This window comes from Elephas maximus, chromosome 26, assembly GCF_024166365.1.
Source record: "Elephas maximus indicus isolate mEleMax1 chromosome 26, mEleMax1 primary haplotype, whole genome shotgun sequence".
Lineage (NCBI taxonomy): Eukaryota > Metazoa > Chordata > Mammalia > Proboscidea > Elephantidae > Elephas > Elephas maximus.
Window position 1 is genome coordinate 39,777,349 of NC_064844.1, and position 72,089 is coordinate 39,849,437.

Below are 72,089 nucleotides of genomic sequence, written 5' to 3' on the forward strand. Positions count from 1 at the left end.
GTGACATTAGCCATCTTCTGTTATTGGCCAATACCAAACATGACAGACACATAAATGAAGTAGTCGTCACAGCCAAGAAGGAGAATATGTATTCGCCCAACAACATGGATTCCCATTTACCAAAGATGATCTAGCTACTGCCACAACTGAATGTCAATCTGCCACTAAAAATACTAACACAACCCCTAATATAGCATCATTTCACCAGGAGGCCAACCAGCCACATGAAGACAAGTTGAGTACATTGGATTTCTTTCTTCTTGAAAGGGCCAAAGGTTGATTCTCATAAGAATAAATACCTATTTTGTGTATGGGTTTGGCTTTCCTGCTTATAGGGCTTCAATCTATACCACTACCTGAAGGTAGTAATTGATCCACTGAGTAAGGACCCCACATACAGCATCACATATAGCAAAGAAAGTACAGAAGTGGACCTATGACCATGGCACGCACTGGGCATATCACATATAGAACTGTTCAGATGCTACCAGCCTGATTGAGCATTGGAGCAGCCTGCTGAAAGCATACCTAAAGCTCCAGCTCAGAGGCAGTACTCTTTAAGGATGAGGTGCTATCCTCCAGAATGCAGTGTATGCATTCAAGCAAAGGCTTTCATGTGTTGCTAGTTCCCAATAGGAGTAACACATGGGTCTGAGAACAAATACGTAGAAGTAGGAATGATTCCACTTACTATCACTCCCAAGGACCTACTGGGGGACTTTGTGACTCTTATCTTCCACAACTCTGGGCTCTGCAGGGTTAGAAATCCTAGTTCTCAAATGTGACAAACTTTCACCAAAGGCACAGCAAGAGTCCCATTTAATTATAAACAATGTCTGCTGCTTGGGCACTTTGGGATTCTCATGTCCAGGAATAAGCAGGTAAGAAAAACAGTCATCATCTTGGCAGGATAATTGACTTTAATCATAAAAAGGCAGTAGGGCTGCTGTTACAGAATGAGGGCAGAGAGGAAAATAAGTGGGACTCAGTTGATTCTCTTGGGTTCCTCTTGTTACTCCCCTGACCCATTATGACTGCAAATTAACAGGTATAGCAACCCCAGCCTGGGAATGGCATGGTAACTAGATGCTCAGGAGACTTGGGCATGAAGGCCTGGGTCATGCTACCAAGTAAGCCACTGTGGAGGTGTTGGCTAAGAGTGAGGAGACTCTAGAATGGAGAGTGGAAGAGGGAGGAAGTGAAGATCAACCATGGCTTTGAGACCAACTGCAGTGGTGGGAGCACTAGATCATTTTACTCATCTCCCTCTTAAAAACTTCTCCAAAGAAAGGCCCAATGGAATTCTTGAGGATTGGCCACTGAATATATACGAGAAGTGGGTTTGAGCAGCTCAAGAGGTGGACCATAATAGACATGAAGTACTACTCAGATCCCCTTTTGCTTATGGAAAGTGCTGTTAGCAGACAGCTTGCAGCTGTCACCGCCTTCAAGGACTGGCCTTAACTGTAGAGATCCGTGTTGTCTGAGGTCATACTCTTTCTGGTGACTGAGCAAGGTGGGGGTATAAAGGCTTGATCATTGTGACCTGACATGGAACAATTATAACTAGAACGCCCCACTGGGCTGACTAATGTTTTGTCAGGGTTGAGCTGTAGTTTGACTTTACTCTCTGCCCAGTCCTGCTTCCTCCCTTTGAAGCCCAATAAATATTTTGCACTTCAAATTCCATCTCAGTGTCAGCTTCTGGAGAAACTTACCGGGGACATTTTCCCTCCCATCTTTAAGAATGCTATCTGAATTACAATTCCAGGCCTTCCACCATTTCAAGAAAAATTAGTTGAACAAATAGTGAAATAATTGAAGATTTACAGAGCATAAAAATAAGTAAGTCCCTGGGTGGTGCAAACAGATAACACACTTGGCTACTGCCTTAGTCATCTAGTGCTGCTATAACAGAAATCCCACAAGTGGATGGCTTTAACAAAGAGAAGTTTATTCTCTCACAGTCCAGTAGGCTAGAAGTCTGAATTCAGGGCACTGGCTCCATGGAAATTCTTTCTCTCTCTCCTGGTTCTGGAGGAAGGCCCTTGTCATCAGTCTTCCCTTGGTCTAGGAGCATCTCAGCACAGAAACCTCAGGTCCAAAAGACCTGCTCTTTTCCCAGCACTGCTTTCTTGGTGGTATGAGGTCCCCAACTCTCTGCTCACTTCTCTTTCCTTTTATCTCTTGAGAGATAAAGGTGGTGCAGGCCACACCCCAGGGAAACTCCCTTTCTATTGAGTCAGGGATGTGACCTGGTAAGGGTGTTACAATCCCACCCTAATCCTCTTTAACATAAAATTACAATCACAAAATGAAGGACAACCACAGAATACAGGGAATCATGGCCTAATCAAGTTAATACACACATTTTTGGGAGTACGTAATTCAATCCATGACACCCACTGAGTTGAGGTTCGAGCCTACCAGAGGCACCTTTTTAAAAAGACCTGACAATCTGCTTCTGAAAAATCAGCCATTGAAAATACTTTGGAGCACAGTTCTACTCTGACACACACTGTGTCACCATGAGTCAGAGTCAACTCTATGACAACTGATTTTTAAAAGTAAATATAGTGGCCTCCTTGGCCTGTTGCCCCTGCCCTTCTTTCAAGCCTGCCAGCTGGTGCCACTACACATGCCCCAGTTAGGATTCTGGGCCCAGTCCTCCCTAAGCAAGTCTTTGAATCCCAAATCTAAGTAGTTAAGTTCTCCTGACTTTTAGTTATGACCAAGGGCCCATCTTGTATCTTCTTTCCAGTAACTCCTTAGCCTTGTCCTCTGTATGGCTTGTTTACCCCGTGTGGTTCTGGGCTGCTGTGTTAAATTACTAGAACATAGGTCGGCAGTTTGAATCCACCAGGAGCTCCTTGGAAACTCTTTGGGGCAGTTCTACTCCATCCTATAGGGTCGGTATGAGTCGGAATCGACTAGAGGGCACTGGGCACTGGGTAGTGAAGAAAACATCTGCTTCATGTGGGTCTTCTGTTTGTTGTCTCTACTCCCTTCAAGCTCTTTTTATATTAGTGCATACTTTTCATGATGCAGTACTTTGTTTTCACATACAAATGATAACCTGAAGTGATTCTGCTTTTCCTTTGCATAAACTTTTCCTTGCTTCCTGATTTATTCTTTTTTGCTTTTCCTTCTCCCCTCTTCTCCTCCTCCTCCTCCCTCTTCTCTTACTGAAATTATTGACTGTCTTCTTCATGTCAGGATACCATCCTAAGACAGAAATATAAGACATGATCCCTGCTCTCTGAGAGCTCCCAGTTCACTGGTGGATTCAGAAACATAACCACTTTATCTCTAAAAGAGTGTCCCATACTGTGATAACGTGGGCTGGCAGCTCCATGGGACCATGATGTGCAGCTTTTTGGAGGAGCTGAGGTTGGTCTGAGTACACAAGGATGGGAAGAATGTGGCCAGGAGAAGCTCATTTTCACCTTTGGACTCTTAGCTACATTTGTGCTTCAGATAAGTAACATGCTAATGTCATTAGCTTATCATTGCTTTTATATAAATGACTATGATGTGCTTAAAGGGTAGTTGAAATAGTTATTTTAATTTGAAAATTTCATCTGAAATCCTATCTCTGCACTGTTGATTGCTTTATAAACTATTTCATCCCAGGCTTCAGGGAAACCAACTTCATCCCAGGTTTGGACCATAGTGTGGTCTAAAATTTCCAAGAAGAGCCATGGTAGTCAAAGAGGTTTAGGAGTATATTGAGTATTTCAATATTTCCTCTGGCTTCTGAGTTCATACATGCAGGTTTTCTCATCATGCACAAAACTACATTTTAAAAGAACAATGTTATTTCTCAGTCAGAGCACAGCTCATCAAATGGTGCCATTTTTCAAACCTGAGATTTAACGGCTTGGGGGCTTATTCTGAGGATCCCTAATGCTAGCATCCTTTCCTCTCTATAAACATTTGTATGTTCTCCATCCTCCATGCTGTGGTTGCTGGATGCTACCTTGCCATTTCCAGAAACCTCTATGTCATGGTAATGTCATACCTTTGCCATGTACCAAATATTTAGCTTAACTTCCCAGTTTTTCAGGGGAAATAAGAAAGAACACTATACTTATTGCTAATCTGTCCCGAGTTTTTTTTTTTTAAATGCCTGATTCAGTTAACACTTGAATGATTGATTCCCAAGTGTGTATTTTAATCACTTTTAATACTTCTTATTACTTAGATGTCATTTTAATCAATAACTATGTTGGCATGAATGAACTCTTTACTGTTTAGAGAGCTAAGTAGAATTTATAAGTAGAAATAACATAAATTCTATCACAATAGAATGTCTTAGAATTAACTAACATTCATACACAAGATCATCAATAGAAAAAAAATCTAAGCAGTAGACTCTGAAAAACTAATTCTAGCTGATTGAGAATAGGCCAAGAATAATTTAGATTTGTTCAGAGTTTCATATCCTTCAGCCCCCACTTACATGAGAACAAAATCAGGTTAGTATTAATTTTTTGCAAAATAACTTCATTTAAAGTAAAAGAAGTCAGTCCCTCCAAAATCATGGAAAATGAATATTACAAGTCCATCCTCTTGGTTACTGGCATTGCCAACTAATGAAAGCCTCTACCATCCTGAACCCTATGCAAAGAAATGGATGAGGCTTGGTCAGCACCGAGCTAGCATATTGGTCCACTTCTCAATCTACAAAAGAAAGATGCTCTGAAACACCCTAGCCTTTATTTCTTGCTCAAGCAGTCAGCTAAGGCACTCCCCAGCAAGACACCAGGCCATCATCCTGCCTGCCTCCCAGACACATTGGGTTCAGACATTGGTCCAAAAGGTTGGCTTGAACCATTTCAGGGACTGTTCAACTGCTGTCCACATAGTCAGGACACATCTGAAGGATGCAGAGAAGTCATTAGCACGTTCCCAATGATTTCTTTATGATCCAAGTGGCTGGGCAAAAGATCCCCCAGGTGTCTCCACAGAGAAGCCTGTCTCTTCTGGAAATGCATCAAGACCCCATAAATGACCCTCCAGGTGAACACTCCTACATAATAGTTTTACCTAGTCACAAAAACGTATCCAAATCCTTGAGAAATGATGCTATTTGCCCACAAAGCCAAAACAAATCAAACAGTCATCACATCCTCTGTTAATGTATTTGACGTAAATTGCATTTAAGCTGAACTAAGGTGTGATCACATAGCTGTTTGATAGCAGCTGTTTGTGCACACTGCTCACCATGATCTGTGTTTATTACTGATATTATTCCGTACAAAAAGTGAATCTTTCCATGTTGGGAAATAACTTGATCTTAATGGAGAAAGTCTAGAAGTCACAAATATGGTACAATTAATTCAGCACTTCGGTCTCTGAGTGACTATCTTGCAACAAATTATGAAGTGTAGTTACGGTTATAGAACATTAGAGCATTTGGCAAATTCAGTTGATTCTGTTGAGACAAATAATTCAGAACTGGCTTTGACTTTAGATTGAATTATTTGCTTTTTCATTTGGCGCTTTGCCACCATGTATACACATGTGAGGAGGCTTCAGGGGTAGGGTTTTGATGGAAGTGCCAAATCCAAAAGGGAAAGAATAGCTACAGATATAGGCTCAGTTTCTTAAACTCACTGAAAAATGACTGCTTTGTATATAACTCTGCTAAAACTTAGTATATTGCATCTCTGCTTCAATTTACAACTCAGATTAACATACGTGGTAGCTTTGAAGATTAGGGATGAACAAAATGAAGGATTGATGCACAATGAACACAATGTGTGGAGGCATCTCTGGTCAAAAATTAATTTTTTTCTTACTATATCATTTTCAGTAAGATAGAGCTGACTTTGGAAATCACAAAGCAGAATTTACCAGATAAGATAAAATACCCTGAAGAAAAACACTCAGTACTAACTCAAAGTGTGTCAAACGATTGATCTGCCTCCTTGTGATGTGCTGAGGGAGGAAAAGCACCACATTCATGCTGCAAAGTAGGGTAAAATTAAGGAACTCAGTGCAAAGGTTTTATTCCCTTTTTCTTTCTTCTATCTTCCTTCTCTCTACAACCTTGTCCTCTGTTTTCCTCCCCCCTTTTTTTTTCCTTTCCAGACACTGGTGGCAGTTCAATCCAAGGGAAAGAGGAGGAAAGAAGCATTTTTTTGGAGGATAGCCTAGTCAGACAATAGGTATGAATGGAGCAAAGGGATGAGGTTGGGGAGAAAAAAGATAGTTTAGGAGTGTACACATGGAGATGACTTTGAAAGATGGCTTATTTAGTCCTGAAGGATAGTAAAGCCAAGCCCATTGCCATCGAGTCAATTCTGACTCATAGTGACCCTATAGTGCAGAGTAGAACTGCTCCAAAGGGTTTACACGGAGTGTCTGGTAGATTCAAACTGCTGACCTTTTGATTAGCAGCTGCAATTCTAAACCACTACACCACCAGTGTTTCCTGAAGGATGGTAGTGTCTGGTAAATTCTTGAGCAAAAAATTAATGTAATAAGAATAGTATTGAGGACATTCCAATGGTGAGTGGAACTAATTCTGGCAGAAGCTAATACTTCTTCACCAAGGTACAAAGCCATTCATCTGTCCCAGTTCTAGGTCACAGAATCTGCATGTGTCCCAACTAACAAAAAGATTGGTTTTTGACAGCAGGAATTCACTCTGGAAGGCTTGAGGTTTCTTCAAAAAGATGCACACAACTATTTCCTGCTCATGGTGTCTCTCCAGAAGACCTTGGCTCTCCTTCAGGGCTCGGCCAAAGCATCTCCTCCTTGGGGAAGTCTTCTCTGTCCTCCCCATTCTGGTGCTTTCTTCTGTCACTGCTTATGTCACACACTGGTTCCTTAGAGACAGGGGCTGAACCTTTAGGTCTATAGTCAATGGTCCCAGCCTAGTGCAACACACAGCAAATGACTCCGGATTGAGAATGTCTGTACTAGATGAGCTTCTATAACACTGGAAAATCAAATATCATTCCATAACCTTACTGGAACATGTGCTTTAAAAAATGTATCATCCTGAGAAAAGTCCAGACTGTGAAAGGGCCAATTCAAAGGGACTGGATTAAGAGTTTGCAGCTCTGACATCCTGAGATCCAAGTGCTAAGCTCCCTGAAAAAAGGGAGCAATAGGGTCAATGAAGCTCTTGCTAGGTATTCCTAGGTTTAAATAGAGAGTTAAGGGCTGGGGAAACCTGTAACCCCAATGATCCCTAACCTACTCACATGACCCAGTCTTATCAAGCACTCTTGATATCAGAAACTTTAAACAAAACAAAACCAAAATAAGGCTTCTTTGATGGTGCAGTGAAGAAACAAAGAAGCAAAGATGCTGATCCCACACCCTCCTTAATCTCCCTCGGTCTTGTCCATGATGTATGCACATGTTGACAGACATGATGGTGATGGCCACTCAGATTGGGTCTCACAGCTGCTGGACTCTCCATCCTCACATACTTCAGCGCATCTTTTGATCAATAGCATGAAGGACCTGATTTGGATCACAGCTCATTTCTCCTGCAATGATTTTCTTCCCAGGGTAGTTATTCCAGAAGCTACTGCTCATTTCATATTGGCTGATTTATTCCTAAGGCCCAATCAATAGTAGAAGCAGTGGTATAAATTGGCTTTACTGATTTATCCTCCTTAGTAAGTTTAATAAGAGCCCTGATGGCACAATGATTAAGTGCCTGACTGCTAACCAAAAAGTCGGCAGTTCAAACACACCCAGCTGCTCCTCAGAAGAAAAGACTTGGCGATCTGCTTCTGTAAAGATCACAGTTTAGGAAATCCTATAGGGTGGCTCTACTCTGTCATAGAGGGTTGTTATAAGTCAAAATCAACTCGACAGGACACAGCAACAATAATAGTAAGTTTAATATAACACTAGAACTAAATCTTGTGTAAGTACTTGATATCCATTATATGGTTGTTACTTTTGCTTCCATGTCACAGTACTTGGCCCATATAAACAAATTAACCCCTTGGTCTATTTATCTCCTAAGGCATGATGATAATCATGAACAACATTTTAACAAATTTCCTGTGCATCTTGGCGAGAAGAAAATCAGAGGGAAAACTTATTTTTGAACTGGACACTCCCAGAGGCCTAAAATGTTAGGTCTATGAAGTTGCCAGTATTCCAGTTTATATCAAGTTAAATGGAAACAGAAAACCCAGGTGAAGAAAGTGGAGATTGTAGGGAAGAAATACGCTGACAATGAATTGGGAGTGTAGAGAAGGCAAATTAATATCTTCTAGCTGATATGTTACACAGCAGTGAACAGTAGAGGAAACTTCCTGAAGGGCATTTCATGCCATGTTGTCTTCAAGCCTCAAACTACCAAAGCTAAACCTAGAGCTGAGTGGGATGAATGTTTGAATGAGAGTCAAATAACCCCAGGAGGATAGTGGAACCAGATTAACCATGTGACATGAGGCAAATATGACATCATCCCTGATTTGGAAGATTATAATCCCACACAGAGAAAGATAGGAGCCAGTAGGAGGGTGACTTTGAAGTCTCCTGAAAGGGACGAAAACACATTTCAATAAGGAGTCAGAGAAGAGTGAACTCAGAGGTGGTCACCACTCTTGGGAAAGGTGATGCACATGTGGGGGTTTTTGAGATGAGCCTCAGGGGACATTGGGCTTTGGATGGCAGGGGTTTTTTCAGATGGCGGAAAGTGCATAAGCAAAGGTGTGTATAAAAGCTCAGGGCTTTTATAGGAACCAGGAAATAGTCCAGTTTTCTGGAGAGTTGGATATAAAAGAGAGAAAGCTGGAAAGGGAGTGTGATGGTTAATTTTATGTTTCAACTTGTCTATGCTATTGTGCCCAGTTGTGTGGGAAAAACCCTAAGCTACTTGTTGTAATAAAGTAGTTACATGTGATGAAATCAGTTGACCTCAAGTAAGGCAGACTGCCTTCCATTATATGGTTGGACCTCAATATATCAGTTGAAGGTCTTAGAGCAAAAAGGGAATTTCTCTAGGGTGTGTTCTGCCTCCAGATTATAAATAGACATTTTGTCGGAACACACTTGACTTTCTTCTTGTTGCCTGACCTATGGATTTTGGGATGCAAGCCTGTAGGAGTCTCCAGCTTGTTGTCTGACCTACAGATTTGAGGTTTGCCAGCCTCTCACAATTGTGTGAACCAGGAGGAGTCTCCAGTCTGTCACCTGACTTATGGATCTGAACTTGCCAGCCTCCCGCAAATGTGTGAGCCCACTCCTTGAAATAAATCCATGTCTGTCTTTGTGAATATAATTAGTATAATTAATAGAATTAAGGCAATTAATAGAATTAATACAATTAATAGAGTTAATGCAAATAATACAGTTAATAGAATTAATACAATTACAACAATTAATAGAAGTAATACAGGTAATGCAATTAATAGAAGTAATACAGGTAATGCAATTAATAGAAGTAATGCAATTAAGATAATTAATACAGTTAATACATTAATACGATTAATAGTTAATACAGTTAATACAATTATAGAATTAATATAATACAATACGATATGATATAATATAATATGATATAATACAATATAATGTAATACAATAATATGATATAAAAATATCATAACAATGCAATAATACAATATGATACGATACAATATAATATAGTATAATAATAGACTGTAGTAATATAATAATATAAAATAATATGATATGATATATATGATATAATGATATGATGTGATTTGATGTGATATGATATGATGTGATATAATATAATATTATATAATATTGTATAGTATATAATATAATGTATAATATGTAATATAATATTGTATAATATGGGGTTAATATAATATATGATATGATATGATATGATATGATGTGATGTGATGTGATATGATATGATATCGTATAACATAATATGATATAATGATATAATATTAAAATATAATATTATATAATGTATAATATGATATAATATTGTATAATATGATATATAATATTGTATAATATGATATAATATATCATATCATAATATAATACAATACAATTTAACATAATATAATAATATAGTAGAATACAGTATAATATAATAACCTAGAAAAACCTAGTGCCGTCGAGTCGATTCCAACTCATAGCGACCCTATAGGACAGAGTAGAACTGCCCCGTAGAGTTTCTGAGGAGCGCCTGGAGGATTCGAACTGCTGACCCTTTGGTTAGCAGCTGTAGCGCTTAACCACTACACCACCAGGGTTTCCAATATAATATAATAAAATAATATAAATCTCTTAACCATTATGCCATCAGGGTTTCCATATGTATATATATGTGTGTGTGTTTGTGTGTGTGTGTGTGTATCACTTGTTCTATTACTTTACAGAAATCTAAGACAGGCAGGTTGAGGGTCATTTGATGGTGGTACATAGATCCATTTAACTTGTTACTGTCTCAGTGCCAACAACAGAATTCTGAGCCCTGAGTTCCTGTGACTATTCAGATAACAATAAAAATGCACTGCTTTCCATCTCATTTTGGTTAGTCAGCCCTGATTAGAACCCTTCTATACACCACCAGTCTGCACCTCATTCATTTCTCATATAAACTATTATTATCTTCTTAAAAAAAATGTTTCCTTAAGACCTTTAGAAGTTCTTATCAATAGGTCTGTGAAAGCCCCTCCAATGATTCTGATGTGCACTTCTGGTTCACAGCCACTGCTATAGGCAGTGGGAAAGCATAAAAAAATCATAAGGAAGGGAATGACTCTGATTTGCGTTTAAGAAAGTTCACTTAAGGTGTAGAATATGAAGGAATTCGGGAGTGAGGATGAGGAGAAATACTAGAGGCAAGAAGACCAGTATGATTTAGCAACAGTCCAAGAGAGAGGGGATAGGGGCCTAAAGTCATGCATTATTACAAAGATGAAGGAGAGAGAATAAATGAATGAGATGGTTAGAAGACAAAATCTACAGGTCTTGGATTGTAGGTTGGAATTGAAGGTTGAGGGGACAGGAGCAATCTCCTAGGTTTCTGACTTGAGTTACTGGTGGATGGTGGTACCATTAGGGAACCCAAGATGAGGAAAAACTTGGGAAGATAATGAGTTATTTTTGTTATAGAATAGATAAAGGAGGTGGGGCCAAGACGGTAGAGTAGGCAGATGCTTCCTGTGGTCCCTATTACAACAAAGACCCTAAAAAACAAGTGGATCAATTATATATGACAATCTAGGAGCCCTGAACATTAAAGGCAAAGTTGAGGAGTCTGACAAAGTAGCAAGGGGAGGGAGAGACAGTTTAGAAGCAGTGAGGAGTTGCCAGACATGATCTGGTGGGAACTGGCCCCCTGTGGGCTGGAATTGGCTGGCACCAGTGGTGAGGCAAGCAGTGGTGTTCGGAACGTGTTTTCCACTTTGGTAGAGACTGAGCAGAGAAGAGTCTACTCACCCCTCAAGAATCAGTGAAAAGTGGCACTCAGTCAGCAAAATGTAAGTATATGCGTCTAACCTACCAAGCAGATCAAAAAACACCCCTTTGGGAAAAACATCTCTTCCGCTTACCCACCCCCTTCTTGCTCTGCACTCTGCACTCAAGCCTGCTTCAGAGAGTGCCGCATCCCCTGGGCCAGAAGTAGGACCCATCATATTCCCTGAACCATTCTCCCGGCCTTGGAGAGGGAACAAGTTAACAAACAGAAAAACAATCTGCTGGCTCCCCCAACCCAGGAACTCAGATCAGAAACAGCTCCTTTGCCTAGCCACAGGCATAATGGGTCCCTGGACTTTGAATGCCTTTCACCCCTGTGTAGACATGTGTGGGCATATTTCAGTAGCGTAGGCCCTTATTAGCACAGTATAACAGGGTATATACCTGAAGCCTACCTTCAGCTGTTTCAGCTATATGGTGGAGAGAAAGGTTCATGACATCTGACACCACTCTGCCTATTAAGCAGAGTCCTCACTTACCCAAATCAGGTGCCCGAGGACTGGTGGCTCCACCCATGCCACGTAGCCCTCCATGACAGGAGTCCAAGAAAAATTGCTGCTTCCCAATTCTTATAGCCAAACAGCATTGGGTACCCACAGTCTGGCTGCGAAACCCACCCACATACGTGCTCCAGGGAACAGGGATACACTTCTCTAACAGACACTCAGGGGCAGCTGTCAGTCCCAGCCTTGCTCAGCATGTGACCCTCTACTGCAGCCAGATACCTGAGCCTACACCAATCGCTCCTGCCCATCTAGGACTGAAGGTGAGGGCCTGCACCACACACTTGATGACCGACTACTTGTACACCAGAGCTGAATCCATACAAGAAAAGTAAACAAACTCCTGGGCTCACATACCTAATAACAGCATTAACCACCTGGTGACAGGACATTCGAGCTTCAAGGACACTCAAGCAGCATATTTGGTCATATCAAAACAAAATGAAACAAGAACCTAGGACACAGTAAGCAAACAATAACTTATTGATGGCTCAGAGACAATAGTCAATATTAAATCACATAAAGAGGCAGATCGTGATAGCTTCAGCAAGCTCCAAAACAAAGAATCAAGAAATCTTCTGGATGAAGATAATTCCCTGGAATTACCAGTGGTAGTATACAAAAGATTAATATACAGACCCTTCAAGATATCAAGAAGATCAGGCAAAATGCAGAACAAGCCAAGAAGCACACAGACACAGCCATAGAAGAACTTAAGAAGGTTACAGAGGAGCATAATACCAAATTTAACATGCTGCAAGAATCCATAGAGAGACAGCACACAGAAATCCAGAAGATTAACAATAAAATTTCAGAATTAGACAACTCGATAGAAAGTCAGAGGAGCAGAATTGAGGAAATGGAAATCAGAATTAGTGAGACCAAAGGCAAGGCACTTGACACCAACGTATTGAGGAAAAATCAGATAAAAGAATTTTGAAAAATGAAGAAACCCTAAGAATTATGTGAGACTCTATCAAGACGAATAACCTATGAGTGACTGAACTACCAGAAAGGGGAGGATAACAGAAAATACAGAGAGAATTGTTGAAGATTTGTTGCAGAAAACTTCCCTGATATTGTGAAAGATGAGAAGATATCTATCCAAGATGCTCATCAAACCCCACACAAGGTATATCCCAAAATAAAGCCACTAAGATGTTATAATCAAACTTGCCAAAACCAAAGATAGAGAATTTTAAGAGTGGTTAGGGATAAATGAAAAGTCACCTACAAAGGAAAATTACTAAGTTCGGACTACTCAGCAGACACCATGGAGGCAAGAAGGCAATGGGATGACATATATAAAGCCTTGAAGGAAAAAAAAAAAAAAAGCCAGTATAGAATTATATATCCAGCAAAACTTTCTCTCAAATATGATGGCAAAATTAGGAATTTCCAGATACACAGAAGTTTGTTGTTGTTGTTAGGTGCCTTTGAGTTGGTTCCGACTCATAGCAACCCTATGCACAACAGAATGAAACACTGCCCAGTCCAGAGCCATCCTTACAATCGTTATGCTTGAGCTCATTGTTGCAGCCACTGTGTCAATCCACCTTGCTGAGGGTCTTCCTCTTTTCCACTGACCCTGTACTCTGCCAAGCATGATGTCCTTCTCCAGGGACTGATCCCTCCTGTCCACAGTATGTAAGACACAGTCTCGCCATCCTTGCTTCTAAGGAGCATTCGGATTGTGCTTCTTCTGAGACAGATTTGTTTGTTCTTTTGGCAGTCCATGGTATATTCAATGTTCTTTGCCAACACCACAAATAAAAGGCTTCAACTCTTCTTCAGTCTTCCTTATTCATTGTCCAGCTTTAACGTGCATATGATGCAATTGAAAATACCACGGCTTGGGTCAGGCGCACCTTAGTCTTCAGGGTGACATCTTTGTTCTTCAACACTTTGAAGAGATCCTTTGCAACAGATTTCCCCAATGCAACGCATCTTTTGATTTCTTGACTGCTGCTTCCATGGCTGTTGATTGTGAATCCAAGTAAAATGAAATCCTTGACAACTTCAATCTTTTCTCCGTTTATCATGATGTTGCTCATTGGTCCAGCTGTGAGGGTTTTGGTTTTCTTTATGTTGAGGTGTAATCCATAGTGAGGGCTGTGGTCTTTGAGCTTCATTAGTAAGTGCTTCAAGTCCTCTTCACTTTCAGCAAGCAAAGTTGTGTCAGCTGCATAATGCAGGTTGTTACTGAGTCTTCCTCCAAGCTTGATGCCCTGTTCTTCTTCATATAGTCCAGCTTCTCAGATTATTTGTTCAGCATACAGATTAAATAGGTATGGTGAAAGAATACAACCCTGATGCACAACTTTCCTGACTTTAAACCAATCAGTATCCCCTCGGTCTGTCCAAACAACTGCTTCTTGACCTATGTAAAGGTTCCTTATGAGCACAATTAAGTGTTCTGGAATTCCCGTTCTTTGCAGTGTTATCCATAGTTTGTTATGATCCACACAGTCAAATGCCTTTGCATAATCAATAAAACACAGGGAAACACCCTTCTGGTATTCTCTGCTTTCAGCCAGGATCCATCTGACATAGGCAATGATATCCCTGGTTCCAGGTCCTCTTCTAAAACTGGCCTGAATTCCTGGCAGTTCCCTGTTGACATACTGCTGCAGCCGTTTTTGAATGATCTTCAGCAGAATTTTGCTTGCATGTGATATTAATGATATTGTTCTATAATTTCCACTTTAGGTTGGATCACCTTTCTTGGGAATAGGCATAGATATGGATCTCTTCCAGTCAGTTGGCCAGGAAGCTGTCTTCCATATTTCTTGGAATAGACCAGTGAGCACCTCCAGCGCTGCATCTGTTTGTTGAAACATCTCAATTGATATTCCATCCATTCCTGGAGCCTTGTTTTTTGCCAATGCCTTCAGAGCAGCTTGGACTTCTTCCTTCAGTGCCATCGGTTTCTAATCATATGCCACCTCTTGAAATAGTTGAATATCGACTAATTGTTTTTGGTATAATGACTCTGTGTATTTCTTCCATCTTCCTTTGATGCTTCCTGCATCATTTAGTATTTTCCCTATGGAATCCTTCATTATTGCAACTTGAGGCTTGAATTTTTTCTTCAGTTCTTTCAGCTTGAGAAACGCCGAGTGTGTTCTTCCCTTTTGGTTTTCCATCTCCAGCTCTTTGCACATGTCATTAAAATACTTTACCTTCTTGAGAGGCACGTTGAAATCTTCTGTTCAGTTCTCTTACTTCATGAATTCTTCCTTTTGCTTTAGCTGCTCGACGCTCAAGAGCAATTTTCAGAGTCTCCTCTGACATCTACCTTGGTCTTTTCTTTCTTTCCTGTCTTTTCAGTGACCTCTTGCTTTCTTCATGGATGGTGTCCTTGATGTCATTCCACAACTTGTCTCGTCTTTGGTCACTAGTGTTCAATGAGTCAAATCTATTCTTCAGATGGTCTTTAAATTCAGGTGGGATATACTCAAGGTCATATTTTGGCTCTCGTGGACTTGCTCTGATTTTCTTCAGTTTCAGCTTGAACTTGCATATGAGCTATTGATGGTCTGTTCCACAGTTGGCCCCTGGCCTTGTTCTCACTGATGATATTGAGCTTTTCCGTTGTCTCTTTCCACGGATGTAGTCAATTTGATTTCTGTGTGTTCCATCTGGCAAGGTCCACGTGTATAGTCGCCGTTTATGTTGGTGAAAGAAGGTATTTGCAAAGAGGAAGTCGCTGGTCTTGCAAAATTCTATCATTCGATCTCCAGCATTGTTTCTATCCCCAAGGCCATATTTTCCAACTATTGATCCTTCTTCTTTGTTTACAATTTTCTCATTCCAATCGCCAGTAATTATCAATGCATCTTGATTGCATGTTCGATCAATTTCAGACTGCAGCAGCTGATAAAAATCTTCTATTTCTTCATCTTTGGCCCTAGTGGTTGGTGCATAAGTTTGAACAATAGTCGTATTAACTGGTCTTCCTTGTAGGCGTGTGGATATTATCCTATCACTGACAGCATTCTACTTCAGGATAGATCTTTAAATGTTCTTTTTGACAACGAATGCAACACCATTCCTCCTCGAGTTGTCATTCCCAGCATAGTAGACTATATGATTGTCCAATTCAAAATGGCCAATACCAGTCCATTTCAGCTCACTAATGACTAGGATATCAATGTTTATGTGTTCCATTTCATTTTTCAAGATTTCCAATTTTCCTACATTCATACTTCATTTATTCCAGGTTATGATTATTAATGGATGTTTGTAGCTGTTTCTTCTCATTTTGAGTTGTGCCACATCAGCAAATGAAGGTCCCGAAAGCTTTACTCCATCCACGTCATTAAGGTCGACTCTACTTTGAGGAGGAAGCTCTCCCCTAGTCATCTTTTGAGTGCCTTTCAACCTGGGGGGCTCATCTTCCAGCACTATATTAGACAATGTTCTGCTGCTATTCATAAGGTTTTCACTGGCTAATGCTTTTCAGAAGTAGACTGCCGGGTCCTCCTTCCTAGTCTGTCTTAGTCTAGAAGCTCAGCTGAAACCCTGTCCTCCTTGGGTGACTCTGCTGGTATCTGAAATTTGGTGGCATAGCTTCCAGCATCATAGCAACACGTAAGCCCCCACAGTACAACAAAGTGACAGACATTTGGGGGACACAGAAATTTTGGAATTTGCAAAATCCAATGCAAAATTTCAAGAAATACTAAAGGGAGTCTTCCAGTTAGAAAATCAATAACATCAGACAACCCAGAGAAGAACACAGGACAGAGCAACTAGATATCAACCCAGATAGGGAAATCACAAGAATAAATCAAAGCAAAAACACTCAAAATAGGGAAACAGACCCTGCATTACATAAAAGATGGCAACATTAAAACAAAAAATAGAGATTAAAAAAATGCAGTCATAGATCTTTCATATGCAGAGGAAGTCAAGGAGTTGTAAAGAAGTAAAAGATTGGTTTAAACTTAGAAAAACAGCAGAAATATTAAGGTAACCACAAAGGAAACTAACCATTCTACATATTAAAATAAAAAAGAAAAGAAAACAAAAAATACAAAGACTCAACAAATACAAAATCAACAATGAAAAGCATGAAAAGAAAATACATTAAAAAAAAAGACTTAAGCACAGAAAATTAAGTGGAACAAAGAAACTTTCAATAACACACACAAAAATACATCAAAATGAGAGCGCTAAACTCATAAAAAAAAAAATCGTACCTATCAATAATTATGCCGAATGTAGATGGACTAAATGCACCAATAAAGAGACATGGAGTGGCAGAACAGATAAAAAAACACAACCCATCTATTTGCTGCCTACAAGAGACATACCTTAGACTTAAAGATGCAAACTAAAACTCAAATGATGGAAAAAATATATCAAGAAAACAACAAACAAAAAAGAGCAGGAGTGGCAATATTAATTTCTGACAAAATAGACTTTAAAGTAAAATCCACCACAAAGGATAAAGAAGGACACTATATAATGATTAAAGGGTCAATACACCAGGAGGATATAACCATATTAAATATTTACCCACCCAACAATAAGGCTCCAAAATATGTAAAACAAAATCTAACAGCATTGAAAAGTGAGATAGACAGCTCCACAATAATAGTAGGATACTTCAACACACCATTCTCAGTGAAGGACAGAACATCCAGAAAGAAGCTCAATAAAGGCATGGAAGATCTATGCCACAATCAACAAACTTGATCTCATAGACACATACGGAACACTCCACTCAACAGCATCCAAGTATGCTTTCTTTTCCAACACACATGGAACATTCTCCAGAATAGACCACATATTAGGCCATAAAACAAGCCGTGACAGAACCCAAAACATCAAAATATTACAAAACATATCTTCTGATCATAAAGCCATAAAGTACAAATCAATAACAGAAAAAGTGAGGAAAAAAATTGAACACACAGAAACTGAACAACACCTTGCTCAAAAACTATTGGGTTATAAAAGAAATTAAGGATGGAATGAAGAAATTCATAGAATCAAATGAGAATGAAAACTCTTCCTGCAAGAACCTTGGAACAGAGCAAAAGCAGTGTTCAGAGGTCAATTTATAGCAATAAATGCACATATCCAAAAAGAAGAAAGGGCCAGAATCAAAGAATTAACCGAACAACTCAAACAAATAGAAAAAGAACAGCAAAAGAAACCCCTGGGTACCAAAAGAAAGTAGATAATAAAAATTAGAGCAGAATTAAATGAAATAGAGAATACAAAAACAATTGAAAGAGTTAACAAGACCAAAAGCTCGTTCTTCAAGATCAATAAAATCAATAAATCATTGGCCAAACTGACAAAAGAAAAACAGGAGATGAAGCAAATAACCTGAATAAGAAAGGAGATGGGTGATATCACACAGACCAACTGAAATTAAAAAAATCATAACAATACTATGAAAAACTGTGCTCTAACAAATTTGAAAACCTGGGGGAAAATGGACAAATTTCTAGAAACACACTACCTACCTAAACTAACACAAAGAGAGGTAGAACAACTAAATAAGCCTGTAAGATTGAAAAGATAATTTAAAAATTTCCAACAACAACAACAAAAAAGCCATGGCCTTGACAGCTTCACTGGAGAATTCTACCAAACTTTCAGAGAAGAGTTAACACCACTACTGCTAAAGGTATTTCAGAGCATAAAAAAGGATGGAATACTCCCAAACTCATTCTGTAAAAACAGCATAACCTTGATACCAAAACCAGGTAAAGACACCACAAAAAAAGAAAATTACAGACCTATATCCTGCATGCAAAAAATTACAGACCTATATCCTTAGGTGCAAAAATCCTCAACAAAATTCTAGCCGTTAGAATTCAACAACATATCAAAAAAGTAATTCACCAGAACCAAGTGGGATTCATACCAGGTATGCAGGGATGGTTCAACATTAGAAAAACAATCAATGTAATCCACCACATAAATAAAAGACAAGAACCACGCGATCCTATCTATTGATGCAGAAAATGCATTTGACAAAGTCCAACACCCATTTGTGATAAAAACTCAGCAAAATAAGAAAAGAAGGGAAATACCTCAACATAATAAATGGCAACAAAGCCAACAGACAACATCATCCTAAATGGAGAGCATTTGAATGCATTCCCCTTGAGAACGAGAACCAGACAAGTATGCCTTTTATCACCACTCTTATTTAACATTGTGCTGGAGGTCCTAGCCAGAGCAATTAAGCTAGAAAAAGAAATAAAGGGAACCTAAATCAGTAATGAAGAAGTAAAACTATATCTATTTGCAGATAATATGATCTTTTTAAAAATTTTTATTGTGCTTTAAGTGAAAGTTTACAAGTCAAGTCAGTCTTTCATAAAAAAATTTGTATACACCTTGCTATATACTTATAGTTACTCTCCCCCTAATGAGACAGCACACTCCTCTCCACCCTGTATTTCCATGTCCATTCAGCGAGCTTCTGTCTGCCTCTGCATCCTCATCTCCCCTCCAAACAGGAGGTGCCCAAGTAGTCTCATGTGTCTACTTGATCCAAGAAGTTCACTTCTCACTAGTATCATTTTCTATCTTATAGCCCAGTCCAATGCCTGTCTGAAGAGTTGGTTTTGGGAATGGTTCCTGTCTTGGGCTAACAGAAGGTCTGGCTGGGGACCATGACTTCCAGGGTCCTTCTAGTCTCAGTCATACCATTAAGTCTGGTCTTTTTATGAGGATTTCAGGTCTGCATCCCACTGCTCTCCTGCTCCTTCTGTTTTGTTCCCTGTCAGGGCAGTCATTGGTTGTAGCCAGGCACCATCCAGTTCTTCTGATCTCTGGCTGATGGAGTCTCTGATTTATGTGGACCTTTCTGTCTCTTGGGCTTATAATTACCTCATGCCTTTGGTGTTCTTCATTCTCCTTTGCTCCAGGTGGGTTGAGACCAAAAGATTCATCTTAGATGGCTGCTTGCTAGCATTTAAGACCCCGGACACCACTCTCCAAAGTGGGATGCAGAATGTTTTATTAATAGATTATAGATTTTATTATGCCAATTGACTTAGATTATAGATTTTATTATGCCAATGTCCCCTGAAGCAATGGTCCCCAAACCACTGCCCCTGCTACACTGGCCTTCAAAGTGTTCAGTTTATTCAGGAAACTTCTTTGCTTTTGCTTTGGTTCAGTTGTGCTGACCTCTTCTGTATTGTGTGTTATCTTTCCTTTCATCTAAAATAGTTCTCCTCTACTATCTAATTAGTGAATACCCCTCTCCCTCCCTCCCTCCCCACTCTTGTAACCATCAAAGAATATTTTCTTTTCTGTTTAAACTATCTCTTAAGTTCTTATAATAGTGGTCTCATACAATATTTGTCCTTTTGCAACTGACTAATTTCACTCTGCATAATGCCTTCCAGATTTCTCCATGTTATGCAATGTTTCACAGGTTCTTCATCGTTCTTTATTGAAGTATAGTATTCTGTTGTGTAAATCCATTCACCCATTAATGGGCACCTTTGTTACTTCCATCTTTTTGCCATTGTAAACAGTGCTGCAATGAACATGTTTGTGGAAAGGCTCTTATTTCTCTAGGGTATATTCCAAGGAGTGAGATTGCTGAAGAGTATGATAGTTCTATTTCTAGCTTTTTAAGGGAGCACCAAATAGATTTCCAAAGTGGTTGTACCATTTTACACTCCCACCAGCGGTGTATAAGTGTTCCAGCCTCTCCAACATTTATTATTTGGTATTTTTTGGATTAATGCCAACCTCATTGGAGTGAGATGGAATCTCATTGTAGTTTCAATTTGCATTTCTCTAATGGCTAATGATCGTGAGCATTTCCTCATATATCTGTTAGCTACCCGAATGTCTTCTTTAGTGAAGTGCCTATTCATACTCTTTGCCCACTTTTTAATTGGGTTATTTGTCTTTTCGTAATTGAGTTTTTACAGTATCGTGTAGATTTTAGAGATCAGATGCTGATAGGAAAAGTCATAGCTAAAAACTTTTTCCCAGTCTGTAGGTAATCTTTTTACTCTTTTGATGAGTCTTTGGATGAGCATAGGTGTTTGATTTTTAGGAGCTCCCAGTTATCTAGTTATTTTTCTGTATTGTTAGTAATGTATTGTATACTGTTTATGCCATATATTAGGGCTCCTAGCATTGTCCCTATTTTTTCTTCCATTATCTTCATTGTTTTAGATTTTATATTAGGTCTTTGATCCATTTTGAGTTAGTTTTTGTGCATGGTGTGTGGTATGGTTCTTGTTTCATTTTTTTGCAGATGGATATCCAGTTATGCCACCACTACTAGTTAAAAAGACTGTCTTTTCCCCCATTTAACTGACTTTGGAATTTGTCAAATATCAGCTGCTCATCTGTGGATGGATTTATATCCGGATTCTGAATTCTGTTCCATTGGTCTATGCATCTGTTGTTGTACCAGTACCAGGCTGTTTTGGCTACTGTAGTAGTGTGAGACCTCCAACTCTGTTCTTCTTCAGTTATGCTTTCCTTACGCGAGACCTCTTTCCTTTTCATATGAAGTTGGTGATTTGTTTCTCCATCTCATTAAAATGTGTCATTGGGAGGAGGTGGGGCCAAGATGGCAGAGTGGTCAGAGACTTCTGGTGATCCCTCTTACAAAGAAGACCCAAAAAAACAAGTGAAACAATTGTATTTATGGCAAGCTAGGAGCCCTGAACATTTAGGACAAAGTTAGAAAAAGGACTGAGCAGCAAAGGGATGGAGAGACGGTTCAGAAGCAGAGATGAATTGCCAAGCCTGAATCTCCAGGAACCCTCAGGCACCATTCCTGGGAGTGACTGCGATGGGCTGGTGGTAGCATTCCACTGCAGTTTCCTCAGAGAGAGACAGCCAGCCACACAGCCTACTTACACCTGCAGAACCACAGAAGAGTGGTGCTGTGGGCAAAAGCTAAGTACTTGCATATATTCTACCATGCCCCCAGCCCCCAAGCCAGCTTTAGTGGCTATTGATTTCCCTGGGCCTGATATAGGCCTTGCTGAGTGTTCTGAGCCATTCTCCCTGCCTTGGAGAAGGAATAAATTCACTATTAGGGGAAAAGATAATCTTCCAGTTCCACCAACCTGGGGAGCTCAGGGCAGAAGCGGCTCCTGTCCAGGTATAAATGGTCAATGGACTTTGAATACCTTTCTCCCCTGCATGGACATCTGTGAGCCCATTTCAGGAGAATAGAGCCTTGCTGGCAGACTGCAACTGTTTCATCTGTGTGGTGGAGAGGTGGGTGTTTGACGTTTGACACCTTTGCCTATTAAACATGGTCCTCACCTACCCACATCAGGGGCCTAAGGACTGGTTGACTCCACTCTCATCACCCAGCCACCCTCAAAAGGAGTCCAAGGACACTGGTACCTCCCAGTCCTTACAACAGAAAGGATTGAGTGCCTGTGGTCTGTCTGCAGAACCCACCCACCTGTGCACTCTTGGGAACAGGGATGTGCTTTCCTCACAGACACTCAGGGTTGTCAGTCCCCTGCCTTATTTGGAGCGTGATCCCCTGCTGCAATCAGATACTGGTACCTACACCAATCTCACCTGCCCCTCTAAGACTGTAGGAGAGAGCCTGTACCATATACTTGATGGCCAGCTACCTGGACACCTGAGCTGAATCCATGCAAGAAAAGTGAATGGACTCCTAGACTCATATTCCTGTTAATAGCTCTAGCCATCTGGTGAAAGGACGTTAGTGATTCAAAGGTAAAAATAATCAAGCTAGCTCACTCAAGCAACCTATTTGGGCATATCAAAACAAAGGAAGAAGCTAGGATACAGTAAAGAAACATAAAATAAAGTAATACAATAACTTATAGAAGGCTGGGAGACAACAGTCAATATCAAATCACATAAAGATGCAGACCAGGATTGCTTCAACAAGCTTTCAAAACAAAGACTCAAGGGATCATCTGGATGAAGGTGCCTTCCTTCAATTACCAGATGCGGAATACAAAAGATTAATATATAGAACTTTCAAGACATCGGGAATGAGATCGGGAAGGAGATCAGGCAATACCCAGAACAAGCCAAGGACCACACAGATGAAACAGCTGAAGATATTAAAAAGGTTATTCAAGAACATAATGAAAAATTTAATAAGGTGCAAGAATCCATAGAGAGACAACAATCAGAAATTCAGATTAGCAATAAAATTGTAGAATTAGACAACTCAATAGAAAGTCAGAGGAGCAGAACTGAGCAATGGGAAGGCAGAATTTGTGAGATTGGTGAAGATAAAACACTTAGCACCAATATATTTGAAGAAAAATCAGATAAAAGAATTAAAAAAAAATGAAGAAACCCTAAGAATCATGTGGGGCTCTATCAAGAGAAATAACCTACGACTGATTGGAGTACCAGAACAGAGAAGGATAACAGAAAATACAGAGAGAATTGTTGAAGATTTTTTGGCAGAAAACTTCCCTGATATTGTGAAAGATGAGAAGACATCTGCTCAAGATGCTCATTAAACTCCACATAAAGCAGATCTTAAAAGAAAGTCACCAAGACATATTATAATCAAACTTGCCAAAACCAAAGATAAAGAGAGAATTTTAAGAGCAGCTAGGGATAAACAAAAAGTCACCAGCAAAGGAGAGTTAATAAGAATAAGCTCAGACTCTTCAGCAGAAACCACGTATATAAAGCATTGAAGGAAAAGAAATTGCCAGACAAGAATCATATATTCAGTAAAACTGTCTCTCAAATATGAAGGGGAAATTAGGACATTTCCAGATAAACAGTTCAGGGAATTTTGTAAAAACCAAACCTAAACTACAAGAAATACTAAAGGGGGTACTCTGGTTAGAAAATCAATAATATCAGATATCAAGCTAAGACTAGAACACAGGACAGAGCAATCAGATGTTAACCCAGAGAGGGAAATCACAAAAATAAATCAAGATTAAAAAAAAAAATGCTCGAAACAGGGAAACAGCGATGTCATTATGTAACAAAGAAAACATTAAAACAATAAAGAGGAACTAAGAAATGTGGTCATAGATCTTTCATATGGAGAGGAAGACAAGGTGACAGGAAGAAATGAAAGTTAGGTTTAAACTTAGAAAAAAAAATAGGGGCAAATATTAAGGTAACCACAAAGGAGACTAACAATCCTACACATCAAAATAAAGTACAAGAAAAAAGTAGAGACTCAGCAGAAACAAAATCAACTGCAATGAATAAGAGACAATATATAAAGATAAACTACTCAGCACAAAAAATTAAGTGGGAATAAGAAGCTGTCAACCAAAACCCAAAAAAAGACATCAAAATAACAGCACTAAACTCATACTTATCCACAATTTCACTGAATGTAAGTGTAATGGACTAAATGACCCAAAGTCAGTTAAATGGGGAAAAGATGTTCTTTTTAACAAATGGTGCTGGCAAAACTGGATATTCATCTACAAAAAAATGAAAAAAAGACCCATACCTCACACCATGCACAATAACTAACGCAGTGGATCAAAGGCCTAAATATAAATTCTAAAACCATAAAGATCATGGAAGAATAAATAGAGAGAATTCTAGGAGTATTTTTAAATACATGGCATAAACAGTATACAAAACTTTACTAACAATGCGGAAGAGAAACTAGATAACTGGGAGCTCCTAAAAATCAAACACCTATACTCATCCAAAGACTTTAACAAAAGAGTAAAAAGATTACCTACGGACTGGGAAAAAGATTTTAGCTATGACATTTCTGATCAGCATCTGATCTCTAAAATCTACAAGATACTACAAAAACTCAACTGCAAAAAGACAAACCAATTAAAAAATGGACAAAGGATATGAACAGGCACTTCACTAAAGAAGATATTCAGGTAGCTAACAGATATATGAGGAAATGCTCACCATCATTAGCCATTACAGAAATGCAGATCAAAGCTGCTATGAGATTCCATCTCACTCCAACAAGGCTGGCATTAATCCAAAAAACACAAAATAATAAATGTTGGAGAGGTTGTGGAGAGACTAGAACACTTCTATACTACTGGTGGGAATGTAAAATGGTACAACCATTTTGAAATCAATGTGGGCGCTTTCTTAAAAAGCTAGAAATAGAACTACCATATGATCCAGCAATCCCTCTCCTTGGAGTATATCTAGAGAAATAAGAGCCTTTACAAGAGCTGATATATGCATTCCCATGTTCATTGCAGCACTGTTTACAATAGCAAAAAGATGGAAGCAAACAACGGATGAATGGCTAAATAAGTTATGGTATATTCACACAACAGAATACTATGCATTGATAAAGAACAATGATGAATCTGTGAAACATTTCATAACATGGAGGAATCTGGAAGGCATTTCGCTGAGTGAAATTAGTCAGTTGCAAAAAGACAAATATTGTGTGTGATCACTATTATAAGAGCTTAAGAAATAGTTTAAACGGAGAAGAAAATATTCTTTGATGGTTACAAGAGTGGGGAGGGAGGGAGGGAGAGGGGTATTCACTAATTACATAGTAGAGAACTATTTTAGGTGACGGGAAAGACAAGACACAATACAGGCGAGGTCAGCATAACTGGACTGAACCAAAAGCAAAGAAGTTTCCTGAATAAACTGAACAGTTCGAAGGCCAGCATACTAGGTGCTGAGGTTTGGGGACCATGGTTTCAGGGGATATGTAGGTGAATTGGCATAATAAAATGTATTAAGGAAACACTCTGCATCCCACTTTGGACAGTGGCATCTTGGGTCTTAAATGCTAGCAATCAGCCATCTAAGATGCATCAATTGGTCTCAGCCCACCTGGACCAAAGAAGAATGAAGGACACTAAAGACACAAAGTAATTATGAGCCCAAGGGATGGAAAGAGCCACATAAACCAGATACTACATCAGCCTGAGCATAGAAGAACTGGATGGTTCCTGGCTACAACCAATGACTGCCCTGACAGGGAACACAACAGAGAACCCCTGAGGGAGCAGGAGAGCAGTGGGATGCAGACCTGAAATTCTCATAAATAGATCAGACTTAATGGTCTGACTGAGACTCGAAGTACCCCAGAGGTCATGGTCCCCAGACCTTCTGTTAGCCCAAGACAGGAACCATTCCCAAAGCCAACCCTTCAGACAGGGATTGGATCAGGCCATGGACAGAAAATGATTCTGGTGAAGAGTGAGCTTCTTGAATCAAGTAGACACATGAGACTATGTGGGCAGGTCCTATCTGGAGGGGAGATGAGAGGGCAGAGGGGGTCAGAAGCTGGCCAAAGGGACATGAAAATAGACAGTGGAGAGAAGTAGTGTGCTGTGCCATTATGGGGAGAGCAACCAGGAGTATATAGCAAGGTGTATATAAAGTTTTGTACGACAGATTGACTTGATTTGTAAATTTCCTCTTAAAGCACAATGAAAATTAAACACACACACACACGCAAAAACATGTCAGTGGAATTTGGATCAGAATTGCATTTTAAGGTGCTATGAGCTAATGCACGGAAAGCTCTAAAGAATCCTCACGAAAACTACTGGAACTAATAGAAGATTTCAGCAAATTATCAGGATACAAGATAAATGTACAAAAATCTGTTGGATTCCTCTACACCAACAAAGAGAATGTCAGAGAGGAAATCGCCAAATCAATACCATTTACAATAGCCTCCAAGAAGATAACATACTTAGGAATAAATCTAATCAGAGATGTAAAAGACCTATACAAAGAAAACTACAAGACACTACTATGAGAGACCAAAAGAGATCTGCATAAGCAGAAAAACATATCTTGCTCATGGACTCAACATTGTGAAAATGTCTATTCTACCCAAAGTGTATCTATAGATACAATGCAATCCTGATCCAAATTCCAATGCATTTTTCCAAAGGTATTTTTTAATGGAGAAACAAAGCACCCACTTCATATGGAAAGGGAAGAGGCCCCAGATAAGTAAAGCATTACCGAAGAAGAAGAACAAAGTGGAAGGACTCACGCTACCTCATTTTAGAACCTATTATATCACCATGGTAGTCAAAACAGCCTGGTCCTTGTACAAGAACAGAAATACAGACCAATGGAACAGAATTGAAAATCCAGGCATAAATTCATCTACCTATGAGTAGCTGATATTGGACAAAGACCCAGTCAATTAAATGGGGAAAAGACAGCCTCTTTAACAAATGGTGCTGGCATAACTGGATATCCATCTGCAAAAAAAATGAAACAATACCTATACCTCATAAAAATGATGCACAAAAACTAACTCAAAATAGATTAAAGACCTAAACGTAAAATCAAAAATGATAACGATCATGGAAGAAAAAACAGGGACAATACTAGGAACCCTAAGACATGGCGTAAACTGAATAGAAAACATTAGTAATAATGCACAAACAGCAGAAGAGAAACTAGGTAACCAGGATCTCCTAAAATTCAAACACTTATGCTCATCCAAAGCCTTCACCAGAAGAGTAAAAAGACAGTCTATAGACTGGGAAAAAATTTTTGGCTGCAAAAAAACCTGATCAGGGTCTAATCTCTAAAATCTACAAGATACTCCAAAACCTCAACATCAAAGAGACAAATAACCCGATTAAAGAATGGGCAAAGAATATGAATAGGCACTTCACCAAAGAAGACATGCAGACAGCTAACAGGTACATGAGGAAATGCTCAGGATCATTAGCCATTAGATAAATGCAAATCAAAACTACAATGAGATACCATCTCACCCCAACAAGGCTAGGATCAATCCAAAATACACAAAATGATAAATGTTGGAGAAGTTGTGGAAAGACTGCACTTATACACTGCTGGTGGGAATGTAAAATGGTACACTGCTTTGGAAATTAATTTGGTGCTTCCTAGTAATAAGCTAGAAATAGAGGCACCATACGATTCAGCAATCCCACTCCTTGGAATATATTCTAGTGAAATAAGAGCCCCCATACGCATAGATATATGCACACCCATGTTCATTGTAGTACTGTTCACAACGACAAAACAAAGAATACAACCTAGGTGCTCATCAATGGATGAATGGCTAGGTAGTAGAGAAGAATCATTTTAGGTGAAGGGAAGGACAGTACACAATACAGGTGAAGTCAGCACAGCTGGACTAAACCAAAAACTAAGGATTTTCCTGCATACAACCAAATACTTTGAGGGACAGAGTAGCAGGGGTGGGGGTTGGGGACCATGGTTTCAGGGGACATCTAGGTCAATTAGCATAACAAAGTTTATTAAGAAAATGTTTTGCATCCCTCTTTGGTGAGTGGCATCTGTGGTTTTAAAAGCTAGAGAGCGGCCATCTAAGATGCATCAGTTGGTCCCTACCCACTTGGAGCAAAGGATAACTAGAACACCAAAGACACAAGGAAAATACGAGCCTAAGAGACAGAAAGGGCCACATAAACTAGAGACTCCATCAGCCTGAGATCGGAAGAACTAGTGACCACCCTGATAGGGAACAAAAGAGAGAGCCTCTGATGGAGCAGAAGAAAAGTGGGGTGCAGAACTCAAATTCTAGTAAAAAGATCAGACTTAATGGTCTGACTGAGACTGCAGGGACCCCAGAAAACATGGCCCCAGACTCTCTTTTAGCCCACAACTAAAACCATTCCTGAAGCCAACTCTTCAGACAAAGATTAGACAGGACTATAAAACATGAAATGATACTGGTGTGCTTCTTGGCTCAAGTAGATACATGAGACTAAGTGGGCAGCTCCTGTCCAGAGGCAAGATGAGAAGGTAGAGGGGGACAGGAGCTGGTTAAGTGGACATGGGAAACACAGGGTGGAGAGGAGGTGTGCTCTTGTATTATAGAGAGAGCAACTAGGGTCACATAACAATGGTGTATAAGTTTTTGTATGAGAAACTGACTTGAATTGTAAACTTTCACTTGAAGCACAGTAAAAAATAGAATACAATTTTCTTCAGGCTCTACTTACATAATTTTTTAAATCCTTGATTTTGAAGACAACCTGCTGCACTGCCAAATTTGTTTTTAATAAGAATTTCTTGTTTTGTCGAGTTGTTGGTGCTCAGGCATTTCTTGTAAAGACAGGCAGCAGTGTTTCACCACAATTGTTCTTCCTCAAAGTGGGCACGCCTTGGTATCATTACTTAAAAACTTCTAAACATATCATCTACACTTTGAATTAATTTGAAAATAACTAAGTCTTTCCTAATATCTTACACATATTTAAGTGTTTTTTCACCTTCCACACCTAAAATACACCTTATCTTGAAGTAGATGCTTCATTTCTGACTCTGCTGCTGGTATAATATTTTGCCTCTACTGGGTGTGTATATTTTCTCTATATCATGAAGCTAAAGGGGACATACGTTCTTGTTGTTGTTAGTTCCCTTGATTCAGCTCCAACTCATGGAGACCTTATTTATAACAGAATGAAACATCGCCCAGACCTGTGCCACCCTCACAATTGTTCGTATGTTTGAGCCCATTGTTGCAACTATTGTGTCGATCTATTTCATGGAGGGTTTCCCTCATTTTCATTGACCCTCTACTTTACCAAACGTGATGTTCTTTTCTAGCAATTGGTCTCTTCTTATGATGTGTCCAAAGCAAATGAGCTGAAGTCTTGCTATCCTTGCTTCTAAGGAGAATTCTGATTGTATTTCTTCTAAGGCTGCTTTGTTCATTATTCTGGAAGTGCACAGTGTATTCAGTATTCTTCATAAGCACCACAATACATGGAACATGTGTTTCATGAAACAATTACAGGGAACATATAGGTCCATGTAATTCCTTTTCCTGGTAACTGGAACATGAAACAATAACTCCATCATTCCTGCCTTAACAAAGGAGGGCTCCTCCTCCTTACCTACTTAACTTGTCTGGTGAGGGCCTGACATTCAATGGGTCACATTTTACTAACGGGTAGAGTGACTTGTATTTCAAGAGCAGAACCAGCCCTGCTGCTCTTTCACTTCTCAGCCCAGGTGCAGCTGCCTTGCTTCTGGGTCATGCTCTGGCATCATGCTAGAAGTAGATCACTGGTCTGCATCCTGGGAAAATGCAATTGCCACCTGTTCTGGGGCTCAGAGATTTCACTACAGGGATACCTGGGACTGTGGGCCCAAGATCAGGGTCTTTGATTGAATGCCACTTTAGATTCATGCCAAAGCTATGCTCTCCACTCCAATTTTGATCAGAAACCCCTGAAGTAGGGGTTTATGGGTACTGATTACTTGCTTCCCTTTCAGCTAGTGTCCCTTCTGTGTGTGTTGTGTGGTTAGGAAGGATGTGTAATTGGACATCTTGAACCCCTAACAGCTTGAATGTGTATAGCTCTGTTGGAAAGAACATGATGAAATGGGATTATGCTTTTGTGATTAGCCTGGCTGACACGTCTCTTTACTTTCTGGGTATTCCCACTTAACCCCAAGCTATAAACCTAGCCTATATTATTCTCTATTCAAAGGATTGTATTTCTTATGCTCATACAATAGTTTGCCATGCCTCGATCTATGATCTCCTTGATGCTTCTTGCTGTCCACTCACTGCCTGTTAGAGTTTGGCCTCAGCCCAGGTTAGGTTGGCACCTGAGTTCCAGACTTTGCCTGGGCCTCAGTTTACAGCACTCACTCCTCTGGACTGACTGTAACGTCAATAATTCTTTCCAGGTTCATGTGTCCACTGCCTGAACTAGAATGAATGACCCCTGGTTTTACTTATGCGATTAGAAGGGAACCTCCCTTTGGTCCTGGGGGTCTTCGCAGACTCTCTATTTGGACTCTTCTTACAATGGGTAAGCCTGACTTGTGTCCACCAGTAGGTGACCCTTAGAGTCTGCTTGACACAGCAGCTTTTGGGAAGGAGGTACTCTGGTCCTGAGGAAGCAGAGACATCGACTGGATTATCTTGACTTTAAATGATACCATAAAGAGACTTAGAACAGGGATAGGAAAGGATTTCCAGTCATTCACTCATTAAGTGTTTACCAAGCATGGGCTTTTTGTCAAATATTCTTTATATTTTTAGGACTTTAGAGGTGAAATGAGGTAAGGAGCTCCTGATGGAATGAAGAAGACTTTCAATATAACCTGATAAATTCTCTGATGGGACTAATGCAGAGGCCTGTGGGAGAAGGGGCATCGCACTCAGCCTTCAAGTTGGAAGGCGTGACTTTGGTCAAAACTCAGGTGTGAAGGATGAGTAAGAGCTAGATAGATGAAGAGAGGAAAAAAGGGATACCAGGCAGAGGGGGACATGAGCAAAATGATGGAGGTGAGTTTGTTACCAGAATGGGTCATGAGGGAGGTCAGAGATGTTTTTCCCTGGACAGCTTAAGAAAAGGCCACATCTAAACTGTCTGAGATGTGCATGTGGACTACGTGATGCCTGAAACCACGGTCAGCCTCCTATAATTTCTGAAGGTCACTCAGACCTGTGGTGCATGCTGAACATTTCTTCCCTGGCACATATGTTTTCAAAGCATCTTGAGGTTCTCAGAAAGTTAGATGACAATTCCAAACACATCACCACTGAAGGGACTACCCACAAGTAGTTCCTTTTAGCGTCTTTTGTCAGCACTAAATTTCCCTCAATGAAAGCAAAGCTCCACTTGTTTTCTGCGGCTTCTCGCCTTACAAGGGGGTGGGAGGAGGTTGTAAACAAACACTCTGGTTGCATCCTTCACTTGTGCAGAGGTAATAAATCCATTATATTCCCTGCCTGCCATTCCTTAGTAAAGGGACACCCTTCTTCCCTCCCAGTCTGTATTGGAGCCCATTAATTAAAACAAGCTTTATCTGGCAAGCTTAGAATTCATTCCTTTCTGCCCCTCTTCTTCAGCTACACCCCTCTTGGCTTCTGAAAGCAAGGACAGGTCACTTGCTTTTGTCATGAGCATTTGGATGAAATGTTCTGAAGAGTATACATATGTGTGTACACAAAGGCATGAAAGCCCATTTTTAATCGGAAGTGTTTTATTTTCGTTGGGTTTTAAACTTTAAATGGAGACTCACACTCCCCCCTTTAGGCTATGTCTTCCAGAAAGCTTCATTTCTCTGTGTCTGTGCTTTCATGGTACAATATAATAGCTTTTGTTTCAGAAGTACAGGGCAAGAAGACTCTGAATGCCAGAGGACCCTATTATATCCATAACGGTAGATTTGGATGGCAAAGTAGAGGTTGGGGAAAGGTGAGAGCAAGCGGTTTCCATTGACCAGCTGGAGTCCTTCTAGCAATGTGGGCACAATAGACTGCCCATTCTGAGCACAGAACAGGCTCTGGGGACGGAGGCTCTGGCACAGTCATTCATGTCCCACACAATGGGCCCTGCACGGCAACCTTGTCCAATACGATGGCACCCACTTCCCAAGGTGATTGTTACAGAACAAAAAGAACTTTTGCCTCCTGTGTATTCAGTAAGCCTTGTGTGTTAACATTTCTTTCTTAAAAAAAAATTATAATAAATAAATTTTTCCATTCTTTTCTTTATTTCTCTCTCCAAAGTGAATGAACTAAAGTGAATGTTAGCCTTGGTTCCAGAATCAGGAAATCCAATGGAAAACTTGAAATGGTTTGTAGAAAAAGAAGAGAGTGGACAAAGGTAACAAATTAAAGAAACTCTCAGTTACTCTATCTCTTTAATCATATTAGTGAGGAAGTCCTTGGGTGGCACAAATGGTTAAATGCTTAATGACTAGCCAAAAGGTTGTCAGTCAAAATCCACTCAGAGCCACCTTGAAAGACAGGCCTGGTGATCTGCTTCTGAAAGATCAGGGCCTTGAAAACCTTATGGAGCAGTTCTACTCTGCACACATGGGGTCATATGAGTTGGAATCAACTCCACAGCAACTAACAACAACAAGGGGAAAATGTAGGAGAGGAGGCCAGCTTGGGCCTGGCATCCATGAAGAATGAGGACCACTGCTTGTGCTTCTGGGTCAACACTCATGAGTCATTAATGGCTCTAGTGAGAACCTACCTGAAGGAGTTTTTCCTCTAATGGTTGGGAACCTAAGTGCAGAAGCCCTCACTCTCTCCTCCCAGAGATACTCCACTGCTGTGGAGACAAATTCACCCACTCGGCTGCTAACCAAAATGTTGGAGGCTAGCATCCAGAAGCACTTCAAAAGAAAGACTTGGTGATCTAGTTCTGAAAAATCAGCCATTGGAAACCCTATGGTGGGCAATTCTGCTCTGACACACATGGGTCACCATGAATTGGAATCAATTGAATGGCAACTAGTTTTTTCAAGCTTCAGTATCCATGAAAATTTCAATGTCTTCAGACTTGTTTAAATTTTATTTGTTTCATGTTAAAATTTTTATTAATTTTACAAGCTGTTTTAGCTTGTGTTCAGTCAAGCAGCAATGCAAAACCCATCTGCTTTGTGTTGGAAGTAGTTTTTTCCTGGAAGTTGACTCACTGGGAGTATTTTTGGCTCATAGGACCCAACTGATCTATGGTCATGTTACCAGCATCAAGAAAACAGTTTGCAAACTTTGTGTGCTCCTTAAGGACATATGTTTTTGTGTGGTGGATCCAACAATACTAGTTTAGATGATCCCTTTCCAACTGACAGTGAATTTACACGGGCAATCTTTTGTTTAGATTCCTGGTGAATGCATGGGCAATACACTTTGGGAACTTTAGGATTACCTTTAGATATTCATAGTAATGACACTAGTAAACATTGAAAAGGTAATGTTCAATTGTCACACATTGTAAAATGAGAGTCAGAAGAAAATCCATTGGTCCAAAACTCAGGGTAGGGTTGGTAGCTTTAATTCCTATTTATGACATAGTTGAACTGGAAAAATCTTTAAGAAATTTATCAATCACTATGGTACAAATAGTAGATGAAGTTGCTAGTGGGACCGAAGCACAATAGCAATCTTTGACCTCATTAGCCAAGGTGACAGTAGGTAACAGAGTAGCCTTAGATTTTTTTTTTTTTTAATTAGCCCAAGTAGGTGTAGCCTGTGCTGTAGCAAATACCTCTTGTTGCATTTGGATAAATAACACAGGAGAAGTAGAATAGGATAAACGTAGATTTAGACAGCAAGCTGCTTGGTTTCACACTGTAACACCCTTAGAAACACCAGATTTATTTGGTGGGTTTCCATCAGGAATAAGCACATGGGCTAGATCATTACTGCAGGGAATAGTAATGTTCTTAGTCTACATCTTGATAGCATTAGGCATAAAAAACTTATCTTCTATTGTCTTACTCACTTAAGAAGGCCTCAGGCTAAAATGTTGATGTACATCGATTCTGTTCATTTCGGCAATGTGATTGCTGAGAACATCACTCTTACTTAAGATCCTGGTGAAGAACTAGGTGGTATCTAGTGGAAAACCAGCACCGTGAGTTTAAAGAGCATGCCGTGGCCATCTAGGAGCCCGACCAAGTCCAGGTTGTGTTACCGCCAATCTCTCATCAAAAAGAGGGAATGATTTAGGAGATAACATGGGAGCCATTATTACCTGTCTTTGAGCATAAAGAATGTGACCCAGCTGGAGCCAGACTCACAAGGACTCATGAGGACATATCAACTGAGCCCTGAAGTGTAAAGACAATAGCTAGGACAATCTTGGAAAACATTTTTTAGGGAAACTTTCATATGAACAACTCATAAACTGCACAAGGGACCTGCATACTTTCCACTCTTATCTTTTTCTGTTAGTATTTAGAGAATAGTAAGATTTATTGGACCAACGAAGACCCTCCTGACTGTTGATGTTGAAACCTGTGCCAATGGTTATTAAGAAAGACAATTCAAAATGCAGAATCACAGTGGTTTGGCAGTTTTTAGCCAATCTGTGAAAGGTAAAGCTTTCAATGATTCCTTAATGTTCCTTGGACTCAGACAGACATGGCTGTAGCAGCATGCTTGTCCACTTCCTACTTTTGCCTTTTTGAATATATGCCAAATACAGCTTTTCTTATTGCTTTAAAAAAAGAAAGAAAGAAAAGAACAGTCTGCCTGGAGCTGAGCATTGCAACTAGACCTTTAGAACTAGTCTAACTAACATTATACCTCCTCTGGATTTTGATGCCACGATTTTATCTACTATCATTAAAGTCAGTTAGTAGGTCAGTTCAACAGAAAAGTAAGTATTCTAGTTGTTCTTCCCATCTTCCAAGTCCTATCTCATATTCTACTTTCTTTGTGGAATCTTCTTTAACTTCTCCAGCCCATGTGGTGTCATCTTCTTGAGGATTCTACTCATAGGTAATAAAAAGATAGCAATCATTAGCCTCCGAAGTGAAGAATCATGAAGGAGTAATAAACAACAACAACAACAAAAATGAAATTACAGTCTGTTTAGGCACTTCCAGAATTCCCCGTTTCCGCATTGTCCCTATAAAGATTTTGCCAAAGCCTCAGACTTATTTTGACTAACCTTCTAATCTAATCTGATTAATTCTGGCCATAGGCCAGCTTGTCATAGTGAGGCTGCTAGAAGGAAGATAACTAAAGCATTTGTAAAGATTAAGTTGCCCGAATTTTATTCAGGGTCCTGGGTGGTTTTGGGCACCATTCTAAAGTTTAAGATAGCATGCCAACCACTCAAGAGCTGTTATTTCCTCCTTGATGCTTTACTGGGAAGTGGGGGAAATTATGTGACAGGGCCTTCATTAGTGTCTCCAGGTCTAAAAGATTGGCTTTAGCTGCAGCCATGATTAACTGAGAGATTATCGTGTTTTTTTCCTTAATTATCTTAAAACGAACAAAGAAAAAAGGATCCTTTATTAAAATAGATAATCAGAGCAATTGCATATACTTTATTGAACCAGGCTTCCTTTCTGGGATTCTTCTGAGACCTTGCCTGTCACCTAGTAAGCCTCAATAAGTGTTAGCTTTTGTGAATGCAGATCAAATACACATCTAAAGCCCCTAAATGATTCGTCTCAGTGTTCCTTATTGCTGTTGATGGTTTTCCTTCACCCAAACCAGCTACAAAAAGACTAGACCTAGTTTGTTCCTTAGCCTTCCCTGTGGCAGGAAGGCTGGCTGTGTCCTTTTATTCCTTGTTCTGAATCCTATGTGGATGATGCACAAAGGGCAATTCTATTCCACCAGCTAGGTTTCTGTCTGAGCTACTTATCCCCATGACCATTTTTTCCAAACAAAGGAGGATTTCTCAGTCACTTTACTAACAAGGTGCCTTTCTCATTTCTGGTCAACACATTATTTTAATAAGAAAGCTTATGTTTGAACAGTATTTCACTGCAGCTCTTAATCACAGATTTGGCTTGGAAGTAAAGAAAGGAAGAAAAAAAATGTTGAATCAAATATCTGGCACTGTTATGATTTAGAAACATTTTTATTATGTTGATTTTTAAAACTAATGCAAATCGTTTCTTTTAGTGAATCAGTTTGAACATGGGAACCCTGGCCAAAGATAGAGTTCCTGCCTATTCTCTCCTCAAGAAAAACATGTAATATTAATCTTAAAAAACTGAATATGAATGCATATTTATTAAATGTATAAGAAAGCTGCACATTGATTTTAATGAAACATCAAAGCAAAGCACGGACTGTAGCAAAGACTATATGAGCAAAGGGAGAGTATATTTATAGGATGGGGTGAGAGAGAGCAATAGAACAAATCTGAGAGAGGTGAGAGTTTGTAGGTGAGACTGGATTGGTGGAGCTAGTCAGAATGAAAAAGAGGCTGCTTGAAGGACAGGAGCAGGGAATAATGTGCAGGGAGAGAATGTTCCAAGAAAACACCCTGGACTGAAGGTTTAAAGACATTCCAGTTTTTCCATGCACCTGATTCAGGCTGTGATTACAGGTAATGCCACCAAAGTTAATCGCCTGGGAGATCCCCGCTTGGCATAAACAGTTTGCACTTGGCTGGTAACCAGAAAGTTTGCAGTTTGAACCCACCCAGCAGCACCAAGGAAGAAACAGGCCTGGCAGCCTGCTTCCATAAAGATTATAGCCAAGAAAACCCTACGGAGCAGTTCTACTCTGTAACAAATGTGGGCTCTCCCAAGTTACCAACCAAAACAAAATTACCAACACAGTTAATCACCTGGAAATACCTGTACTATGGAGGCATAATTAAAGGGTCAGCATTAAAAAAAAAAAAAAACCAAACCCAGTGCCGTTGAGTTGATTCCGACTCGGTCTAAATAAATGGTTTCAGCCATTTATAGGACCATGCCTAGGAGATCCTGGTGTATCTGACTATAACAGCACAACGGCAAAGAAGCAGAAGGATCTATCACTCTATGTAGCAGTTATACCTTTGACAAATTATTTACCTCTTTGAATTTCAGCTCCCTCATCTAAAAACTGGGAATAGGTTGGGAGTTTGAACCTACCCAGCATCACCATGGAAGAAAGGCCTGGTGATCTGCTTCTATAAACTTTACAGGCAAGAAAACTCCATGGAACACGTCTTCTGTGTAACACATGGGGTCACCATGAGTCAGAATGAACTCGATCGCGATGGATTTGGTTTGGGTTTAGGAGCAACCACTTCCCTGGATTGTTGAAAGGGTGGCTGTAGAGCCCATTGCTCAGTGTTGGCATGTATTCATCATCATCATCATTATTATTCTCAAACAGAATAATTGCACTGATTGTGACCATCTCATGACTTTGTATTGTATATACTTTAGCATTGTGTATCATTAGCTTCAAGCTGTTAATCTTAGAACCCCTTGGCCCTCCCACTTGGCCATTCCTGTGCTCTACCAAGTGAGTGCACCCTACAGGTTGTAAAGATTTCACCTAAACGTTTCAAAATACTTTTCCTTTTAAAGCCTATGAGTTAGGCCCACATTTGAACCTAAAATACTGTCAGATAAATTCCGAAAAAACTTTAGGCTCTGTGTTAATCAAGAGTGGACTTGTGTGTCAGTTCTAGCCAAACGAACCATCTTTTACCCAAGAAAGCTTGGTTAGTTAAGATATACATCACCTTGGTTTCCATGTTCTAGAGGCCATCCAAGGTATCTTGATGTTAAAGATATGACTATTTTAAAGATCTCTGCTGAAGAGTATTAAAAAAAAAAAAGGTCTGTGCTTTCAGGCCTTAAGACTTATTGCTTGTATTTTCACAGCGTTCTTAAAGTAAAAAGGGGTGTTGTGGAAAATGATAAAATTTATCATTTATACGGAAATATTAATGTAGCAGCAGGAGATTCGATGAGGCCATCTATCTGTGAGCATTCAGACTTCAAAGGAAGCATAAACACAAAATTAATGGTTTGCCTAGTGTAAGAGACAAATGCAAATGTGGACTCATTAATATCAAGTAGATGACTTCTTAGTTTATGGGGTTTGGATTGATTTTGTCAAAAGCCAATAGATTTATTTTAAAAGTCTTTGAAATTTAGCATCCATACACCCATTATTGAGAGAAATAAAACTCACAGCACTCCCGAATGGCCTCTCCTCCTCCTTTCCTTCCCCACTTCCTAGATGTTGCTTTACTGAGATAAAGTTCTCACATTAGGGCTTACTTTCACACTGAAATATGTCCCTTGTAGGAACTGCTATAAACGTCAGCATTTTCAGCAGCGTTAGTTTATGGGCAGAGTGAATTTTAATGGCATCATAATCTCGCAGCAATCAATTGCGGTGCTTGAAAAAAAAACTTCGGGGGTGTCCATTAAATGGGCTTTGCATCATTTTTAATGCTCCAAAATCTTTAAGTCTCTCCCTGTTTTCTCTGTTTGTCCCTAAACAAAATAGTTGTTCTTTCTGTCCTGTTTTAGGCTGAAGAAGAGTTAAACACTTCCGTTTACCACTCAGTTCTCTGACAAGGGGGAAAATATCTTTCCCTCTTCCACTGGAACAAGGACAAGAGCCTATCAGCTCTGATTCAATATGGAAAATCAAGGCAGGGTTTTTGGTGACTTTTTAGCTCTGTCTAGATTTTGGCAAATGCTTTTGCCGTGGTTGAACTCTAGCTGTTATCAAGCTGTTTTGAGTGGAGTGAGCCAGATATTGTAAAGGGAACCCATATGTAGCAGTTTCTATTCCTTTCAGAGCTTATACTCTATGTCTGTCTCTATCTCCAACCATGGCAGGTAGGCTTGGTCAGAGTTGAGTCTCTGATCCAGCTTAGCAATTCAGAATTTGACTCCTACAAATTTGTATCATGATTCTAGATAACTCTACTGACCCCTTGAATTGAGGACACAAAATTCATTAGCCTTGAGGTGATTATGTTTGGTCATAAACATACTCAAGCAGTAAAAACAAGTCATCAAAGAGAAAGAGCAAGATATAGGATAAGAAGTAGAGATATTGAGGAAAGAAAGAGAGACACAGTGGGGCATGTGTTGGGATCCAGAAACTTTCTGGTTTTATCCCTACCCGAAGCCAGGCTGTAATATCTGCCTTAGGAGTACCCCAGTTCATTATAATTAACCCACCTCCTTAATTTAAGGTCTTTGATACCTGATGAAGAAGTAGTCCTTTTATCTGTCTATATAAGCACTTTGTTCTGACTCCTCGCTGCTCAAGAAGCCTTCTGATTATGACCTGGTCTCCCATTAAGGCTTTCCTTTAGGGAGAGGATTTACTCTTCATGCTGACATGAGCCTTCCATTTTGGGTGATGGATACTTTTTGTTGAGACAATAAATTAAGACTCTGGTTTTATAGATGAGGTTGATGAGTTTGTTTAAGATATTTGCTCTTGAAAGACTGGTGTGTCTTGTAGACAGAATAAGGCTTCTGAGGGGGAACAGCTGAGGAGCAGGCACCCAAATTTGGTCAAGTCATCCCAAGAAGCAGCTTGAATCTAGTTTACTAACCTCCTTTAGTCAGATACACTCACTCTTACTGCCTGCTTGATTTGAACTGCTACAAAAACCTTATGGCTGATTTCAGATTAACAGCCTTAATTTTTTTTTATTACTCTTTGTCCAAACTCAAACCTTTTTAAAAAACAAGCCAAACTTTAAAAAATACCCTTACATTTTAGAGATGCTTGTGGGTGATATGATGTAATGTCTAGAATTACTTTAAAATTCCCAGAAATTAAGTGGGGTGGGGGTAGAAGAAACAAAATTGCCAAAATGTTGACAATTGTTGAAGTTGAGTGATGAGTACACTACTCTGCTTTCATGATGTTTGGAAATTTTTGTAATAAAAAGTTAAAAACACTCAGCAGAACTGTTCCCATTGTGTTTGTGACTTTGGGGAAATGAAATCAAGTCAGCCCTGCTCTCTCCTTGTCCATGCTTCTTCTCAAGTGCAATTTGGTTTAATTATTTTTGTTTCTCAAGCTTCATTTAAGAATTTGCTCTATGCCACATCTAGGGACAACTGGATCTAGGGACAAAGAGATAAACAAGACATGTCTTGCCTTTGAGGAGCATGGACCCTGCACAAGTGGCAGAAGTATACATATTTATGCTTTACTTGTCTACAAAAAAAAAAAAAAAAACCAAACCAAACCCATTGCTGTCGAGGATATTTTGACTCATAGTGACCATGTAGGGCAGTGTTGAACTGCCCCACAGGGTTTCTAAGGCTGTAAATCTTTATGGAAGCAGACTGCCACATCCTTCTCTCACAGGGCACCTGGTGGTTACAAACCACTGACCTTTTGGTTAGCAGCTGAGCTCCTAATGACTATGCTACTAGCACTCTAACGTGTCTATCGATCACCTGAAAGATTTATGACCTTTGATTTTTATTTTAACTAAAAACATTTTTAAGCCTCTATATGCTTGAACTCAAGCACAAGTGAAACAGGACAAGAGGATCATGTTATGTTAGTAAAAGCTTATCTAAAAAGAACGACCTGAAGTTTCCAGGAAACAACCTAAGCAATGCCATTTTAATGCATTAATAAATGACATCTATCAGAAACCCTGCTGGCATAGTGGCTAAGAGTTCAGCTGCAAACCAAAAGGTAGGCAGTTCAAATCCACCAGGCACTCCTTGAAAACCCGATAGAGCAGTTCTACTCTGTTCCATAGGGTCGCTATGAGTCAGAATCGGCTTCATGGCAATGGGCTTTTTGTAGGTTATTTTGATGACTAAGTTGCTTCTTTTACCAGCATAAACAGCGACTATACACATGGACCTCGCCAGATGGAACACACAGAAATCAAATCGACTACATCTGTGGAAAGAGATGATGGAAAAGCTCAATATCATCAGTCAGAGCAAGGCCAGGGGCCAACTGTGGAGCAGACCATCAATTGCTTATATGCAAGTTCAAGCTGAAACTGAAGAAAATCAGAGCAAGTCCACGAGAGCCAAAATATGACCTTGGGTATATCCCCCCTGAATTTAGAGACCATCTGAGGAATAGATTTGATGCATTGAACACTAGTGACTGAAGACCAGACGAGTTGTGGAATGACATCAAGGACACCATCCATAAAGAAAGCAAGAGGTCCCTGAAAAGACAGGAAAGAAAGAAAAGACCAAGATGGCTTTCAGAGGAGACTCTGAAACTTGCTATCAAGTGTCGAGCAGCTAAAGCAAAAGGAACAATTGATGAAGTCAAAGAACTGAACAGAAGATTTCAAAGGGCCTCTAGAGAAGACAAAGTAAAGTATTCTAATGACATGTCAAAGAGCTGGAGATGGAAAACCAAAAGGGAAGAGCACACTCGGCATTTCTCGAACTAAAATAACTGAAGAAAAAATTCAAGCCTTGAGTTGCAATAGTGAAGGGTTCCATGGGGAAAATATTAAACGACGCAGGAAGCACCAAAAGAAGATGGAAGGAACACACAAAGTCACTATACCAAAAATAGTTAGTCAATATTCAACCATTTCAAGTGGTGGCATATGATCAGGAACCAATGGTACTGAAGGAAGAAGTCCAAGCTACTCTGAAGGCATTGGCGAAAAACAAGGCTCCAGGAATTGATGGAATATCAATTGAGATGTTTCAGCAAATGGATGCAGCTCTGGCAGTGCTCATTTCTCTACACCAAGAAATATGGAAGACAGCTTCCTGGCCAACCGACTGAAAGAGATCCATGTTTTTATGCCTATTCCTAAGAAACGTGATCCAACTGAATGTGGAAATTATAGAACAATATCATTAATATCACACACAAGCAAAATTTTCCTGAAGATCATTCAAAGTGTATATAGCAGTATATTGACAGGGGACTGCCAGAAATTCAGGCTAGTTTCAGAAGAGGACATGGAACCAGGGATATCATTGGCTGAAAGCAGAGAATACCAGAAGGATGTTTACTTGTGTTTCATTGACTATGCAAAGGCATTTGACTCTGTGGATCATAACAAACTATGGATAACACTGCGAAGAATGGGAATTCTAGAACACTTAATTGTGCTCATGAGGGACCTTTACGTAGGTCAAGAGGCAGTTGTTTGGACAGACCAAGGGGATACTGATTGGTTTAAAGTCAGGAAAGTTGTGCGTGAAGGTTGTATTCTTTCACCATACCTATTTAATCTGTATGCTGAACAAATAATACGAGAAGCTGGACTATATGAAGAAGAATGGGGCATCAGGATTGGAGGAAGACTCATTAACAACCTGCATTATGCAGACAACACAACCTTGCTTGCTGAAAGTGAAGAGGAGTTGAAGCACTTACTAATGAAGCTCAAAGACCACAGCCTTCACTATGGATTACACCTCAACATAAAGAAAACCAAAATCCTCACAGTTGGACCAATGAGCAACATCATAATAAACGGAGAAAAGATTGAAGTTGTCAAAGATTTCATTTTACTTGGATCCACAATCAACAGCCATGGAAGCAGCAGTCAGGAAATCAAATGATGCATTGCATTGGGTAAATCTGCTGCAAAGGACCTCTTTAAAGTGTTGAAGAGCAAAGATGCCACCTTGAAGACTAAGGTGTGTCTGACCCAAGGCATGGTATTTTCAATTACATCATATGCATGTGAAAGCTGGACAATGAATAAGGAAGGCCAAAGAAGAACTGACGCCTTTGAATTGTGGTGTTGGCAAAGAATATTGAATATACCATGGACTGCCAAAAGAACAAACAAATCTGTCTTAGAAGAAGTACAGCCAGAATGCTCCTTAGAGGCAAGGATGGCGAGACTGTGTCTTACATACTTTGGATATGTTGTCAGGAGGGATCAGTCCCTAGAGAAGGACATCATGCTTGGCAGGGTACAGGGTCAGAGCAAAAGAGGAAGACCCTCAACGAGGTGGATTGACAGAGTGGCTGCAACGATGAGGTCAAGGGTAAGAACGATTGTAAGGATGGCTCAGGACCGGGCACTGTTTCGTTCTGTTGTGCATAGGGTTGCTATGAGTTGGAACCGACTCGACAGCACCTAACAACAACTACAAGTTGCTTCTGACCGAAGACATGGTCTTTTCAATTGCCTCATATGCATGCATAAGTTGGATAATGAAAAAGGAAAAGAAAAGAAGTGATGTGTTTAAACTGAGGTGTTGGTGAAGAATATCAGTGTGCTGGGGGCTGCCAGAAGAATGAACTAGTCTTAGAAGAAGTACAGCCCAGAATGTTCCTTAGACGAAAGGATGGCAAGACTTCAATTTGCTTGCTTTGGACACATCATCAGAAAAGAACATCACGTTTGGTAAAGTAGAGGACCAATGAAAGCAAGGGAAACCCTCCATTGAGGTGGATTTCCACAATAGCTGCAACAATGAACTCAAACACACCAATGATCATAAAGATGGCCCAGGATTAGGCAACATTTTGTCCTGTTATACCTAAGGTCACCATGAGTCAGAGTCGACTTGAGAGCATCTAACAACACAGGTTTTTTTCTCCTCCTAGGAAGGAAACTTTGTAGCCTTCTGTTAAATGTCTTCCAATTAAGCTATGCCGGTGCTCTGAGATTTTCAGCACTCACGGATTACTGTCCTTTAAGGGATATCCAATTCCCCAAATCTCACACCATGATACTGTTAAGCAATAGTCTCATGATATCACTGTCCTGCCTTGAGATAGGACTGCAGCTCCTGCTTCTGACCTCCAGCCCTATCCCCAAACCTGCAGTTTCCTAGTGGAGGACATACAATGGAAGGTACTCTGCTGGATTTACTTTAGTCTATTTTCTGGATTACTGTAGTTTTGTGTCATTTGCAAAGTGGTCTGAGGGGAGAAAATGGAAGTTAGAGAGCAAATTCTTACTCATTGCTTCACTTTCAAGCTATTGCAACATACTGCAGTGTATGAGTGCTCAGTTAAGTAAATGCAAGGATAATATTATTTGATTTTAATTAAGTAAGAAATGTTGGTTGAAGATATTGCTAACAATAGAAGCATAAGTAAACAATGAAGAAATGGCTGAGCCAATCCTCCTGCTTTCTTGAATGAGTGCTTTATCAGTCACCATATGAATAAATACCTAATCATGTCTGCAGAGAAGCAAATATATGTTCCAAATTGTCAAGATTACTAGAAATACAGTCACTACCATCAACAAAAAAATCTACTCATGCTATACATTGATCTTCAGATAGTGACCAGACCTAAAAATTAGCAAGACATAAAATCTGGATATTTAGAGAATGAGGAAAAACCTTGTCTTAGTCATCTAGTGCTGCTATAACAGAAATACCACAAGTGGATGGCTTCAGTAAAGAGAAATTTGTTCTCTCACAGTCTAGTAGGCCACAAGTCCAAATTCAGGGCATCAGCTGGAGGGGAAGGCTTTCTCTTCTCAGCTGTGGAGGAAGGTCCTTGTAATGTGTCTTCCCCTGGGTGAGGAGCGTCTCAACACAGAGACCTGGATCTAAAGGACTTGCACTCCTGCTCTGCATTCTTGGTTGTATGAGGTCCCCATGTCTCTCTGCTCACTTCTCTCTTTTACATCTCAAAAAAGATTGGCTTAACACACTACCTAATCTTGTAGGTCTCATCAGTATAACTGCCACTAATCCATCGTGTTACATCATAGTGATAGGATTTACAACACGTAGGGAAACCACATCAGATGACACAATGGTAGACAAGCATACAGTACTGGGAATCATGGCCTAACTAAGTTGACACATATTTTGGGGGGACACAATTCAATCCATGATGAACCTCCATGGTTTTTCTTTTCAAAAATGCTCACAGTGCTTTTAAACAATATTTGAAGATTTGCAATATTTTATTCACTACTTAAAATTTTTTATTAAATTTAATAATAAAAATGGTTAGAAGCCTCTGTAAATTTCTTATTTAAGATTAAAAAAAAAACACTACTATTAGGAAAACATTCATGTTTCCTGCCATGGTAAAAAATATGGTGATAAACTAAAATGTATTCCTTTCTTTTGTTAACAGATACTATTGGAGAAACAGACAACATTGCTGAAGTTTTGACTAAAAAGCTATTGGAAAAATCATGCTGTTTGTGGTGTTTTCTACATAGTTGGATAAAAATACAGATGTTTCATATATGACTCTGATTTAGCTGATGGCATTTATAACAGCAGACATGTACACAAAAGTTCATAGTATTTATCAAAATAGCCTCAAACAGTAAATAATTTAAATGGGTAAATAAATTATAGTATTTTTCACACATAGGAATATCATATGGCAACAAAAATGAATGAACAATCTACACATATATTGGCAATTCATTTTGAAAAATGTGCCAAGGTAATTAAATGAAGAGATGTTAGGGTTTTCAACAAATGGTGTTGGACCAATTGGATATTCATGTGCCAAAACTTAAACTTCAACCTGTACTTTCCCCATATATAAAAAAGTACTTCAAATTAGACTATAGACCTAAATGTAAAACTAAGAACTATACCACTTCTATAAGAAAATATAGAAGATACATTTTTTGTGATCTTTGGTTAGGCATGGAATTTGTGGCCAGCACACAAAAAATAGGGACCATAAGAGAGAAAATTGATAAATTATATTTCATCAAAATTTAAAAACTTATGCTGTTCAGAAGACACTGCTAATAAAATAAGACAGATCACCAACTGAGAGAAAATATTTGGCTAACACATATCTGATGAAGGATTTAGATCCAGAATATACAAAGAACTCTCACAACTCAATAATAAAAAAATCTAATTTTAGAAGAATGGGCAAAAGATTTGAATATAATTTCACAAAGAAGCTATGCAGATGGAAATAAGAACATGAAAAGATGCTCAATAGCATTACTCATTGGAGACATGCTAATTAAATCCACAATGAGATTCTGGAAAAGGCAAAATTACAAGAACAGAAAAATCAGGGGCTGAGGAAGGGCAGAGGGGTTGACTACAAAGAGGCAGTGAGAATCGTTTTGAGTAATAAAACTGTTCTATATCTTGATCGTTGTGGTGGTTACACAACTCTATGGTTTTGTCAAAATTCAAAGAACTGTACATGAAAAGAGGAAGTAAGTAATATAATTATTAATTTGAAAACACACAGTGAAAGATCCCCTAATCTTTTTTGTCTATATAGTCATTTGAAGAGCTATCTTATCTATCCATTCATCATCTACCTCTATCCAGCCACTTAGTGTAAAGTACTCTGTCATTTACTATGAGGTATAAAAACTATTGATGGAGCAGTTAGATTTAATAGGCTAAACCAAACCTATTGCCATCTAGTCAATTCCAACTCATGGCAATCACATGTGTTACAGAGTATAACTGCTCCACAGGGTTTTCTTGGCTGTAATCTTTACAGAAGCAGATCACCAGGCCTTCCTTGCATGGTGCCAGTGGGTAGATCAAACCACCAACCCAGGAACTTTTACACAGGCTAACAACAACAAAAAAAACAAACCCATTGCTGTCCTACTCATAGCGGCCCTATAGGACAGAGTAGAACTGCCTCATAGGATTTCCAAGGCTGAAATCTTTATGGAAGCAGACTGCCACATCTTTCTCCCTCAGAGCAGCTGGTGGGTTCGAAACACCAACCTTTCGGTTAGCAACTGAGCACTTTAACCACTGTACCACCGGGACTCCTCCTTTAATGGGCTTGTCAGTTTTAATTAGTTGAAGTGAAATGGTTAGTAAATGATAAGTTTACTAAAAACGTTCAAACTTATTTGTGTGTGCAATAATAATGAAAGACTGAATCTATAACATACTAATATAATTAAGTGAACTGAAAAATTTTAGACTTGATAATTCTTCCACCACTCACCCTTGAAATTTGGGTTACCAAAAATTTCATCTGTAGCTCTCTCAGTTCTCACTCTCTCCCTCATGCTTTACATAAGGCCTATAGGGCTTCAACTGTAAGCTATATGATGAATCCTAAATGTATTTATACACACCATAATTCTTTACTTACAGGGAACCTCTAAATGTTTTCCTGATAAAATCAGGAACATGACGAGGATGCCCACTATACCCACTGCTATTTAATATTGAATTCAAAGTACTAGCCAATGCACTTAGGCAGGAGAAAGCCGTTTGTCTTAGTTATCTACTGCTGCTCTAACAGAAGTACCACAAGTGGATGTCTTTTTTTTTATTATTAACTTTTTTTGAGCTTCAAGTGAACGTTTACAAATCAAGTCAGTCTGTCACATATAAGTTTATATACATCTTACTCCTTACTCCCACTTGCTCTCCCCCTAATGAGTCAGCCCTTCCAGTCTCTCCTTTCGTGACAATTTTGCCAGCTTCCAACTCTCTCTATCCTCCCATCCCCCCTCCAGACAGGAGATGCCAACACAGTCTCAAGTGTCCGCCTGATATAATTAGCTCACTCTTCATCAGCATCTCTCTCCTACCCACTGTCCAGTCCCTTTCATGTCTGATGAGTTGTCTTCGGGAATGGTTCCTGTCCTGTGCCAACAGAAGGTTTGGGGACCATGCCCGCAAGTGAATGTCTTTAACAAACAAATTGATTTGCTTATAGTTTAGGAGGTTGAAGTCTGAATTCAGAGTGCCGGTTCTTGTGGAAGGCTTTCTCTTTCTCTCTTGGCTCTGGAGAAAGGACCTTGTCTCTTTGAGCTTCTGCTCCTGGGTGATCTTTATGTGGCTTGGTATCTCTCTTCCCCTATCTCTGCTTCTCTAGCTTGGTTGTTTAATCTCTTTTACAGGTTCAAAGAGATTGATTTAGAAACACTCTACACTAATCCTTCCTCATTAACATAACAAAGACAACCCATTCCCAAAGTTAGGATTTACAACACATATTTTGGGGCTACACAATTCAATCCGTAATAGCAGCAGTAGGTAACTAACACAGATATTTAAATATAAACCCCGCAAAACATAAACTATAACAATAGAAGTGAACATGGGAGAATATTTTTTATCCGGGAACAGAAATGGGAATGTATGAAACCCAGAAGTTGTAAAGAAACGGATTGACAGATTTGAGTACATAAAAATTTAAATCTTTTGTCTAGCAAAACATGGCATAAATTAAGATAGTATAAAATATGACATAAAAGATTGCTATCTAAAATTTATCATGAGCTGCTTTAGATAAATAAGAGACAACTAGAACACCATAAAAATGGACGAAGATTTTTGTCACAGTTCAGAAATGAATAACAAACAAACATGTAAAAAAGCTTCTCTGTCTGGCTCACTAAGAATCAGGGAAATTTAGATTGTAACAAAACTGAAATAAAAGTCTTTCAGACTGGGAAAAATTAAAGTATTTTTAGTATCCCATTTTGGCAAGGGTGTAGGGAAAGAAGTACTCTCAAATACTAGTTGTAGTACAGCTGGAAGCTGGGAGAGCCTTTTTGAAGGACAATTTGGCAGGATCTATACACAATTTTTAAATGCAGAACCCATATTCTATTACTGGGAAATTATCCCATTGAAATATTGACACATGTACACAAGGTTTAAAATATGTTCCTTGCAGCATTGTTTGTGATACCAAACATTTGATACTCCTCTAACTGCTCATCTATTGGAGGCTAGTTAAATAAATTATGGCATGTCCATATAATGAAATAATCTGCATAGCCGTTAAAAAACAAGATCATGTGATCATGTGGAAAAACTTGCCAGATACATTGTCAATCAAAAAAAAAAGTCCAGAAAATATATAATTTCATTTTGTAAAAGAAAAATGAAATTACATGACACATGTACATTTTTATACAGAGTGTCGTGTGTGTATATATGTTGTTGTTGTTAGGTGCTGTCGAGTCAATTCCCAATCATAGTGACCCAATGTGACAGTTGTTGTTGTTGTTAGATGTCATCAAGTCAGTTCCGACTCATAGCGACCCTATGCACAACAGAACAAAACACTGCCCGGTCCTGTGCCATCCTTACAATTGTTGTTATGCTTGAGCTCATTGTTGCAGCCACTGTGTCAATCCACCTTGTTGAGGGTCTTCCTCTTTTCTGCTGACCCTGTACTCTGCCAAGCATGACGTCCTTCTCCAGGGACTGATCCCTCCTGACAATAATGTGACAGTAGAACTGCCCAATAGACTTTTCTAGGCTGTAATCTTTATGGGAGAAGATCGCCAGGTCTTTTCTGCTGTGAAGCCACTGAATGGGTTCAAGCCACCAACCTTTCTGTTTGCAGCTTTGAACACTAAGCTGTTATACCACCAGGGCTCCTTGTGTGTGTGTGTGTGTATATATATGTGTGTGTGTTATATGTATATAAAAAAATATATAGCATATATATTACCTAGTATTATTTTATTTCTTTATGAAAATGTATGTAAAATTCTATTTATGTCCATGAGTAGTCAGAGGTCTGGAAAGGTATGAAACAAGTGATAAAAAGTGGTTATCCATGGGAAAAGAAGTGAGATGGGGGTGGTGGTGACGGTGGCTATTAAAGGATGTATGCTAGTCCTCGGTCTGTTTATTCTCATGCCCATTCCTCACCACGCCCCCTGTTCTGCTTTACATCCGATGGTAGTTGGCTCCTCAGATTTTGTTCCCCAGGTTTCCAAGTCATTGGTGTCGGCCTGGGTAATAAAAAAAAAAAAGTAATAGCAGGAGAATAAATGGCCAGAGGAAGAGAAAAACCACAGTGTTTTCCGTTTTTCCCTTTTTATCAGGCACCTTCTAATGTGGCAACTGTATCTTCTCTATGGGTTCAGCTCTCACTTTACAGGCCCCCAATGTTTCAGCTTCAGTGGAGTGATCCTGGCTCCTGGTTCTGACAAACCCATCTACTCCTACCCTTCAATCTAAGCATGGCAGTGGCTCCCTGGTGTTGTTAATCTTTAGGGTGCCTCACTGTCCCCTGTTTGGCTTCTGAGACTGCTCACCACTAATATAATTAATTCTCTGTGTCAGATACCTGCATTTTGTTTCTGTCTTCTTCCTTGGACCTTTCTGATATAGGAGGTTTTGCTTTTCCAATTTATGTATTGCAATTTTTGTTTTCTCTTTAACTTCAAAATTGAAAGAGTTGGATTAATCATAATCCTTGGTCATAAAGGCTCGTCACTGTTTTATCCATAGCATTCATTCATATTAATGTAATAAGCACCAGTAAACCCAGCACCTAAGGCAGATATAGAACTCTGGTGATAATTTATCTCTACTAATATGTTGTTGTTAGGTGCCATCGAGTTGGTTCCGACTCATAGCAACCCTATGTACAACAGAATGAAACACTGCCCAGTCCTGCGCTATCTCCACAATCGTTGTTATGCTTGAGCCCATTGTTGCAGCCACTGTGTCAATCCGTCTTTTTGAGAGTCTTATTCTTTTTTGCTGACCCTCTACTTTACCAAGCTTGATGTCCTTCTCTAGGGATTGATCCCTCCTGATAACATGTCTAAAGCATGTGAGGTAAAAATCTAGTCATCCTTGCTTTTAAGGAATATTCTGGCTGTACTTCTTCCAAAACAGATTTGTTCATTCTTTTGGCAGTCCATGGCATATTCAATATTCTTTGCCAACACCATAATACAAAGGCATCAATTCTTCTTCAGTGGTCCTTATTCATTGTCCAGATTTCGCATGCATATGAAGTGATAGAAAACACCATGATCTGACTCAGGCAAACCTTAGTCCTCAGTGTGACATCTTTGGTTTTTAACACTTTAAAGAAATCTTATGCAGCAGATTTGCCCAATGCAATACGTCTTTTGATTTCTTGACTGCTGCTTCCATGGATGTTGATTGTGGATCCAAGTAAAATGAAATCCTTGAAAATTTCAATCTTTTCTCCATTTATCATGATGTTGCTTATTGGTCCAGCTGTAAGGATTTTTGTTTTCTTTATGTTGAGGTGTAATCCATACTGAAGGCTATAGACTATGATCTTCATCAGTAAGTGCTTCAAGTCCTCTTCACTTTCAGCAAGCAAGGTTGTGTCATTTACACATCACATTCTTCCTCCAATTCTGATGCTGTGTTCTTCTTCATATAGTCCAGCTTCTCAGATTTTTTTTTTTGTGCTTTAGGTGAAAGTTTACAAAGCAAGTTAATTTCTCATACAAAAATTTATACATATTGTTTTGTGCATTAATTGCAATCCCCACAATGTAACTGCACATTCCTCCTTTCCACCCTAAATTCCCTGTGTCCATTCAACCAGTTACCATTCCTCCTGCCTTCTCATCCTGCCTCTTGACAGGAGCCGCCCATTTGGTCTCATGTAGCTGATTGAACTAAGAAACACAATCCTCATGTGTATTATTATTTTTTTGAAATAATTTTTATTGTGCTTTAAGTGAAAGTTTACAAATCAAGTCAGTCTGTCACATACAAGCTTATATACACCTTACTACATACTCCCATTTACTCTCCCCCTAATGAGTCAGCCTGCTCCCTCCTTTCAGTCTCTCCTTTCATGACCATTTTGCCAGTTTCTAACCCTCTCTACCCTCCTATCTCCCCTCCAGACAGGAGATGCCAACACAGTCTCAAGTGTCAACCTGATACAAGTAGCTCAGCCTTCATCAGCATCTCTCTCCAACCCATTGTCCAGTCCCTTCCATGTCTGATGAATTGTCTTCGGGAATGGTTCCTGTCCTGGGCCAACAGAAGGTTTGGGGACCATGACCGCTGGGATTCTTCTAGTCTCAGTCAGACCATTAAGTCTGGTCTTTTTATGAGAATTTGGGGTCTGCATCCCACCATTCTCCTGCTCTCTCAGGGGTTCTCTGTTGTGCTCCCTGTCAGGGCAGTCATCGGTTGTGGCCAGGCACCATCTAGTTCTTCTGGTCTAAGGATGATGTAAGTCTCCAGTTCATGTGGCCCTTTCTGTCTCTTGGGCTCATAGTTAATGTGTGACCTTGGTGTTCTTCATTCTCCTTTGATCCAGGTGGGTTGAGACCAATTGATGCATCTTAGATGGCCGCTTGTTAGCATTTAAGACCCCAGACACCACACTTCAAAGTGGGATGCAGAATGTTTTCATAGTAGAATTTATTTTGCCAATTAATTTAGAAGTCCCCTTAAGCCATAGTCCCCCAATCCACGCCCTTGCTCTGCTGACCTTCGAAGCATTCAGTTTATCCTGGAAACTTCTTTGCTTTTGGTCCAGTCCAGTTGAGCTGACCTTCCCTGTATTGAGTATTGTCCTTCCCTTCACCTAAAGTAGTTTTTATCTACTAACTAAACAGTAAATAACACTCTCCCACCCTCCCTCTCTCCCTCCCCACCTCGTAACCACAAAAGAATGTGCTCTTCTCAGTTTATACTATTTCTCAAGATCTTATAATAGCGGTCTTATACAATATTTGTCCTTTTGCATCTGACTAATTTCACTCAGCATAATGCCTTCCAGGTTCCTCCATTGTATGAAATGTTTCACAGATTCCTCACTGTTCTTTATCGATGCGTAGTATTCCATTGTGTGAATATACCACAATTTATTTAACCATTCATCTATTGATGGACACCTTGGTTGCTTCCAGCTTTTTGCTATTGTAAACAGAGCTGCAATAAACATGGGTGTGCATTTATCTGTTTGTGTGAAGGCTCTTGTTTCTCTAGGGTATATTCCGAGGAGTGGGATTTCTAGGTTGTGTGGTAGTTCTGTTTCTAATTTTTTAAGAAAATGCCAGATAGATTTCCAAAGTGGTTGTACCATTTTATATTCCCACCAGCAGTGTATAAAAGTTCCAATCTCTCCGCAGCCTCTCCAACATTTATTATTTTGTGCTTTTTGGATTAATGCCAGCCTTGTTGGAGTGAGATGGAATCTCATCGTAGTTTTAATTTGCATTTCTCTAATGGCTAATGATCGAGAGCATTTTCTCATGTATCTGTTAGCTGCCTGAATATCTTCTTTAGTGAAGTGCGTGTTCATATCCTTTGCCCACTTCTTGATTGGGTTGTTTGTCTTTTTGTGGTTGAGTTTTAACAGAATCATGTAGATTTTAGAGATAAGGCACTGGTCGGAGATGTCATAGCTGAAAATTTTTTCCCAGTCTGTAGGTGGTCTTTTTACTCTTTTGGTGAAGTCTTTAGATGAGCATAGGTGTTTGATTTTTAGGAGTTCCCAGTTATTTGGTTTCTCTTTGTCATTTTTAGTAATGTTTTGTATTCTGTTTATGCCTTGTATTAGGGCTCCTAGGGTTGTCCCAATTTTTTCTTCCATGATCTTTATCGTTTTAGTCTTTATGTTTAGGTCTTTGATCCACTTGGAGTTAGTTTTTGTGCATGGTGTGAGGTATGGGTCCTGTTTCATTTTTTTGCAAATGGATATCCAGTTATGCCAGCACCATTTGTTAAAAAGACTATCTTTTCCCCAATTAACTGACACCGGGCCTTTGTCAAATATCAGCTGCTCATATGAGGATGGATTTATATCTGGATTCTCAATTCTGTTCCATTGGTCTATGTGCCTGTTGTTGTACCAGTACCAGGCTGTTTTGACTACTGTGGCTATATAATAGGTTCTAAAATTAGGTAGAGTGAGGCCTCCCACTTTCTTCTTCTTTTTCAGTAATGCTTTACTTATCCGCGGCTTCTTTCCCTTCCATATGATGTTGGTGATTTGTTTCTCCATCACATTAAGAAATGTCATTGGAATTTGGGTCAGAAGTGCATTGTATGTATAGATGGCTTTTGGTAGAATAGACATTTTTACTATGTTAAGTCTTCCTATCCGTGAGCAAGGTATGTTTTTCCACTTATGTAGGTCCCTTTTAGTTTCTTGCACTAGTACTTTGTAGTTTTCTTTGTATAGGTCTTTTACATCTTTGGTAAGATTTATGCCTAAGTATTTTATCTTCTTGGGGGCTGCTGTGAATGGTATTGATTTGTTGATTTCCTCTTCGATGTTCTTTTTGTTGATGTAGAGGAATCCAAGTGATTTTTGTATGTTTATCTTGTATCCCCATACTCTGCTGAACTCTTCTATTAGTTTCAGTAGTTTTCTGGAGGATTTCTTAGGGTTTTCTGTGTATAAGATCATGTCATCTGCAAATAGAGATACTTTTACTTCTTCCTTGCCAATCCAAATGCCCTTTATTTCTTTGTCTAGCCTAATTGCTCTAGCTAGGACCTCTAGCACAGTGTTGAATAAGAGCGGTGATAAAGGGCATCCTTGTCTGGTTTCTTTTCTCAAGGGAAATGCTTTCAGGCTCTCTCCATTTAGAATGATGTCGGCTGTTGGCTTTGTATGCCCTTTATTATGTTGAGGAATTTTCCTTCAATTCCTATTTTGGTAAGAGTTTTTATCATGAATGGGTGTTGGACTTTGTCAAATGCCTTTTCTACATCAGTTGAAAAGATCATGTGGTTTTTGTCTTTTGTTTTATTTATATGGTGGATTACATTAATGGTTTTTCTAATATTAAACCAACCTTGCATAACCTGGTATAAACCCCTCTTGGTCGTGGTGGATTATTTTTTTGATATGTTGTTGAATTCTACTGGCTAGAATTTTGTTGAGGATTTTTGCATCTATGTTCATGAGGGATATAGGTCTGTAATTTTCTTTTTTTGTGTTGTCTTTAACCTGGTTTTGGTATGAGGGGTATGGTGGCTTCATAGAATGAGTTAGGTAGTATTCCATCATTTTCTATGCTTTGAAATACTTTTAGTAGTAGTGGTGTTAACTCTTCTCTGAAAGTTTGGTAGAACTCTGCAGTACAGCCATCCGGGCCAGGGCTTTTTTTTGTTGGGAGTTTTTTGATTACCGTTTCAATCTCTTTTTTTGTTATGGGTCTATTTAGTTGTTCTACCTCTGTTTGTGTTAGTTTAGGTAGGTAGTGTTTTTCTAGGAATTCATCAATTTCTTCTAGGTTTGCAAGTTTGTTAGAGTACAATTTTTCGTAATAATCTGTTACGATTCTTTTAATTTCAATTGGGTCCTATGTGATATGGCCCATCTCGTTTCTTATTCAGGTTATTTCTTTCCTTTCCTGTATTTCTTTAGCCAGTCTGGCCAATGGTTTATCAATATTGTTAATTTTTTCAAAGAACCAGCTTTGGCTTTGTTAATTCTTTCAGTTGTTCTTCTGTTCTGTAATTCATTTAGTTCAGCTCTAATTTTTATTATTTGTCTTCTTCTGGTGCCTGATGAATTCTTTTGTTGCTCACTTTCTATTTGTTCAAGTTGTAGGGACAGTTCTCTGATTTTGGCTCTTTCTTCTTTATGTATGTGTGTGTTTATTGATATAAATTGACCTCTGAGCACTGCTTTTGTTGTGTCCCAGGGGTTTTGATAGGAAGTGTTTTCATTCTCATTGTATTCTATGAATTTCTTTATTCCCTCCTTAATGTCTTCTATAACCCAGTCTTTCATCAGCAGGGTATTGTTCAGTTTCCAAGTATTTGATTTCTTTTCCCTGATTTTTCTGTTATTGATTTCCACTTTTATGGCCTTGTGGTCTGAGAAGATGCTTTGTAATATTTCGATGTTTAGGATCCTGCAAAGGTTTGTTTTATGACCTAATAAGCGATCTATTCTAGAGAATGTTCCATGTGCACTAGAAAAAAAAAGTATACTTTGCAGCTGTTGGGTGGCGTGTTCTGCATAAGTCAATGAGGTCAAGTTGGTTGATTGTAGCAATTAGGTCTTCCGTGTCTCTATTGAGCTTCTTACTGGAAGTCCTATCCTTCTCCAAAAGTGGTGTGTTGAAGTCTCCTGCTATAATTGTGGAGGTGTCTATCTCACTTTTCAGTTCTGTTAAAGTTTGTTTTATGTATCTTGCAGCCCTGTCATTGGGTGCATAAATATTTAATATGGTTATATCTTCCTGGTCAATTGTCCCTTTAATCATTATGTAGTGTTCTTCTTTATCCTTTGTGGTGGATTTAACTTCAAAGTCTATTTTGTCAGAAATTAATATTGCCACTCCTGCTCTTTTTTGCTTGTTGTTTGCTTGATATATTTTTTTCCATCCTTTGAGTTTTAGTTTGTGTGTCTCTAAGTCTAAGGTGTGTCTCTTGCAGGCAGCATATAGATGGATCGTGTTTCTTTATCCAGTCTGAGACTCTCTGTCTCCTTATTGGTGCATTTTGTCCATTTACGTTCAGCGTAATTATACATAAGTACTTGTTTAGTGCTGCCATTTTGATGCCTTTTTGTATGTGTTGTTGACAATTTCATTTTCCACTTACTTTTTTTGTGCTGAGATGTTTTTCTTTGTAAATTGTGCATTCCTCATTTTCATAGTAGTTGAATTTATGTTTGCTGAGTCGTTATGTTTTTCTTGGTTTTTATTTTTAGTTATGGAATTGTCGGACCTCTTTGTGGTTACCTTAATATTTACCCCTGTTTTTCTAAGTAAAAACCTAACTTGTATCATCCTATATCACCTTGTTTTCCTCTCCATATGGTAGTTCTATGCCTCCTGTATTTAGTCCCTCTTTTTGATTATTGTGATGTTTTACATAATGACTTGAATGAATCCCTGTTTTGAGCATTTTTTTCTTTTTAAAATTAATCTTAATTTGTTTTGCGATTTCCCTATTTGAGTTGATATCAGGATGTTCTGTTCTGTGACCTTGTGTTGTGTTGGTATCTGATATGATTGATTTTCTGACCAGTTTTCTTTAGTAATTCTTGTAGCTTTGGTTTGGTTTTTGCAAATTCTCTAAGCTTGTGTTTATCTGGAAATGTTTTAATTTCACCTTCATATTTTAGAGAGAGTTTTGCTGGATATATGATCCTTGGCTGGCAGTTTTTCTCCTTCAGTGCCCTATATATGTCATCCCATTGCCTTCTTGACTGCATGGTTTCTGCTGAGTAGTCTGAGCTTATTTTTATTGATTCTCCTTTGTAGGAGACCTTTCTTTTATCCCTGGCTGCTTTTAAAATTTTCTCTTTATCTTTGGTTTTGGCAAGTTTGATGATAATATGCCTTGCTGATTTTCTTTTTGGATCAATCTTAAATGGGTTTCGATGAGCATCTTAGATAGATATCCTTTCGTCTTTCATGATGTCAGGGAAGTTTTCTGCCAACAGATCTTCAACTATTCTCTCTGTATTTTCTGTTATCCCTCCCTGTTCTGGAACTCCAATCACACACAAGTTATTCTTCTTGATAGAGTCCCACATGATTCTTAGGGTTTCTTCATTGTTTTTTAATTCTTTTATCTGATTTTCTTAAACTATATTGGTGTCAATTGCCTTATCCTCCGGCTCCCCCACTCTGCATTCCGATTGCTCAATTCTGCTCCTCTGACTTCCTACTGAGGTGTCTAATTCCGTAATTTTACTGTTAATCTTTTGGATTTCTGAATGCTGTCTCTCTATGGATTCTTGCAGCTTATTAATTCTTCCACTATGTTCTTGAATAATCTTTTTGATTTCTTCAGCTGCTTTATCAGTGTGTCCCTTGGCTTTTTCTGTAGATCGCCTTATTTCATTTTTGAGGTCATCCCTGATGTCTTGAAGCATTCTGTAAATTAGTTTTTTATATTCTGCATCTGGCAATTCCAGGATTGTATCTTCATTTGGGAAAGATTTTGATTCTTTAATTTGAAGAGTTGTAGAAGCAATCATGGTCTGCTTCTTTATGTGGTTTAGATATTGACTGCTGTCTCCCAGCCATCTATAAGATATTGTAATGATTTATTTTATATTTGCTCGCTGAGTCTTATCTTGTTTTGTTTTCTTTCAATATACATAGATGGGCTACTAGATTGCGCTGTCTTGATTGTTGTAGCCTTTGAATCACTTATGTCCTATTACCAGCTGGTTTGGGCTGTTACCAGATATGTGAGCCTAAGAGTCCATTCACTATTCTTGAGTAGAATCTGATTTTGGGTCACCAAGTGTGTGGTGTAGACTGTCACCTATTCACTTCGAGGAGCAGTGGTGATAGTTGTGTGCACCAGATTCTAGTAGCAGCAGGGGGTCACACTCCAGGGGGGGCAGGATGCTAACAGGCTTCCCCCAAGTGCCAGTGAGGTAGAGGTGTCTCTATTCCTAAAGCACTTTGGTGGGTCGGCTCTGCAACTGTACCTTAGGCTCCCAATGCATGTACCTCTACAGATTGGTAGGTGTCACTATCCTCAGACCCCTATGGCAGGAGGCCAGGTGGTTTGGGTAGAGTTTCAGCCCTCAGTTCACTATTGTGGGTCAGTGAGGGCTCTGTTTAATAGGTAGAGATATCAGACCTGGAGGACTTGTCTTTCCAGTAATCTGCTAAAACAATTACAGTCAGATCACTATCAGAATTGCCTTTGCATTATAATAGCCACCTTGTTCCCTGTAGGAATAAAAGCCCAAGACTGTGTATCTCATATGCTTGGCTGGAGCTGGTTCTGTATTTTTAGTCCAATTCTGGGAAGTCAGGGAAGGATTTTTGTTCCCTGGGTTTTTTTAGTTGCTTCTCTCAGGCCAGAAGAATAGGTTAGGAAAAGACAAAAACAAAAACAAAACCTGCAGAGCCCTTCACTTTCTGGTCCAGGAAATTCCAATGTTAATGAAGCCGCCTGGGAAGGGGAGGGGAGGGATCAGATAGATAGGAGAGAGTAGCACCTAGGAATATAGACAAAGTTACTTATCTTGCTTGGTGATGACTGTTTTATCTGAGATTCCTGAGGGGTGTGTAGTCTGTGTGCGTTGGCTGGGTCGAGATAGTCCTCGAGGGTCAGGCCCGTGTCCTGTGCTTGTGCTGTCTCAGAAGCCATGGTCAGTTCCTCCACTCCCAGTCCAAAGCCCAGTGCCAAGGTTCCCCAGCTGGGACGCCACAGTCCAGGCTCCAAAACCAGGCTCTGCCTCCCGGTGACTTCTCCTCCTGTCAGCCACGTTGCTGCGCTGCCTGCGTGCACTGGCTGGACTTCCCCTGAGGTCACTTCTGGGAGTTAGGGCTGCATCCCGTGTTTGTGCCATCTCAGGATGCTGTGCTCAGCTCCCCTGCACCCAGTCCAAAGCCCAGCGCCAAGGTTTTCTGACTGTGACGCTGGCTCCAGGCTCCGAAAACTGTTGCTGCTTCCCCGTGGTTGCTCGTTTTCTCATTAGCAGAGTCAGTGTGCAGCCTGCTTGTGCTGGCTGAGTCTCTGTCACTCAGGTCAACTCTTTAGATCTGTGTTTGATGGTCAGGGTTCGTAGATTGTCATGTATGTGATCGATTCACTTGTTTTTCCGAGTCTTTGTTGCACAAGGGATCCGAGGTGGCTTTTACCTAGTCAGCCATCTTGGCCATGCCCCCCTCATGTGTATTATTTTTTGTTTTATAGTCCTGTCTAATCTTCATCTGAAGAGTGGACTTCGGGAGTGGTTTCAGTTCTGGGTTAACAGAGTGTCCAGGGGCCATTGTTTCAGGAGTTCCTCCAGCCTCTGTGAGACTATTAATTCTGGTCTTTTTAAGTGAATTTGAGTTCTGCTCCACACTTTTCTCCCACTCCACCTGGGAGTCTCTGTTGTGCTCCCTGACAGGGCGGTCATTAGTGGTAGCCAGGCACCATCTAGTTCTTCTTGTCTCAGGGTGTTGGAGCCTCTGGTTTACACAGATCTTTAGTCTGTTGGGCTAATATTTTCCTTGTGTCTTTGATGTTCTTCATTCTCCTTTGCTCCAAGTGGGGTGGGACCAATTGATACATCTTAGATGGCGGCTCACAAGCTTTTAAGACCCCAGACTGCACTCAACAAAGTGGGATACAGAATATTTTCTTAATAAACATTGTTGTGCACTTGACCTAGATGTTCCCTGAAACTGTGGTCCCCAGGCCCCAGCTCCAGCTACTCTGTCCCTCAAAGTGTTTGGTTGTGTTCAGGGAACTTCTTAGCTTTTGCTTTGCTTCAGTAGTGCTGACTTCCCCTGGATTGTGTGTTGTCATTCCCTTCAAAAAGTTGACCCTTGTCTACTATCTAGTTAATAAGTTCCCCTCTCCCTCCCCCCCATCAAGGAATGCTTTTTTCTCTGTTTGAACCTTTTCTTAAGTTCTTATAATAGTGGTCTCATACAATATTTGTCCTTCTGTGACCATCTAATGTCACTTAGCATAATGCCCTCCAGATTCATCCATGTTGTGAGATGTTTCACGGATTCGTCATTGTTCTTTACCATTGCATAGGATTCCATTATGTGTATTTACCATAATTTGTTTACCCATTTTGTCAGTTGATGGACACCTAGGTTATTTCCATCTTTTTGCTATTGCGAAGAGAGCTGCAATGAAATGAGTGTGCATATATCTATTCCTGTGAGGGCTGTTATTTTTATAGGAGGTATTCCAAGGAGTGGGATTACTGGATCATATGGAACTTCTATTTCTAGCTTTTTAAGGAAGTGCCAAATCATTTCCCAAAATGTTTGTACCATTTTATATTCCCACCAGGACAGCATGAGTGTTCCAATCTCTCCACAACCTCTCCAACATTTATTATTTTGTGTTTTCTGGATTAGTGCCAGCCTTGCTGGGGTGGGATGGTATCTCAGTGTAGTTTTGATTTGCATTTTTCTAATGGCTAAAGATCGGGAGCACTTCCTCATGTGTCAGTTGCCTGAATGTCTTCTTTGGTGAAGTGCCTATTCATATATTGTGCCCATTTTTTAATTGGGTAATTTGTTTTTTTGTTGTGGAGGTGTTGCAGTACCTTATAAAGATTTTAGATATTAGACTCTTATAGGATATGTCATAGCCAAAAAAATTTTTCCTAGTCCGTAGGTTCTATTTTTATTCACTCTTTTGGTGAAGTCTTTTGATGAGAATAATTGTTTGATTTTTAGGCGCTCCCAGCTATCTAGTTTCTCTTCTGGTGTTTGTGCATTGTTAGTGATGTTTTGTATACTGTTTATGCCATGTATTAGGGCTCCTAGCATTGTCCATATTTTTTCTTCCATGATCTTTATTGTTTTAGATTTTATATTTAGGTCTTTGATCCATTTTGAGTTAGTTTTTGTACATGGCGTGAGGTATGGGTATAGTTTCATTTTTTTGCAGATGGATATCCAGTTATGCCAGCACCATTTGTTAAAAGACTGTCTTTTCCCCATTTAACTGACTTTGGGCCTTTGTCAAGTATCAGCTGCTCATAAAAGAAAAAAAAAAAATCCACTGCCGTCGAGTCGATTCTGACTCATAGTGACCCTATAGAACAGAGTAGAACTGCTCCATAGAGTTTCCAAGGAGGGCCTGGTGGATTCGAACTGCCTACCCTTTGGTTAGCAGCTGTAGCACTTAACCAGTATGCCACCAGGGTTTCCCAGCTGCTCACAGGTGGATGGATTTATGTCTGGAGTCTCAATTTTGTTCCATTGGTCAGTGTATCTGTCATTGTACCAGTACCAGGCTGTTTTGACTACTGTAATTGCATAGTATGTTCTGAGGTCAGGTAGTGGGAGTCCTACTTTTATTCTTCTTCAATAGTGTTTTGCTTATCCAGGGCCTCTTCCCTTTCCATATAAAGTTAATGATAAGTTTTTTCATCTCTTTAAAGAATGTTGTTGGTATTTGGATCAGGATTGGATTGCATTTCTAGATTGCTTTGGGTAGAATTGTCTTTTTCATGATGTTGAGTCCCCCTATCACCATGAGGATGACGTGTTTTTCCATTTATGTAGATCTTTTTTGGTTTCTTGCAGTTGTGTTTTGTAGTTTCCTTTGTATAGGTCTTTTACATCCCTGGTTAGATTTATTACTAAGTATTTTGCTCTTTTAGGGGCTATTGTAAATGGTACTATTTTCCTGGTTTCCTTTTCATCATTCTGTTTATTGCTGTATAGGAATCCAACTGATTTTTTGTATGTTTATCTTGTATTATGCAACTCTGCTGAATCTTTCTATTAGTTCCAATAGTTTTCTTGTGGAGTCTTTTGGGTTTTCTATGTATAGTATCATATCATCCACAAATAGGGACAGTTTTACTTCTTCATTACCAATTTAAATGCCTTTTATCTTTTTTTCTTGCCGTATTTCTTTAGCTAGGACTTCCAGCACAATGTTAAATAGGATTGGTGATAAAGGGCATCCTTGTTCCTGTTCTCAAGTGGAAGGTTTTCACCCTCTCTCCATTAACAGTGATGCTGTCTGTTGGTTTAGCATAGATGCCCTTCATTATGTTGAAAAATTTTCCTTCAAGCCTATTTTATTGAGAGTTTTTTTAGGAATGGGTGTTGCACTTTGTCAAATGCCTTTTCTGCATGGCTTGAGATGATCATGTGATTCTTTTATTTCTGTGGTTTTTTACGTTGATAGATTTTCTAATGGTGAACCACCCTTGCATATCTGGTGATGAATACCACTTGGTCATGCTGTATTATATTTTTGATAAGATGCTGAATTTTATTTGCTAGAATTTTGATGAGAATTTTTGCATGTGTATTCATAAGAGATATTGGTCTGTAATTTTCTGTTTTTGTGGCATCTTTGCTTGGTTTTGGTATCAGGGTTATGCCAGCTTCACAGAATGAATTCGGAGGTATCTCTTCCTTTTCTACATTCTGAAATAGTTTGAACAGTACTAGTGTAAGCTCTTTTCTCAATGTTTGGTAGAATTCTCCAGTGAAGCCATCTGGGCCAGGGTTTTTTTTGTTGTTGTTGTTCTTGGGAGTTTTTTCATTACCTTTTTAAATTTCTTCTCTTGTTATGGGTCTGTTCAGATTTTCAATATCGTTTTGTGTTAGTTTGGGTAGGTAGCGTGTTTCTAGATATTGGTCCATTTTCTCAAATTTGTTGAAGTATAGTTTTTCATAGTACTCTCTTCTGATCCTTTTTGTGTCAGTTGGGTCTGTTGTAATGTTACCCCTTTTTATTTCTTATTTGAGTTATTTGCTCCCTCTTCTGTTTTTCGTTTGTCAGTTTGACCAGTGGTTTGCCAATTTTGTTGATCCTTTCAAAGAACCAACTTTTGATTTTGTTGGTTCTTTCTATTCCCTATTTTATTTATTTCTGTTCTGGTCTTTATTATTTCCTTTCTTCTAGCGGCTGTGGGCTTCTTTTGCTGGTCTCTTTGTATTTGCTTGAGTTGTGTAGCTAAGGTTTGATTTTGTCCCTTTCTTCTTTTTTGATGTGTGCATCTATTGCTATAAATTGACCTCTGAGGACTGCCTTTGTTATGTCCCAAAGGTTTTGTTATGATGTGTTTTCATTCTCGTTTGCTTCTAGGAATTTTTTGGTTCCATCTTTGATTTCCTCTATTATCCAGTGGTTTTTAAGCAGGGTGTTATTCAGTTTCCATGTAGTCGATTTTTTTTTTCTTACTCTTCCTGTTGTTAATTTCTACTTTGATGGTGTTGTGGTCAGAGAAGATACTCTGTATTATTTCAGTGTTTTGGATTTTGTTGACGGTTGCTCTGTGGCCTAAAGTGTGGTCTATTCTGGAGAACGTTCCGTGTGCATTGGAAAAGAATGCACACTTTGCAGCTGTTGGGTAGAGTGTTCTATATATGTCTGTGAGTTCAAGTTGGTTGATAATGTCCTTTAGCTCTTCTGTACCTTTGTTGCATTTTTTTCTAGGTGTTCTGTCCTTTACTGAGAGTGGTGTGTTGAAGTCTCCTACTGTGGAACTGTCAGTTTCTCTTTTTAGTGCTGTTAGAGTTTGTTTTATGTATTTTGGAGCCCTGTCACTGGGTGTGTAGATGTTTATTATGGTTATGTCGTCATGGTGGATTGTCCCTTTAATCATTATATAGTGCCCTTCTTTATCTTTTATGGTAGGTTTTGTTTTAAAATCTATTTTATCTGAGATTAGTATTGTTTCTCCTGGTCTTTTTTGATAGCTGTTTGCTTGATATATTTTTTACATCCTTTGATTTTTTAAATTTAAGTCTTTGGTTCTAAAGTGTGTCTCTTGTAGACAGCATATTGATGGATCCTTTTTTTTTAATCCATTCTTTCACTCTGTGTCTCTTTATGGGTGCATTTAGGCCATTTATGTTTAGTGTAATTATTGATAGGTGTGAGTTTATTGCTGTCATTTTGTAGTGCTTTTTTTTTGTGGTGCTGAAGTTTTCTTTGTTTCTCTTACTCTCCTGTGCTGAATTTCTTTCGTTTGTAGATTTTTTTAATTTCTTTTTTTTGGTAGGTTTTATTTTTATTAAGACTTTGTGTTTTTCTTCTTTATTTTGATAAGCAGGTTTGTTAACATTCTTTGTGTTTACCTTGAAATTTACCCATATCTTCCTAGGTTTTAACCAGTCTATTATTACTTGGTATTGCCTTGTCTTCCTCTCCATTAGAAAGTTCTATACCTACACCATTTATTCCCTCTTTTATTGTTCTGACATTGTTGTCATTTATGGATTAATCTCTCTGGCTCCCTGTTGTAATTCTTTTGGTTTTGGATAGCCTTTGATAGTTCATATCCTAGGTTCATATCTGGTTGGTTTGGTCTTGTGCCGTAGATTCAGGCTGTAGTCTGATGTTGTTTGTCCTGAAACCACAGGAGTCCTTTTAGTAATTCTTGTAAATTTCATTTGTTTTTTTCATATTACCTTAATTTCTTTCTTTCCTGCATGGTTTCTTTTGAGTAATCAGAACTTAGTCTTATTGTTTTCCCTTTGTATGTAACTTTTCATTTTTCTTGAGTCACTCAGGATTCTTTCTCTCCTTGATTTTAGTGAGTGTGATTATGATATGTCTTGGTGATTTGCTTTTGGCGTCTTTTCTGTATGGGTAAACCTTCCCCTTTCTTGATGAAATGTAAAAAAAATAAATTTAATTTTGGAGACATATTACTTTCAATCTTTAAAGAATTCTTGATTTTTTTTTTCTGGGATTGATAGTTTTCTAAATTTATTACTCCTTTTAGTTATGTTCAGAAACTAAAAGTCTCAATGACATCTAAGTTACCAGCACATTAGCTAGTTTCATCCCTTTGACTTGGTCAACTGCATGGTTCTGTGCTCTCAGCTCTGAATTGAAATACAGTTTGATAGTAATGGAAGTGGGATTGTTGGACGTGAGAAGTAGTTAAATTCAGAATGGAGTCAACAGACTTTCTTGATGGATTTAAGAGTTTTGAGCAGAGCAGTCTTTGGGGAAAAGATCAAGAGTTCTATCTGGGTGGTGTTGTTGTTAGGTGTTGTTGAGTTGGTTCCAACTCATAGTGACCCTATAGAATAGAGTAGAACTGGTCCATAGTGTTTCCAAGGAGTGGCTAGTGGATTTGCACTGCCAATCTTTTGGTTAGCAGCTGAGTTCTTAACCACTATGCCACCAGGGCTATCTGGGTGTGTGTCATCAATTGCTATAACAATTTTGGAAACTCAGTCAAATCACCTAAAAAAGATTCATGAAATGTGATGCTGCCTCAAGCAATGCAGGTGTTCAAGTTTGCCAGACAGACAGAACCTGCCTCCCAAGTCACTGGAAATAACAGAAGAGCTAAATAGAAGAGCAGGCTCATTAGAGCTATCAATGGGTCATTGGTCTTTTTGATCTCTGTCTGCATGCAAAGGAAAGGGTAAGTGATCTTCCTTTTCATCTTTTCCATCACACTTTAAAGGGCTGCTGTAATGTTTCCACCAACTGAATCATTTTCATTTCCAACTCTAATCAATTTGTGACTAAATATCTTTTGGAGATGTCATCTGCTATAAACGATGACTGCCTTTCCACCTTTAATCTATGATACTATAGTTCTCTTGAGCGAAAATAACTCCTTGTGTCTTTATTCCCTCTCTGAGTTCATATATGCAGGACACCTCCTTTTTTGTTATTACATAAATAATGGCTTAGTAGGTGAATAAAAGGTTGCACAAGTTTTGCAAAAATGAGAGGCTATTCACTCTTGCTACCTTTAATCTCCTGCATTCTCCTTTTAATGGGAATAAATTATCAAAGCTATTTCTCAAAGTATTTATGTAGTACAATATCAGAAGCAGATCATTCTCAGGAAGGGCTCCTTTTAAATATCATAATTAGTGATATTATCTTTAATCTTTTGTAGTATGAAAATCAAGGACAACATGAAACTTGATGTAAACTAAGAGACTGCCTATTTTGGTGAGTTTTAGGTTATGAAAATGAAGGTTTGAATAAAGTCTTTGGAAGATTCTTTAAGATTCCAAAAATATGAGAAATATTAACTTCTTTGAGTGTATTTCTTCTAAGAATTGTTAACTGCTTTGATCAGATGCGGTCCAATTTGATCCTCTTCCCTAAGTTCAAAAGGATCAAGATCCAAACATTTTCTGGAAAGGTCTGAATCCATCACACCCATTGCTCCTAATAGTGAGCCCTGATGAAGCATTGGGTTTTAGGGCCCTATACGATTAGTTTTTGAAATATATTTATGTCAAACTTCCAGGTTCAAATTGGTAAATTGAATCAATGTTTTTACCTCTCTTTCCTATCAAAATCCTAAAAAGTATATTAAAATGCAAAGCCAAAACCAAAAACCAGACAAGCAAAATGCCTGTGACAGCTCTAGGAAATGATATGGGGTGCTATAGATAAACAAGAAACTTTGAAGAAGTAATGCAAAATATAGAGCACATTGTACAAAACCAACAGAAAAGGCTCTTAGAGGGTACATGGAGTCCTTTACCCTACAATCCCGACAGAACCTATGACAAGGGGCACAAGCAGCTCTCCAAAGACAGGGGAGGGAACTGAAAAGGAAGAGAGGCTCCCTTGAGGAGAGTAGTAGGATACTGTGTAGACAGAAATAATAAAAGTCCACTATAGTTTCGCAAAGAATATTAGAAAGGAGGTCTACAAAGTCATCATTTTTTCCTGATGTTTGTTTTTTTTTTTAAACCATCAAAGCCTCTCAATATGTCACGTTCAATTTCTTTTGCCTGAAATTATATGAAAACTTCTTTATTAATCAGGGAAAATATTACAAAGTGTAAGAAAGGAATGATAACAAGGTGTTTGTGTTTTAAAGAGTGAACATCTTGTTGGTATAACCAGATGTGCCTTGGCTTTTGCTTTTGCATACAAGCAGCACCCAAGTTGCGAATAAGGTCCCTTCCTAAGTCTGTATTTAAGTCGAATTTGTAGGTAAGTCAGAACAGTTACAGTTCTTACTTAGCTTTAGTTAGTCAAATGTTTGTTTTAGTATATAGTAGATGTTTTACCTTTCTATGTTTTTTATGCATATAAAACACGCACTTCAAAACACACTAAAACATCTTAAACATAATAATATAGCACATAAAAATAATAATGCAGTACACATGGTACTGTACTGAAGAGAGAGACAGAATCTGTATATATGTGTGTGCAGGTATACAGTACTGTAAAAAAAAATTAAATAAGCAGTTTTTAAAACAGTTTGGATAGAAAAGAAAAAAGATCATGATTAAAGGTTAACACTCTCATTCCTTTGATGTCTTGCATACCAGAAAGGGCATTCATGAAGTAACATTATGATAACATTAATAATTGGATGATGCAGGAGAAGATGAAGGAGAGATGGCTTCTGCTGAAGATGATGGGCCTGGTGTTGAAGAGGAAGAACTTGATGCCGGAGAGTCAGGTTTGATCCTACTGCTGGAGACGGGGGTTTACCACTGGAGTCAATTTCTAGAATGAAGTAGGCATCAAGGGAGGTTTGACTGAAGCTGCGCAATGTTCTCATGAGTGTTACAAAGTAGTGTGTGCCTTCGTTATTATGAAGCACTGTATTTAACTTAAATTTTTAATATAATAGGCTTTATGTCAGTCTGTTTTTAAGTACAAGTTGTCTGTAAGTTGAATGTTCTTAGCCTGGGGACAAATGTATTTATTAGATTTCATTGTTCAAAGTGATCTTGTAAGACTGGCCACACTTTACAAGGGAATGTCATACTGGTGTCATTCCAAGGAAATTAATAATCTTATTTCAAGCTGCTCACCCTTCTTTTAGTTTTGGGCTTCTGGGCAAGGCCACTGGTGTTCCCCTCTCTATAAATTACAAGGTGGTTGAGGCCCCCAGTATTTCTATTATAGAACATTCTCTTATTAAAAAATTGCCTCTTTGAGTATTATTCTGTTCAAAAAAGCCTTCATTGTTTCACTCTTGTTCTACACTCTTTCTGTGTTCAAGGTCGCTAGTTACTCTATTATTCAGGCAGACAATCTTTTCATATATTTTTTTCCCAGTCAGTCTCAGTTCAAGGACTTACATTCTCAATATTCCCCATAAGTTTTGCCATTTCTTCTCATGAAAACATTCTCAATAGCTTCCCTTTCTTCAGCAGTTTCTATGTATTCAATTCTTCCTAATGCAGTGCTGTGTATAACACAGGCGAGCCTTATTTATAGTGGTTTTTGTTTGAAGGAAAAAGATTTTTTCTTATTTCCATAGAATCAGTAACAATTGACTGAAGTTTATTAACTGGTTTTGGAAAATGCACTACTCCCACCAAACTGACACAGATAGAGTCCTCAGCTTCCAAGAGGCAAAAGACCTAAGTTTCAAAGCAGCAAAAACATGGCATGGGTCAAAGTACAAGGTTAACCAAAGCTGGAGTTTTGTGGGAAAAGTGCAGAAAGCAAAAGGATCTTTTGGATCAAATTCCAAATTAAAATTCAGGGTGGTCAGAAATCTTGCTCAAACTAAAGGTTGTATATGTTACTTTGTTTTAGAGAAATCATTCCACTATTTTTTATACTAACTACTGATTAATGTTTTGGTAGAGCCCTGGCTGCACAGCGGTTAAGCATTAAGGCTGCTAACCAAAATTTTGGTAGCTCAAATCCACGAGCTGCTCCATGGAAATCCTGTCGGGCAGTTCTGCTCTGTCCTATAAGGTCTCTATGAGGCAGAATCGACTCCATGGCAATGAGTCTTTTCATATATTGTTTCTAACCACTAAAATCTGCAATCAAAATCCTCATTTTACAAAAAGCTCAGACAGTTGGTAAGTGATAACCAACAAAAACCAAACCTGTTGCTGTTGAGCAGACTTCGACTGGTAGGACAGAGTAGAACTGCCCCATAAGGTCTCCAAGTCTGTAATCTTTTTTTTTTTTTTTTGTACTTTAGATAAAGGTTTACAGAGCAAACTAGTTTCTCATTAAACAATTAATACACATATTGTTTTGTGCCATTGATTGCCACCCTCATGACAACACTCTCCCCTTCTCGACCTTGGGTTCCTGATTATCACCTTTCCTGTTCCCTCCAGTCTTCTTATCCTGGCCCCTGGGCTAGTGTCCCCATTTAGTCTTATTTTGTTTTATGGGCCAGTCTAGTCTTTGGCTGAAGGGTGAACCTCAGGAGTGACTTCAGTACTGAGCTGTAAGGGTATCCAGGGGCCACACTCTCAGGATTTCTCCAGTCTCTGTCAGACCAGTAAGTCTAGTCTCTCTCTTTTTTTTTTTTGTGAGTTAGAATTTTGTTCTACATTTCTCTCCACCTCTGTCCAGGACATCTATCACAATCCCTGTCAGAGTAGTCGGTGGAGGCAGCCAGGCACTGTCTAACTGTGCTAAACTCAGTCTGGTGGAAGCTGTGGTAGTTATAATCCATTAGCCTTTTGGACTAATATTTCCCTTATGTCTTTGGTTTTCTTCATTCTCCCTTGTTCCAGACAGGACAAGACAGTGCAAATGGCCACTCACAAGCTTTTAAGACCCCAGATGCTACTCGCCAAAGTAGAGTGTAGAACTTTTTTTAAAAATAAACTATGTTATGCCAATTGAGCTAGATGTTCTCTGAGACCACAGTCCCCAGAGACTTCAGCCCAGTAATTTGGTTCCTCAGAGAGTTTGGATGTGTCTTTTTTTTTTTTATGGTGCTTCCATGACCTTACCTGGGACAAGTTGTGCTGGCCTCCCCAGCATTGTGTATTGTCTTATCCTTCACCAAAGTTCCCACTTATTTATTGTCTATTTAGCTTTTTCCTTCCCTTACCTCCCCTCATTTGTAACCGTCAAAGATTCTTTCTTTTTGTGTGTAAATCTTTTCATGAGTTTTTACAGTAGTGGTCTCATACTATATTTGTCCTTTTGTGATTGATTGACTTATTTCACTCAGCATAACACTCTCCAGATTCAACCATGTTGTGAGATGCTTTACAGAGTCATCATTGTTCTTTATTGTTGCATAGTATTCCATTGTGTGTACGTATCATAGTTTGCTTATCCATTCATCTGTTGATGGGCATCTAGGTTGATCCATCTTTTTGCTATCGGGAACAGTGCTGCAGTGAACATGGGTGCGCATGTGTCTATTCATGTGATGGTACTTATTTCTCTAGGACATATTTCTAGTAGTGGAATTACTGGATCGTATCGTATTTCTATTTCTAGCTTTCTAAGGAATCACTATATCATTTTCCAAAATGGTTATGCCATTTTGCATTCCCAACAGCAGTGCATAAGAGTTGCAATCTCCCTGCAGCCTCTTCAGCATTTGTTATTTTCTGATGTTTTGATTTGTGCCAGAAATTCTGGGGTGAGATAGTATCTCTTTGTGATTTTGATTTGCATGTCTCTAATGATCGTGAGCATTTCCTCAAGTATCTGTTAGCCATTTGAATGTCTTCCTTGGTGAAGTGTCTGTTCATATCCTCTGCCCATTTTTTTTTTTTTTAATATTTATCATGCTTTAAGTGAAAGTTTACAAATCGAGTCAGCCTCTCATACAAAAATTTATATACACCATGCAACATACTCCTAATTGTCTCCCTCTAATGAAACAGCACACTCCTTCCCTCCACTCTCTATTTTCGCATCCATTTGGCCAGCTTCTGACACCATCTGCCCTCTCATTTCCCCTCCAGATAGGGGATACGAACATAGTCTCATGTATCTACTTGATCCAAGAAGCTCACTCTTCACCAGTATCATTTTCTATCACATAGTCCAGTCAAGTCCCTGTCAGAAGAGTTGGCTTTGGGAATGGTTCCTGTCTTGGGCTAACAGAAGGTCTGGGGACCATAACCTCTGGGGTCCTTTTAGCCTCAGCCAGGCCATTAAGTCTGGTCTTTTTATGAGAATTTGGGGTCTATATCCCACTGCTCTTCTGTTCCTTCAGGGGTTATCTATTGTGTTCCCTGTCAGGGCAGTCATCGGTTGTAGCCAGTCACCACCTAGTTCTTCTGGTCTCAGGCTGACGTAGTCTCTGGTTTATGTGCTTCTTTCTGTCTCTTGGGCTCATAATTACCTAGTGTCTTTGGTGTTCTTCATTCTCCTTTGCTCCAGGTGGGTTGAGACCAATTGATGCATCTTAGATGGCCACTTGCTAGCGTTTAGACCCCAGAAGCCACTCTCCAAAGTGCGATGCAGAATATTTTCTGAATAGAGTTTATTATGCCAATTGACTTAGATGTCCTCTGAAGCCATGGTCCCCAAAACCCCTGCCCCTGCTACACCAGCCCTTGAAGCGCTCAGTTTACACAGGAAACTTCTTTGCTTTTAGTTTAGTCCAGTTGTGCTGACCTCAACTGTATTGCGTTGTCTTTCCTTCACCTAAAATAATTCTTATCTACTATCTAATTAGTGAAAACCCCTTTCCCTCCCTCTCTCCCTCTCTCCCCCCTCTTGTAACCATCAAAGAATATTTTCTTCCCTGTTTAAACTATTTCTCCAGTTCTTGTAATAGTGGTCTTATACAATATTTGTCCTTTTGCAACTGAGTAATTTCACTCAGCATAAAGCCTTCCAGATTCCTCCATGTTATGAAATGTTTCACGGATTCATCATTGTTCTTTATCGATGTGTAGTATTCCATTGTGTGAATATACCATACTTTATTTATCCATCCATCCCTTGGTGGGCACTTTGATTGCTTCCATCTCTTTGCTATTGTAAACAATGTGGCAATGAACATGGGATTGCAGGAATGGGATTGCTGGGTTGTATGGCAATTCTCTTTCTAGTTTTTTAAGGAAGTGCCAAGTGGATTTCCAAAGTGGTTGTACCATTTTACATTCCCACCAGCAGTGTATAAGTATTCCAGTCTCTCCACAACCTCTCCAACATTTATTATTTTGTGTTTTTTGGATTAATGCCAGACTTGTTGGAGTGGGTTGTAGTTTTGATTTGCATTTCTCTAATGGCTAATGATCGTGAGCATTT